Raw genomic sequence first — 65055 nt, 5'->3', positions numbered from 1 at the left:
TAAAGGCAAATCCTTTTCCATAGCAGTTCTTCCTTTGTTCCCTCCTTCCTAATTGATAGTGTTATCTTTGTTTTGCCAGATGTTCGTAGTGATGACTACTAGTTATATGTGAGGCTCCATTAAACTCACGCGGCGTGATGGAGTCTCAGTTCATCCGCAGTAACCGTAAACACGGGGAGGGAAACGTCTGCAGACTCAAACTGAGTCCAGGAACACCTGAAGAGCCGAGCAACTGTCACCGACAATCACAGAAGAATAATAATCTCACAACAAACACAAATATGAAGGCAGCATATGCCTCCCAAACATTAAAGGAGGGTTTTCTACAAAACAGCAGCTGTTACTGAGAGGCAGGAAACAATTTCTTCTCATGTGGTAAAATTTGGTCTTTTTCTCGTTATTCTGTTACAATAAAAGAATCTGTTGCTGTTCGCTGGGAGGTAAACGGTAAAAACAGGATTCATTTGGAGATTCTGGTGGGAAAAGAGCAACTGGAAACATTTATAGCCCCTGAAAGCTGGAAAATGTGTTTATTCACTGAAGGTGACAGCAGTTTGATGAACGACTGAACTAGCTCAGTATCAGTATCTGCGTTTCCGCGCGCAAAACTTTGACGATATTCTGGTAATGTTGAAAAGAAAATTAATTTCACAAATGAGAAACATGATTAAATTCACACGGAAATGAGTTTATTTACGAGATAAGTCATTAAAAAACGTGTTACGCCATCAACCTCCCACCACTTCCTGTCGTCTTCTTTGTCGTTTCCACCAGTAGTAACATCCTGTTGTTGCTCATGTGACTCATGAAAAAATTGTTTCCGCTGCAGTTTTGTAAAATAAAAATGACATCATTCCATGAAGCAAATGTAGTTTTGTAATTCCAACTTGAGTAATTTCATGGTTTTTGGAGACTCAGCAATCGTTTCGGTAGTTTTGCAGTTTGTGCAGCATAAAAACTTAACGCTGCTTCTCCATGTTTGGTTCTGATTCTGGGCAGGCAGAGCAAATCCAGAACCAGAACCAGAACCAGAAGACCTGAGAGCTCTTTGATAAACATTATTATGAATCTTTCTTTCCTCATTTCATCAGAATAATACTAATAGCATTTAACTCGTCACCATTCTGTTCGTCTTCTTGTTCCAAGCTAAAAGGAAATTAATTAACAATATTACGTAGATTTGTGAAATGAAGCATCGGTCACACATCTATTTAAGACTCGCTGGCACAAGTACAAGTGATCCCCCTTAATTAGCAACGATGCTCAAACCAAATAATGACGCAGAATTAAACTCCTGTCACAGTTTCCACATCTTTCCCGACCAACACAAATCCAGAGGGCGATGAAGCAGCGCAGCCTCATTAACACGATCAGCTCAAACATTTCGCTGAGCAGCAAATAAGAGATTCACTTATCGGCTCGGATAATAATTCACGCAGCTGGTGAGGAATATTCGGCTCATTATTTTCATTGTTGCCTTAAATATGTTACTTTTTCTGACTCATTAAGAAACTTTAGTGTTTATGTCAAACTTACACAGTATGTATCTGTCTTTATCCATTAAACTGACTTTTTAACATTAAATCTTAAAAACGTCTGAGGAATATTGATAAGTTAAAAAGCAGAGAAAAAATCCTGCTGCATTGTGTAACTTTAAAAAAAATAATATTTTTTTTTTACCTATTTGATCTCTTGGTTGTTTTCACTTAAACTTACCCATAATGACAGCATGTATCTACTATTATACCCACAGCTCTGCTTTTCTTACACTTTAAATGTTCTTAATGTCAGCGAAACGTCGACTTGTTAACGAGTTAATTTAAAAAAATCTCATCATTTCAGGTGGAGAAAATGTCATGCTGGAAAATTTAAAATGATTTTTTTTACATATTTGTAGAAGTAATTTGGTTTGAGACAGATAATCTGTAAAAAGTGGGTCTCGTCTGCATTCTCTCAAACAACCAATCAGAGCCAGGAGGCGGGTCTTAGCGCTGTCAATCACAATCCTGTTCTCCCTGCTAATGCTAATGCTAGTTAGCATAGCCACTGATGATGACAGATAAACAGTTTTCCCGTAGCGGTGAGTTGTTTCTCCACCATCATCACATTTAGCGTACATGAGGATGATTGACAGCGCTAAGACCCGCCTCCTGGCTCTGATTGGTTGTTTTTGGTGCATTTCTTCAGACAGCAACAGCACCAGAGAGAGAGAATGAGCTTTTCACAGATCCTCTCATAAACTGTCACAGTTTTAATAAATGTTTTTGTAAAGTTTCGCTGCGGCTTCTTTATCCCAAGAAGCAGCAGATTCAGGCTTTCAGAGCGAGAAGCGAAGCTGGCCGTCTCCCCAGGCTGCTTGCTCCACAGCAGATGTAAGATAAAGTGAATCATAGTGCTGTCGGATAAATTATTAATAAATCCAAAGGCATAAAACAAAAGCAGACCTGAGTGAGGCGTTCAGCTGTGGAGGCGTCTGACGGCGGCCGCCCGGACAGAAAAGGTCGTTTCTGCATCACTTTGAGTCGCAAACCGAGTCGAGCAGGAGAGAGACGCATCTGCTACCGATCAGCCGAAAAACAAAAGATTTATCGGTAAAAACAAGGAATACCAGGCATCACGTGATCAGTTAGTCACAGAATCTGCAGCCAATAATTCACTGCATGTTTGTTTGATTCGCTGGATCTGCTCCATGTTTTCAACCCTGCAGAGGCGCAAAGTTTACATAAAACTCACTGAAAAAACACTAAATAATTCTATTTTTGATCTAGTTTCTAGTGTAAATATCTTAGTACACTTAAAATAAAACAAAACTAACTTTTAAGTAAATTTTCTGCAAGTTGTAGTATCTGTTTTTCCTTAATATTGATAAAAAAATGTAAATAAATTTTAATCATTATTAAGGAATGACTGACTTATAAACTCCTCTATGTTACAGAAAAGTTATTTATAAGTCAGTTTTGTCCAATTTAAAGTTACTTACTTGACTTTAATCTCGCAATTATTTCTTTTCCTATTTTATACTACATTCTAATTATGGAAGCCCATTCATGCCATGAAAGAAAAAGTTTTAAAGTCATAAAAACGAGAACTACAGTCATAATTTCATGTTTTAAAGTCAGAACCATGAGATAAATGGTCATAATTTTGTCTTTCAAAGTCATAATAATTAAACAAAATCATAACAGAGATTCAACGACATGATTTTGGAGAAAGAAAGTAATAACTTCGAATATATAAGATATTCGCACTAAAATTTGACCAAAAATACTTGGAGCGATTCTGTGTTTTTGCAGTGAAGTGAGAATGAAAAAGGGAAACAGTGAAACCAAAAAGGCAAACAGAGGCTCTGAAAAAACACCAAACGGCTCCATTTGTTCCTTGGCTTTCCTTCAACACTTGGCAGATTATCCCAAAAGCTCACAAGAACAGCAGCAGCAACCCCAACATCCAAATAATTAGCAAACAGGAAAGGAGCGGTCCAGAGTAATCCCCAGAGAGAGAAAAAAAGAGAGAAAGACACTAATCTGCTTCTCAGACGTGCTAAAGGTCCATTTGGTTACAGATCCGTGCAAAACAAAGGAGTTCTGCTCCCAATCAGCACCGTTTACCATCCAAACCGCTTCAAACCCATTATGGCTCTGAAAACAGCAGAGACGGCGGCCATGTTGGGAGGATTCAGCAGGAACATGCTACAAGGCGTTAGCATCGCTTAATCTGTCAGATTATCTCAGACTGTAATCTACTGCAGGTATAATCACTGCAGCTGGATGGAATTAGTGAAATTAAATAAAATTAATGAAAAAGTTTTTTACGTTATTTTATTATAGATGAATATTAGGACCTGCCAAGCAAAAAAAAAAAAAAAGTTACCAGAAAAAATTACGGCGTCCCGCATGAAATATCACAAATTTATTCTTGTAATATTAAAACTTTTTATGAGAATAAAGTCGTAATATTACGAGAAAAATAATTTTGTTCTCATATTGTAAAATTTGGTCGAATTATTGGTTATTTGCAAAATTCAGACTGTAGTTTCAGAATTCTGATTTTTTATTTTTTTTGCAGAATTTAACTTTCACAAAATTCTCACTTTTTCAAAGAATTCAGTTTTTTTTTGCAGAATTCAGATTTTTTTTTTTCAGAATTCAGATTTTTTTTTTCCAGAATTAGTACCAGAATTCTGACTTTAATCAAAACAACCGAAACCATTCAGCAAGTTTCTTCCTGTAAAGTTTCTCTCTGTCACTGCCTTAAAATCCCAATTCTGATTAAAAAAAAAAGTCCTTATCCTTTTGTTCCAGTCTCTCAAATCGTCTTCCTTATTAAAGCAACACATTGAGGAGGACAAATGGAGAAATAAATCTGATTCATCTAATGCAAACTCCACTTTATTTCTGAGCCATTTTTCTGATTCACATAGAAAAATATGTGACGCTGGTTTGAAGAACCTGAAGATACTATGATCTTTCTTTTCTCCTTCTAATTGAACCCTAAAAGAGCAGCTCTATATGCTGCTGCTGCTGCTGCTGCTGCGTTATGAATGAATACAGGTCCTGGTGTTAATGGAAAACCTCAATCAGACGTTTATCATGTTCAACAGCGTCGCTCTGAATTTAAAAAGTCTTCCTCAGAATGAATCAACAGCCTCGTTTGACCTCCTTCTTTCCCAGCAGTGCAGATATTCGCTCCATTCAGCCACGTGCTGAATGTGGCGAGGATAAATTACATAAATCACATAAATGATGTAGTTCGCCCTGCGGCCTTGGCCGAGGAGGTTCCTCATCTTACACCATGCTTATGTTAAAGAAAAACGCCGTTAAGAGGCAGAAGGAGTAAAAACACAAGATCAGAGTCACGAGCAGCTGGCAGAGAAACGTCTGGAGGAAAACGGATTCACTACGGCAGAAATATCAACACGTAATGGTCTTCTTTCATTTTGGCACAAAAATGAGCAAATTTTAAAAAGCAGAGATCTACGCCGGTGTCTTAGGGCCGTTGTTGGAATGAAACAGTAAATTTCCATCAAATAACTGAAATTTTAGACTAATTCCTGGAATTTTCTAGAAAAAACTTGGAAATGTCCAAGTTTGAAAAAGTAAAAAAACTGCAAGAAAAAACTCAAAATTTGGAATAAATCTCAGGAAAAAACAAGGAAAAACACAGATTCCTAAAGTCAAAACATTTTCAAACTCAAACAAGTTTTGTGCTTCAAAAGTCAAAAATTTCTGAACTTCTGAAACACAAAATTTCAAAAAAATTTCTCCCAAAAAATCTGACATTAATTTCAAAATTTCTGTTTTTAGATGGAAATTTATTCATCTTTTTTATTCTATGTAAAATTTCCCTCAGAATTCTAAATTCAATCATAATTTTTTTTCTTCTGAATTGTGACTTTAATCTTAAAATTCAGTCCCCCCCCCCCCAACATATTTATGACTCTAAATAAAGAAATATTCATGTTTTCTTCATAATCGTGCCTTTCATTTCATAATCCTGAGTAATTTAATTGATGCTCTGTTCAGCACGTCTCTGAAAGACAATTAGCTCCAGCGTTGGTCATTAACAGAGATCATAAGAGCCTCCTGTCCACCGGTGGGCAGCGTTTGTTTCCTCACCTCCGTTTTCTTTTCTTTCCGTCTTCATCAGCTGCAGCTTTTCGTCTCCTGGCTGCAGATGTAAAAACGCCGACTGCTCATTAAAAACTGAGTTCATTCTGTGTGATCTATTAATCCAACGTGTGCGTCTCTTTTCATTAGCTGCAACAATAAACCCACGCTGCAGATTTCATAACAGCCAATCAGAGGCAGATCCTCCGGGCCTCTTTAACTCACTTTCAATATTAACATTAACTCTATTATTAATAATCTTAAATATGGGCAGCAGAGGCGGGAAATGCTACTCCAGTCTTTTGGCAGATCGTCTTATCAAACTTTTAAAAAAGGCATTGTGACATTTTACAGAGCGTTAAACTGAAACCCAACGAACATTTAAGACCTAATTATAGAAACAGATTAGCTACTGAGCACCTGATGGTCAGTGGTGTTACTGTACTTAAGTACATTTTTTGTGTATCTGTACTTTACTTAAGTAGATTTAATAATGGATACTTTCTACTTTTACTCCACTACATTTTACAGTAAGTATCTGTACTTTCTACTTCACTACATTTCTACTAAACTGTCGCGTTACTCGTTACATCCAAGTCGCGTTGCTCTTTTTTTCCGTTAAAATGTGAAGTTCGGGGACTTAAGGTGGCGCCGTAAAATCCGAGCAATAGCGTGACGTAGTGAATGTTGTCACCCATCGGCAGTGGTGGAGAAAGTACTCAAAAAATTTACTTAAGTAAAAGCACAAATACACAGTCAAAAATGTACTTAAGTAAAAGTCAAAGTACCACATTAACATTTTACTTAAGTAAAAGTAAAAAAGTACTGGCTTTTAAAAATACTTAAGTATTAAAAGTAAAAGTACTTGCTGAATGCATTGCCTAATCACTAATATCATTAAGTGAACCAATCGTATTTAATTTTAATACATCAGTAATGTGCCATTTTAATGATCAATGCCACAGATAAAGCATGTTTTTATTGAGTTTACTCTGTAACATAGTTTAGACTTAGATATGTGATTCTATGCATCATAATTTCAGGGATGGAAACATTTTGTCTCCTGTCCTAACATAACATGAACTTCACTTTTTTTGCCACACATTTATTTTTGAAAGAAATCCAACTGGCAGAGGAGGACATGGAACCAAGGAGCCTCGTAGCAGAGTTGTAGTCTAGACCACCGAACCCAAGACCAAATCAAAACCAGCACCCCGTGCTACATGACAAATTAAGTGCACCTATCAAAATTGCTTCTCAAGTTGATCTGAAAGATTTACTTTCCAATAAAACACCTAGATATTAAACACTTAGAGCTGAAATAAATTATCCAGTGACAATTCAAACTCTTCTTCATTCTGTTTTGCTTTCATCTCTGTGCCACAATACACAGAGGTCTCCTGCCATCCCTAAGAAAAATAACACCCTGGGTGGTTGCCCATATTGCCAATGTCAGAAATTGCACCATTAAACATAGCAATTAACAACGCTCAACTATGAACACTGTCCAAGGCCCAATAAGCAAGAAGTAACCAAGCAGGAGGAGCACCGTGACTGTTCTCATCCTCCCTCCTGCTGCAATGTCTGCCACCATGACAGGTGACGAAAACAAAGAGCAATGAGCATGCTCTGCGTTCCTACGTTCTTGTTTTATTTATTTGCCAATTAAATATAAAGATATTTTCATGAAATAAAATAGCTACTGCAGTGTACGCAGAGCATTTACAAGAACAAAGAACGGCTCTCACTGAGGCTTCAGCATTATAGGACTTGGTCAAGATCCGTCCAGAAGAATCGGATCGTCCATGAATGTCATATTACTATATTGCACTTTGGTCACAGCGTTGTCCCATATATGCAACACCTCAGTCAAAACCTCCACACAATAATTCAGCCATGAGTGACAACTTTTTTTCATCAGATGTAACATGTGTCTCTGTACAGCTAGCTGTGCTAGCATCACGTCCACAGATCTTACCTTTCTTTAAGCTTTCCTTCCAAGTGACGCTAAAAGTTGGACGAAGTTCCACCATCTGTTAAAGCGAAGCGCTGCTGATTTTACATGTCGCCATATCTTATGATTTATGCAGCGCTATTATATTACTGACGCTCAGAGGAAACCACTGCGCATGTCTGGAGCTCCGAGTGCGAGTAAAGGTGGAGGCGATGGGTGACAACATTCACTACGTCACGCTATTGCTCGGATTTTACGGCGCCACCTTAAATCCCTGAACTTCACATTTTAATGGAAGAAAAGAGCAACGAGACTTGGATGTAACGAGTAACGCGACAGTTTGTAGAAATGTAGTGAAGTAGAAAGTACAGATACTTACTGTAAAATGTAGTGGAGTAAAAGTAGAAAGTACCCATTATTAAATCTACTTAAGTAAAGTACAGATACACGAAATTTGTACTTAAGTACAGTAACGAAGTACTTGTACTTCGTTACTTCCCACCACTGCCCATCGGCTCCACCTTTACTCGCACGCGGAGCTCCAGACATGCGCAGTGGTTTCCTCTGAGCGTCAGTAATATAATAGCGCTGCATAAATCATAAGATATGGCGACATGTAAAATCAGCAGCGCTTCGCTTTAACAGATGGTGGGACTTTGTCCAATTTTTAGCGTCACTTGGAAGGAAAGCTTAAAGAAAGGTAAGATCCGTGGACGTGATGCTAGCACAGCTAGCTGTACAGAGACACATGTTGCATCTGCAATAAAAAAAAGTTGTCACTCATGGCTGAATTATTGTGTGGAGGTGTTGACTGAGGTGTTGCATATATGGGACAACGCTGTGACCAAAGTGCAATATAGTAATATGACATTCATGGACGATCCGATTCTTCTGGACGGATCTTGACTAAGTCCTATAATGCTGAAACCTCACTGAGAGCCGTTCTTTGTTCTTGTAATGCTCTGCGTACACTGCAGTAGCTATTTTATTTCATTAAAATATCTTTATATTTAATTGGCGAATAAATAAAACAAGAATGTAGGAGCGCAGAGCATGCTCATTGCTCTTTGTTTTCATCACCTGTCATGGTGGCAGACGTTGCAGCAGGAGGGAGGATGAGAACAGTCACGGTGCTCCTCCTGCTTGGTTACTTCTTGCTTATTGGGCCTTGGACAGTGGTCATAGTTGAGCGTTGTTAATTGCTATGTTTAATGGTGCAGGCAATTATTATTTCTGACATTGGCAATATGGGCAACCGCACAGGGCGTTATTTCTTTAGGGATGGCAGGAGACCTCTGTGTATTGTGGCACAGAGATGAAAGCAAAACAGAATGAAGAAGAGTTTGAATTGTCACTGGTTAAATTTATTTCAGCTCTAAGTATTTAATATCTAGGTGGGAAAGTGAATCTTTCAGATCAATTTGAGAAGCAGTTTTGATAGGTACACTTAATTTTATTGTCATGTAGCATGGGGTGCTGGTTCTGATTTGGTCTTGGGTTCGGTGGTCTAGACTACAACTCTGCTACGAGGCTCCTTGGTTCCATGTCCTCCTCTGCCAGTTGGATTTCTTTCAAAATAAATGTGTGGCAAAAAAAGTGAAGTTCTTGTTATGTTAGGACAGGAGACCAGATGTTTTCATCCCTGAAATTATGATGCATTGAATCACATATCTAAGTCTAACCTATGTTACAGAGTAAACTCAATAAAAACATGCTTTATCTGTGGCCTTGTTCATTAAAATGGCACATTACTGATGTATTAAAATTAAATACGATTGGGACACTTAATGATATTAGCGATTAGGCAATGCATTCAGCAAGTACTTTTACTTTTAATACTTAAGTATTTTTAAAAGCCAGTACTTTTTTACTTTTACTTAAGTAAAATGTTAATGTGGTACTTTGACTTTTACTTAAGTATATTTTTGTCTTGTGTATTTGTACTTTTACTTAAGTAAATTTTTTGAGTACTTTCTCCACCACTGCTTATGGTTCATGTGAAGTCAAAGAAAGTGAAGATAATTCAGGATGTACTGCAGAGCGGACCAGTGGGTTGGGCTGGTTTGGGTCAGCTCAGACATTTTCTGGAAAAAATAGACAATTTCTGAGTTTGAAAAGTCAAAAACTCAGAAAATTTGACGTTAATCTTAGAGACTTTCTTCGAAAAAGAGAAATTTTAAATGTTCTGAGTTTCAAAAGTTTTCAAACTCATAAATTTCCAGTTTTTTTCTAAAAGGCTTGAGATTAAGTTTTGTTGGGGTTTTTTTGGCAAATGTTTGATTTGAAACTCAGAAACTTTTCAGGTTTTTCTTCTAAGATTTCTGAGACTGATCTAAAAAGTTCTGAGTTTTTTCAGAAATGTTTTTGTTTTTGTTTCTAAATTACTAGATTTTTGGGAACTTGTTGGCAGAAATGTACTCCTTTTCTCTCTCTAGTGGCTCCAACATGCTGTGTGTACAGATCTCCACCAGTTCCACTGAAAAAATATCATTAATATTATTGTTATTATTAAAAGATGATGTTTTAACAGATTCAAATACTTTTGCTTTTGAACAAAGTTTATGGCCCCATTTTTGCTCCATATTATTGCATCTTTACTCAGCTATTATTCTGACTTTATTCTCATAACTTCAAGGAAATATTGGCTCGAATGCCTCTCAGCATCTCTGCATGTCGGTGATCATCATCGGAGCCGTTGCCGGGGACAGATGTGCATAGCAACAAGCCTCGCAGCTCCTGCTTTCCTTCCTGCAGATGCTTTAAATAACCAAAGACAGATTGCTGTCGAAGCAAAACGCTGCATGGCAGGAAAGCCCTGGACTGTGTGATATGATGCCATGTGAAGACAAAATAAAACCCGTCAGGCTGCGACTGAAAGGAGAACCCAACAACCGGCTGGGAAGCCTGACAGCCGCAGAAACAAGGCAGCCGCTTTTTAATCAGAGCTGCTGGAGGAACCAGAACGGCTCTGCCAGGAAACGCAAGAGGTCCAGGCTGATAAAAATCCAAACAGGAAGCAGAACAGAACCAACAGGTGACAGGCTGGATAAGCAGGCGGCAACAGCAGCCCAAATGTCAGGAGACGAAGAGAGAGAGAGAGAGAGAGAGAGAGAGAGAGAGAGAGAGAAAGAGAGAGAAAGAGAGAGAAAGAGAGAGAGAGAGAGCGGCGGCCATGTTGAAACCTCACAGGGAGAACAATGAGGGAAAAACCACACGGGGAATAAACGGTTAAAACTTCAGCTAAAACCAAAAACTCTGCTGAAGATCAAACATTTTACACAAAGGCTGCAGTAACTTTTAGTAAAAATGTTATATTTACTTACTTATTGAAATAGTTTGTTATGAGACAGAAAACCTGTGAAAAAAGTTACTTTCTTCCAGTGTTACCTAGAAACAACCAATCAGAGCCAGGGGGCGGGGCTTAGCGCTGTCAATCCCAATCTCATGCTAGGCTGCAGCTTGCCTAGCATGTTATGAATGCTAATTCTAGTTAGCATAGCCTTCGATGATGGTTGTTTCTGTTATTTCTCCGTCATTAGCACATTTAGCAGCAAGTACATGAGGATGGTTGGCAGCACTAAGCCCCGCCTCCTGGCTCTGATTGGTGACAGAGATCGCAGGGGGTGGGGATCCATTTTTCCCATTTTATCTGTCTCATAGCAAACTGTCACAACATTGTGACAGTTTTAACAAAGTAAAAAATATATATATTCTTTTTTCATAAAAGCTTCACACATCAGATTTAAATATAAACTTAACAGATGAATAATTTCACCAGATTTCAGTTCTTTTGCATTTTGAAAATGATTCTAATTGGTTAAAATTCAGTCATAGGTCTGAGTGTTTCTGTGTTATTTACAGCTCAGAAATGATTCCCAAACATTTTGCAGCTACTTGTGTTTACAGGTTTGATTCGCCTCAGAGCTGGGAAAGAAATTCAGGAGTCGCATCGAATTTAAACGAGAAAACGATTAAATATATGGTAAAAACAAACTTTAAAATGAAAAGATTAATTATAAAAAAAATTATAATTTGTTCTGTCTGCCTCAGAACAGCTGTCAATATTTTTATTAATATTCATTAAAACCAAAATCTCTCCAAACTATAATTGAATATTGTGACGTTCTTCAAAAGAATAGACGGATTAAATTAGTCCAGTTTGTTGTTATTAAACTACAGCAGCTGCAGTTCGCCCAAGTAAAGGAAAATTACGCAGAAAAACGACTCAAAACAATCGTATTCTGCTTTTTATGGCGGCTTTACTCCACATGGACGCCCGTTGCCATGACAACCGATAGACAAAAGTAGAGACAGAGCAGAAATTATGAGGATTCAACATCAATAAACACACATATAGATATAAACATACAGGCAGTGTTGTAGTACTCGAGATCGGTCTTGGTCTCGAGACCAGTTTTTGGTGGTCTCGTCTCGGTCTCGACCGCATTTGGTCTCGGTTTTGTCTCGGGCGCTGAGGACTCGGCATTTTATTTCAAGACCGGTCGAGACCGCAACTGTAAAAATATCACTAAGCGTACAGCATACTGTCCAGTTTATTTGTTAACATCTTTGTTTTCAGTGGATGCAAAACGCGCCGATTAAAATCCAACCAAAAACGTGATTTGCCAATTACGTGTTTATGTTTCTCCCAGGCTGCACAGTGGCGCAGTTGGTAGAGCTGTTGCCTTGCAGCAAGAAGGTTCTAGGTTCGATTCCCGGCCTGGGGTCTTTCTGCATGGAGTTTGCATGTTCTCCCTGTGCATGGTGGGTTTTCTCCAGGTACTCCGGTTTCCTCCCACAGTCCAAAAACATGACTGTCAGGTTAATTGGCCTCTCCAAATTGTCCCTAGGTGTGAGTGTGTGTGTGCATGGTTGTGTGTCCTGTGTGTCTCTGTGTTGCCCTGCGACAGACTGGCGACCTGTCCAGGTGACCCCGCCTCTCGCCCGAAACGTTGGCTGGAGATGGGCACCAGCATCCCTCCCGACCCCACTGAGGGAAAAAGGGTGCAAGAAAATGGATGGATGGATGTTTCTCCCATCTCCCCTCCCCCCCACCTTTCATTCGCACGCGGCGCTCCAAGACATGCGCAGTGGTTTCCTCTCAGCGGCAGAAGATCTGTCTAATCTTAAGTAATAGAATAAAGATGCATAAATTATAAGAAATCCGATGGCCACAGCTAACTCAGCAGCGCTTTGCTTTCACAGACAGTGGGGACCACATCTAACTTTTTCATCACTTAGAAAAGTAGCTCAAAGAAAGGTAAGCTCCGTTGGCGTGATGAAAAAAAGTCACTCACTGCTCTGAATTATTGTGCGGAGATGTTGACTGACTTGTCGCACATATGAGACAACAGTGTGTCCAAAAGTCTGCAATGTAGTGATGCGACATTCAGGAGCAGAACGATTCTTCTGCACGGGTCTTTCGATAGGACTGGAGTGTCACTGAGAGCCTATCAGGTTACCATACGCTGTCAGAATAGCATGTATCTACTTCTTGAACACTCCTTGGTCAGTGTTCATAGTTGAGCCTCAATTGCTATGTTTAATGGTGCAGATAGTGGTGGTTTCTGACATGAGCAACATGGGTAAACACCCAGGGCGTTATCTTTTTAGGGATGGCACGAGACCACTGCGGATTGTAGCACAGAGATGGAAGCAAAGCAGAACAAAGAGTTTGTCAAATTTAATAAGTATTTAGTATCTATGTGTTTTTATGGGAATATGGATCTTTGAGATCAATTTGAGAAGTAATTTTGATCACATTTCACATTTTATCATATCGTGTAGAGCGCGGCGCTGGTCTTGGTCTGGACCACAACACTGCATACAGGCTTCTGTCTCTTAGAAAACTGGAAAAGACGAGAGGACATTCGGGTCGGACAGTAAGTGAGGAAAATTATTCTAAAAGCGATTAACAATAATCCGTATTAATGGTTCAATATGTTTCTTTACCAGAGACGTTAAAACTGTGTGAAAAAAAGTTGAGTCTTTTCTTTTGTTCATTGATTCGTTTATTTTTGGCCTGAATTCAGGATCTGCATGAACATAAGTAACATAATCTTCCTCAGAGTAATGGAGTGAAAAGTGTCTCAATCAGGGTTGATAATTATCCATTAGAGCCGTTTTGTGGGATCAGCCCCATTCTGCTGAGCCGCATGTCACAGCTGCGCTTTGTGCCAAATGAAATTACGACTCTCTTTTTGATCGTTAAACAAACTTCTTTACTGAAATGCAGATGTCTTTCTACCAAAGTTTAGTGTTTAAAGCAGTGGACTGAAGTGGTTTCAGCACCAAAATACTGAAATTAAAGTGATGGAGGAAAAAGAAGATGGACGCCGTGACTGACCAGTTTTTACTTGGAAGCAAAAATTTTGATGTTTAAAACTTAGTAATTTCCTTCTTTTTTCTAGAACATTTCTGAGATTAATCTCAATATTTCTGAGTTATTTGGAGGAAATTTTTTAAAATCTAAAATGTCTCTAATACGCCGATGCTCGTCATCGTCAGCAGCTTTTTTCCTCCTCCAGTAGGGGGCGGGATTTGTCATACATGACGTCACAATTCAACTTGCCAATCTTTTTATTCATTTATTTACTTTTTTTTAAAAACCATATTTCAATATTCTCAGTTAAAGTATCTTCTCTCACCTTAAAAACCACAACAAATAAACAGAAACAAATATTCCAAACCCTCAGTTTTTTTTTTGTTTTTGCATTTTTCCAACTGGAAGTCTCTCACTTTCACTTTTTTTTTTCCCAATCGGAGCGACATTTAACTGTCTGCCTCAGAACAGCTGGAATTGAGTTACATTCAGCACCACAAGGGGTAGAGTAATGTATAACGCTTCGGGCAAGCCAGGGCTTTCTTGACAGTTATGAGGCACTAATAGCCTGCGCAGAGCAAAGGAGGAAGAGGAAGAGGAAGGGACTGAAGGGTCGGCGCAGGACTGAGGCGAGAAGGGAGTCTAATGAGAGGTGAGACAGCAGGCGGTGTGGAGAAGACACCTTCTGATAGTCAGGTTAGCTCTGAGTTACTGCCAACACTCCCCACGTTTTATTACTGCCTTCTGCATCTGTCGCTGCTGGGTTATCATCTCTGAGGCGAATTCAGGAGAAATGATGTGTCACATGACGGCCAGAAAACTCCTTAGAGATGTTTATTTATTCAGCTGTTCTGAAGTGAAAAACACATTCTAGATCTTGGTTTTGTAATGTTGTAACGTTTTGTATGTTACCCAGCTTTCTGCTCAGACTAAACGATAAAGATTAGCCCAATCTAGATATAAAGTGACACAGGGCCAATTTTTTATTTTTTTGCCACAATTAAAAATGCAAAAATAATATTACTGTTTTTTTTTAAAAGGTTTTACTGGCTCTAGTGGCCTTTATTTGATAGAAAATTGACAGGAAGACGGGTAATGAGAGAAAGGGGAAGGCATGCGGCAAGGGTCACCAGGCTGGGAATCAAACCTGCGATGGCCGTGTTGAGGACTAGGGCCTCCATATGTGGGTTGTGCTTAAGCCCTGCGCCACCACAGCACCCAATAATATTACTGTTAATAATTTCTCTTGTATAAACCTGCAATATTTTACTGTTTTAATTATTTTCTCTTTTGTTGGTCTATAAAATGTTTTTAGGTTTTTTTGTTTAAATTTTCTGTTGAAATCAGCGGCGACCTCCTGTCACTTTAAATCCAAACAAGCTGCTGCTGGCCACGCCCCTTCAACTCAACGCCTACGATCACACGTCAAAATGGCAGAGCACAATTACACAACTGTACAGCCTTGAAAAGCAGAAGTGGAGCCTCCTATACAATAAGCAAGAATGCAGCATGTGGTTTCTGGATGGTAAGTCAACAACCAAACTCTTGTTTCTTCCAGTGGCCATTGAACAGCGCAGGCAGCGATAAAAGCAGCTGACCAAATGAGCAGGAACTTGGGTTAGGTTGCTAGGCAACGGGCTGGGCTCAGTAGGCGTTGCTAAGTAACGGTGTGACACATTTGGAAGGTTTTCAAAAAACATTTAGTTGTTGCCAAAAACTAACTTGGTAGGATTTTTTCAAGCACTTTGGTTGTTTTTAGAAGCAGGAAATGGAAGTAAGAAAATGTGTAAAATGTATATTTTGCGTCACCCTTACAAGTAATTTTTATTAAAGATAAACATATAAAACTGCTGAATTTGACAATGATGTCACTTCATTGGTTTTGAACGCAGGCCTTTACTCTGATTGGCTGGTTTTCCTGCAGGCGGCTGCCACAATAAGAAAGGCGTGAGAAAATGAAAGCATGTAAATATAATTTAGCTGCAAACATGTTTTTATCAGGCGATTCATTTTTACAGCTCTTGGCGACGTTAACGCAGCAGCCGAACGCGACCCAAATCAGAGCAGAATGAGCGGCCCAAAGAAAAGCAACAAGCGTCACTCGGTGTGCAAATTAATTTCTTACTGCACTCTGAACACTCAGCACCTGAACTGTGTGTCAGCAAGTTTTGTAAGTACTTAACAGGCAATTACTCATGTTTTTATTTTGGCTGCAGCTGAAATGTTCTGGCTTCGCATCAACTTTTCCTTTTTCAACTTGGCCAAAAACAAAAAAAAAAAAAAAAAAAATCCAGCTCTGCCTAATTAAAATATTCCTGAGGCAAATTACAAATCTCTGCAACAGCTTAACAAGCACTTGGCTGAACAACACTGCGCCGGAGACGTTCACTGGACTGGATTCATTTATTTTTCAACGCAGTTCAGAAGCACAGCTGTGGTCAGACGTTTCCATCCTCTCATTACGGCCATTAGACTTCATCTAATGTTGGTTTTCAATGATTTATTCTAACTGTATGTCTTCAGCTGTCAAATATTTATGCAACTTAGAACCACAAAAATGTATAAAAGCGAGAATTAAGTACAAAAGGTTGAACAGGTTTGAAGCTATGCATAAAATACGTAATGCTTTCATATGTAATCTTTGGTTAAAATCAGTGAATCAAAATAAATTTTATTTATAAGCTACTGTTCTTATTACCAAATGCAACACAGTCATTTACATATTAAAATGCACGAGGTAACTGCTAAGACCAATAGAGAGACACTTTATAAGGATATTAACCAATTAAAAGAAAGTTATTGAATCAGTAATGGTGTCTGTCACTTTAAGCTTTTTGCAGCCGTTGGAGTTCATTATTTGGTCCAAATGCCGTCAGGTTACACCTGATTATCTATTTAAAAAACTATTTTAGATTTTAACGTTTGCTGTCATTTTCCTGTTGGGACGCCCAACTGGATCCAACTTTTACCATCTAACACCAAAACAGTCAGGGAGACTGGCTTTCATTTGGGACCAAAACTCCAACGTTTGCTCCACCTCCAGCTGCTGTGGTTCTTCCTCTCTGCTCCGAGTCAAACCAACCTGTTCCCCTCCTGGCCTGTGGGGGCGCTGCACCAACAACACTGAGCACAACTTCCTTCTTCACCAAATGGAAACAAAGATGGAGTAGCATCAGATTTTAAAGGTTGGAGGATTTCTCAAATCATTTCTTAAAACACCTGATGGTCTGGCAGACTCAGTTCGACCAACCAAACCCTTTGAAAAAACCTTTTCCCTCCTGGCCTGTGGGGGCGCTGCACCAAGAAAGAGAGCAACTTCATGATAATATGAACAGAAATGGAGTGATGTCAGTTTTCAGCAGTCTTAGAATTTCTCGAGCCATTTCTCCCGCTAACGCTAGGCTAACATGTTTGCTTTGGTTGTATTTACCCAGAATGCCCTGCACTGTTTTCCACTTCCTGCTTTTGGAGCGGACTCTGGTCCGCTTGGCGTTCACATACGCATTCAAACCGAACCCAGACCGAGGTTCGTAGGCGAACTAGAGTTTGATGTTTTGGTCCGATTAGCGTTCACACCTCCACAAACGAACCGGACTTTCAAGACAAACAGACAGCAGTTGGATTAAATCAGATTAATCTGTTTTCCATCTCTTGGATGGTTGAAATGTTCCAACAACGCAATGAGCCCAAAAACAAATCCACCTTTTGGCTCATCTTTCTGTGACAGGAATCAGCGTTTTGCTGCTGAAACAGCTGAAAACGCGTCTGAAAATCTTTAACTAATAAAGTATAATTAGCAATTCTATTACTTCAATGCAAATGTATACACTTGAAAAACGTCCTGACCTGATCAGTGTGGACTAATGAAGCTGTGATGATGCTGGAGTCTTAATGTGAAGGGATAAAAGTCTCCATGTTGCCTTTCAAAACAATAAGTGAAATAATGAATTCATCCCAGACTCCATTTTATATCCATTAACAGAGTCCCTCCGTCACCCCAGACTCCATATCAATTTATTGGATTGTTTAATGTAATCATGCATAATGCAGGAGGATTAATTGAAAATGGCTGCACCAAGAAGGGACATTAAGGGCTACTTAGAATCAAAAGAGGATTTGTTAAATGGTCCTTCAGTCTGGAGGTACCACTGAATTAATTCAGCACCGGATAAGAGAGAGAGAGAGAGAGAGAGACGGGTTCTGGACGGCCCAGAACCTGCCGGGGGATTCGTGTCTGTCCTGTTTGTTTCCTGAAGATCACTGGATGGTTTATGAAAAAGCAGCGGTGTGAGGGATTAATTGATTATTGGTTTCTTAAAGTCAGAGGCAGAGCAGTTCAGAAAAATGAATCTGACAGAGCAATATATCTGCAGCTGGACATCAAATATTCACCATATCAGCATTTTTACGCATTAATTGGGGAAAATGTGATGTATAAATGTTTGTGTTGGGATGTTTGAAGCAGATTCCAGATGAATGTTTACTGTGTGCGCAAAAGTTTTTCATATTTCGATGTTATGTGGCTCAAAACATGAAAAACTTGAGGAAAATCTGTGAAATATCAAGTCATTCGCTGCAAAAACAAAAAAAATATAACCAATAATTTTGGTGTAGCTTCTACTGCAAATATATTAGCACACTTAAAATAAAACAAATCTAACTTATAAGAAACTTTTCAGCTGTAGAAGCTTCTTTTACGTCAATAATTCCTTAGTGTTGGTGTAAAAAGATTTAATTTCACTTATAACATAAAAAATGTCTTATTACAAGTGAAAAGGGAAATAATGCACCATTGATCCCATTCAGCATAATTTGTTCCATTTGGTCCAATCAATTAAGTTCCATTTAAAAATGTAATTTTCATTAGTTTCAGTTCAATTTATTCCATCAATTTCTTTTAATTAGTCCATAAAATTAAATTCAATCCATTAAGTTCCATTTGGTCCTAAAAACTATAAATTAGTAACATTTTACTTGGACTTGGTCTCGTCTCTGATTTAACAGAGAACTCTGCTAACCTCCTAAACCTGCACACAAACAGAACCAGATGTTTTGTACAAAACCATATCCTGATATGTAGGTACGGAAGACCTGGAGTGACTTTCTGACAAAAACATTCAGATTTGAGAATGATCTCAGAACCTTTCCAAAAAAAAAAAACAAGGACATTTCTGAGCTTGTAAATTTGAATCAGAAATGTCCGTGTTTTTCTGAAAAACCTCTGAGATCAATCTTTATGGTTCTGAGATTTTTTGCTGAAATTTACTTCTTTTTTTTTTTCTACCTACAGTTTCCCTCCTTCACCGCCACAGTTCTGAAAACATTTATGCTTTATTTTTGATAAAATACATGTGTGTATGTTAAAGTGAGACTCCTGACGAATGAAAGGCCGAGAAACAAACAGTCATGGTAAATAATAACACATATTCAACACCGTCACTTATGAAAAACAGCCACCTTTGAATAAACAAAATGCTGTTTACTGGCATTAAACTGCATTGTTTTGCAGAATTTGATGCCATATTTCAGTAATGTCTAGCAGTGTAGTGTTACTCTCAGTGTCAAGCCTGACATTGACTCTAAACGATGGTAAATAACCGTCGGACCGGAGCTACAAGCGTTCTGCTGGACGGAAAGGTCAGAAGCTTTTCAACAAATATTTTCTCATTCTCTCGGTTTCCTGACTCATTTTTCTCCTTCTTACCCAGAAACAAACACGCAGGCTTCCCTCTGTGGAGGCAGGTTTTACTGCTGCTGCTTCACAGCATGAAAACTCACATCCTGGTTTCTGCAGTAACTCAGATTTAAGGCTTTTAAAGGCATTTTTAAGACCATGAATGAAATTTAAGGCTTGAATCACAACAGATGTACAAAAGAAAATCACTATTTAATAAACAGAAACAGAAATTAGCCAGTGGCTCAGATGAACATCATCAAGTTAACTTGTGATAAATTTTAACTTACCCATAGTGGGTGTAAAAAAAGCTGGTTAGCTAGCTAGGAAGGGTACATTAGCAGCTAGTTAGCAGTAGCAGGAACCACCTCGATTCAGAAAGCAAATTTTTGCCTTACAAAAAAACCCCCAAAACTTTAAGATCTGTTTTTAATGTAAAAACAACTTAAATATATGCATGCATGGCTGCCTTCTTTGACAGTTCAAACACCAAACATACCTTCATATGCTTTAATAAGCTAACTGGAAGCCATCTTAGCACAACCACAGTCTTCCTTATCAGTTTCCAGGAAAATAAATGCAGCTCCTGGATTGGCTGCTTTATAAACGCCAGCCAATAGCTATCAAGCAGCTTTGCAGGTATTTTAACTTTCTATGCGACATTTTCTTTAAAATATTCCAGATACTTTTTACAAATAAATTGGCAAATTTTCTATGAATAACTTCGAGTTGTTACTGTTTGTGTGTAAATATCTTACAAAGCATAACTGCATAATTTTTGTACAGTTACAATAAATGATTGCCTGAAATCTCTGGATTTTTGTAGTGCAATATATTTCAACATAGTTAATATATTTAGTTTTAAAGCTCCAGTCTTGCCTCTGTCTTTGTTGCTGAGGATATTTTTTAGAAGAAGTAATTAAGCACATATTTCTATGCATAATCACCTTCCAATCTCCAAAATTAATCATTGTAATCAGATTCCCTTCCTGTTATTTAGCCTTTTGTTTTTTTCTCTTTGACCTTAACCTCTCTAATTAATTTTCCCTGTTCTTGTTTTTCTGAAAAAGACGAGTACATGCTCCATTTCACCCATGAATAATCGTCTCATGGTCCGACGGGGACGATGGAAATTCCTCCATCTTTCTTTGCGATTCTCCTTGTTTGCATGCGGTTTGATTTAAATAATATTTAAGCTTGGGGCTGTTGCCATGAACCTGCTTCCAGGCTCATATTAAATCCAATCACCAGGCTCTGGCTTTCACTCTGAGCTGTAATATTGGCTCCATCTGTTTCAGGCTTAAGTTGATTCTTTTCTTGACAAGTGGATTTAAACTAATGAGAGCCAAGGTCGCACAGGCTTCTCTCATAATAATGTTAATGAGGGTTTGGAGCTATATAAAGCCCAGGAACAAACGAGGGTAAGAACGATAGAAACACGTTTTATTCTGGACCCGGGCAGCGCCTGACTGCATCACAGAACATTTTCACGGCATCGAAGCAAACATTACGTTCAATATCTATTTAAAGATTAGTTACTGATATATATTTATGTAATTAGCTTGCCAACTAAATATTTAGTATGAAGCTAAATATTTAGTTAACTAAATAATTTGCCTATTTAGCTTAAATATGTTTCAGCTTAAATATGCTTCAAGCTATATCTTTCACTTGCTAACTAAATATTTACTTTGGAGGTAGATATTTAGTTTGCCAACTAAATATTTTGGCTGAAGCCAAGTCTTCAGCTTGCTAACTAAACATTTAGCTAATTATTTAACTTCAAGTTATATCTTTCACTTGCTAACTAAATATTTACTTTGGAGGTAGACATTTAGTTTGCCAACTAAATATTTTTGGCTGAAGCCAAGTCTTCAGCTTGCTAACTAAACATTTAGCTAATTATTTAACTTCAAATTAAATCTTTCACTTGCTAAATAAATATTTAATTTACAGACTAAATATTCAGTTAGCGAGTAAAATATTTTGTCACAACATTTTGAACAATTATGTAAAAAACATTTTTTAACCCTACCGGGCCGAAGCCCGCTGTGGAGCGGACAAGCAGGTGACACATTTATAAGGCTTCGTAATAACACAGACGGCATACCGAGTGTTCATTTCACCTCCGGTGGACAGTACGGACTTCAAACTTTATAAAAGTGGTGTTTTCATATTGGTTTTGTGGTTATTTACTTGAAAATAAAGCCAGGAATATGATCGATCATTTCCACCTTACTGTGTGGGGGTCTAACTGTACCACATTTCGACACAACCAATGAAAATGTGTCGACGGTCTGTTGCTAGGTAGAACGGAGACACGTGGGGACAAACGAGGGGGGGGGAGGTTTGGATACAGCAAGAAACTAGGGAGAATTGATGCTGTGGATTTTACTAAGAGTGTTTCGATAGGTTTTTTATACAGTAAGTGTGTTATTTAGAGTTTGTGGTGTGTGTAGTGTTAGTAGTAGTTTTGCTAGCGATCGCTGCATGGCTTCGTAGCGAGCGCTGACGCACTGAGAAGATAAAGACTGCGCGCCGGAATGGCCATTTAGACCTTGGCCTACAAGGGTTAATAAAGGTTGTATACTGCAACTTTAAATTTAGATACAAGATGTGTAGCCTTCCTGCTGAATAAAAAAAATGCACTTCACACTTTTCAGATTTTTGAAACACTTTAAAAACCATGTATAGTTGTCTTGCCCATCTTGTGCACCACATTACATTAAAATCCAATAAAACATCTTGAGGTTTGCCACTGAAATGTGAGAAGGTTTCCAACAAACGTATTTCCTCCCACTGTTCCTGATTCAGTGCCTGCGGTTTGGCCGGCCAGGCGGCTGTAGGTGGATCCGGGCCGCCTGCAGAGCGTGTTGGGGGACGTTGACCCTGCGACGTGGTGCTGCAGACCAGCAGGTCAAACACGCAGCTGGGGAATCGCTGCGTGCCGCAGGAAGTCGGGGCAGTTTAAACTCGCAGTGGGGTATGGAGGCAATTAGCGCAGATAGCTCCGGCAGCAGCGCCCGTTAGAAAAACACGTTTCCACACGGAAACCGCCGTGTTCTGTCCGGCCATTAGAGATTACTGGGAGAGATTATTGATGCCCTACTGGTTATTTTCAACCGGAACATTCCTTCAAAATGCACCAAGAGGAAAAGAACAAATATCTGATGGCAACACAGCAGGTGAAAAGAGATCAGGAGACAAACCAACAGTAGCAGTAATATATACTGCTCAAAAAAAATAAAGGGAACACTTAAACAACACAATATAACTCCAAGTAAATCAAACTGTCCACTTAAAGATCTGTTATTACTGTACCAACCGTCTAGACCCCTCAGATCTTCTGGTTCTGGTCTGCTCTGCATCCCCAGAACCAGAACCAGACGAGGAGAAGCAGCATTCAGTTTCTATGCACCACAGATTTGGAACAAACTTCCAGAAAACTGTAAAACAGCTGAAACACTGAGAGCCTTTAAACCTCAACTTAAAACCCACCTGGTTAGAGTTGCTTATGGCTAAATTAGGGTTAGAGTGCCGGTTTTGATGTCTTCCATGTTTTTATGTCTTTAATGTTTTTAATTTTTTTCTTCTTTCTTTTCGACGTTTTAATGATGTAATGTTTTTTGTTTTTTTGTTTTTATTTTTATTTTGTTTTTTTAATTTTTTTTAAATCTCTCTCTTTCTCACTGATTATTTCTGTTTTTATTTTAATTATGTAAAGCACTTTGAAATGCCTTGCTGCTGAAATGTGCTATACAAATAAAATTTGATTGATTGATTGATTGATTATGAAGCAACACTGATTGACCCGACCAGGGTCCCTGTTGTCAATCAGTGTTGCTTCCTAAGTGGACAGTTTGATTTCACAGAAGTTTGATTTACTTGGAGTTATATTGTGTTGTTTAAGTGTTCCCTTTATTTTTTTGAGCAGTGTATTTATATATAATTTTATATATTGAGTAATTTTATTATGAAGTATTTCTGCTCTTACTTGAGTAAAATTTCTGGATTTTCTACCCACCGGATGAAAAACAAACATGTTTTAACCAGAAATCCACCAAACACTCAGACCTTCAGCTTCTGTTACAGTTTCTGAGGTTTTTTATTGAAAAAAACTGATTTGGGAAAAAATTATTTTCCCCGATTTATTTTATTTTTTGTTACTTATATGATTTATTGTCATTTTTGTCCCTAAAGAAATTCCACTTAACTTTATATTTTGGTCTGCCTGGTTATGTAAGTTGTAAACATTAAATGATTGATAATTTGATCACTCAGAACTTTTATCAAATACTTTTTTACTCTTTCTCGAGTACAACCTTTGGGCACTCTGAGCCTAATAAACAAAGTTATCATGATGCACATCTACTGTTTTATTAAGTATTGAAATCGGTATTATGATATTGAGAATAAATTAGCTTCCATTGGGATCAATAAAGATAAAAACCACATTTCTTTCCCCAAACAGCTCTGCGTTCAGAGGCATTGGGGTGAAAAAAGCATTAGAAATATGGTGTTTAACCTTTTTATTGTGGCTCTCGTTCCCAGCCTCTCCACCTTGTAGCTGCGGTCTGCGGCTCTCGGCCCGCTGGCCAGAGTTTCCGTGTAATTATCAGCACATGGTGGCCCAGGAGGCAGAGCCTGGCACTCTTTGATCATAACTGATACTGAATGGCATTTACCCCCCGGACGGAGCGAAGCCTCCCCCTCTGCCTCTAAACAGATGGCCACAGGATGGTGCAGGGTCTAGTTATTATTCCAAATATATTACAGACACTGCAGAAACAAGCCACAAGCTTTATTTTTTTTTTGTTTTGTTTTGTTTTCTTGGATGGAACATCAAAAATATTTCAGAGAGGATTTTTGCTGCTCGTAAGAGTACCGTCCCGTCAAACAGCGAATGATGCTGTCAACCTCTGACATTTACTGGATGAAAGTTAGTTTTCAGCTCAAGGGGGTTCTCATTCAAAGAGGCAAACACTGACAGCCGAGTTTAATATGCGGCCCGATGCTCTTCAGACGTCAGTGCATGAAAGCCACAAACAAAATTTACGTGAATTCATTTCTTCACACATATACCTGAGGTTTGTCTCACTGTCCCTTTAGGAGCTGTTGGAGAAAAGTACGGCTGGTTTGGAGCAAAATCTCCCTGATCCGCTTATATAAACACATTTATATGTTTTCTTCCTATTTGTTTTGTTGACTGATGCGTTAACTGACCAGAGCAGTTCCTGTTAGTTGGTTAAAAAACAACTGAACACAGCATGTTACCACCTGATGTGGATTTGGTCCAATTTGTTGTTCCATCTCCAGCTGCTGTGATTCTCCGTCTCTCAGTCAAAACAACCAAACCCTTTGAAAAAGCTGTTCCCCTCCTCACCTCTGGGGGCGCTGCAGCAAGCACCTCTGAAGAAGACACTGAGAGCAACTTCCTACTTAATGAAATGTGAACAAAAATGGAGTGGCATCAGATTTTTGTGGTTGTAGGATTTCTCTGTTGTCTTTGGTTCTCCTGCTAGCGCTAGCCTAGCATGTTTTTAGTGTTGTATTTACCCAGAATGCCTTGCTTCACAGTCCACTTACTGCTTTTGGAGTGGTCTCCGGTCCGCTTGGCATTCACATGTGCATTCAAACCGAACCAGACTTCACTTCAACCGAGACTGAGGTGTGTAGGTCGACCAGAGTTTGATTTTTGGATCCGTATTAGAGTTCGATTAGCATTCACACCTCCTAAAAAAAAAAACTGACTTTCTGGACAAATGGACTGGAGTTGGATTAGAGCGGACTAAACAGGGACGGTGGGAGTGCATAATCAAACTTGATCGCTCCAAATGCAGGAAACGTACTACAGCGCAGGGCATTCTGGGTAATGCAACAAAAACAAACTTGCTACGTTAGCATTACCTCGAGAAATGGCTCTTAGACTTGAGCCAAAGACGAAACAGAAATCCTTCAACAGCTAAAATCTGATTTCATGAAGAAGGAAGTTGCGCTTAGTGTTTAGTGTTCTCTTCAGATGTTTTTGTGTTGTTTTCTTCAGTGGTTCTTGGTGCAGCGCCCCCACAGGTGAGGAGGGGAACAGGTTTTTTAAAGCTTTTGGTTCGTTTGACTCAGAGCAGAGAGACAGAGAACCACAGCAGCTGGAAATTGAACAAATGATGCCGTTTTGTTCCCCAGTCAAAACGAGTCTGGTGGGAAAACAGAATTATTCTCATTAAAATACAGTAAGTATTGATCCAAACTTTTCCTTTGTTGGTTTTAGTAATTTAATCCAAATTATATGAGAAGAAAAGTGGTTAACGAGCAGCAGTGCATCATCAAAGTTAGGTTATATTTAAATGTGTTTTAGATGTTTGCTGGTCTGTGGTGCCATGTTTACATTTTGCCTTCTAGCTTACATTACAATTAATAACTGGTTAGTATCCAGGTTTTTGACCTATTCTAAGCCATATTTCATAGTATTGTGCTTTTATGTTATTGTAAAACTTCAGAATACCCAAGAAAGTTGGGTTCTTCCTTGAATTTCAGAGGAAGCATTGCATTGGGCTGAATTGGGCTCTAAACGCAACAATATATACCTGACTGTCACTGCAAACTCCCCAAACAGTAATGGCTGCAGGACCATGCATATTTAACAACAAAACCAGCAGCAAAGTCGGAATGCTGAACAGCAATGCAGCAAAAGAAATAACAACAAAACACCATTATGTTGAGGCTGCAAAGCTGGAAATATTTTAATGAGAATGATGTCTGCTTCCATGGAATCATCTGTTGCCAATGATACAGTCTTAATTAAGCCATCTAAAAGCAGTGGTGTGTGTTCATGTCTATAAAGAGGCTTCCCAGTGTCAAAGAAAAACACATTACTGGCATAAAGCCGTCCCCAGCAGCTCACTCTGGTCGTTAGCACACAGGCATGATCAATTCATCAGTGCGTACAGTATGTCATAAGAGCGTTTATCTCATTCCCTAACATAGTACATCACCACAGCAGACCAGATGTCTTGGCATAAATAACACTCTTCATGCAGATGAACAATTCAGATCCTGGCTGCATCAAAAGCACGACAAAGGGAGAATAATTAAAATATGGGGAAGAAAGATTCTTGAAAACTGTCAATGGAAACTCCTTAAAAAAGAAGCACAGGATATTTTAAAGTGATTTACTGGAAGGAAAAACACAGAAGACTTCAGCAGAATTTAACAGAGACGCATCGATTAATGAATTATCTGTAAGTCTGAGCACCTCTGTACAAAGAAAAGCTTATGAGTGCAGTATATTATTAGCATTATATCATATTGTTGATGCTAATAAATCTGGAAACAGGCCACAGCAGAAAACAATTCAGACAGCAGCTAATCTTCCCAGGAATGGAAATTAAGTTTTTACCTCAAGGTCACAGCGTGAAAACTACAAAAATCCAAACTTAGTGGAAGGTTGATGGACAGCCGTGTTTAGTCTGTTTTAATCCAACTGCAGTCCGTTTACCTAGAAAGTCCAGTTGGTTTGGGGATTTATGAATGTGTAATCGGATAAAAAAATATCTAACTCTGGTCCACTCGGTCTCTGTTCGGTTCAAGTCAACTCTGGTGCGGTTCGAATGCATATGTGAACGCCAACCGGACCAGAGACCACTCCAAACACAGGAAATGGGCTACAGCGCAGGGAATTCTGGGTAAATACAACCAAAATAAACACGTTAGCCTACAGCTACCAGGAGAAATGGCTCAAGAAATTCTACAACCGGTAAAATATGATGCTACTATTTCTGTTTACAGTTTATGAAGAAGGAAGTTCAGGGTTTTCTGTGGAGGTTTTAGTGTCGTTTCCTTCAGTGGTTCTTGGTGCGGCGCCCCCACAGGTGAGGAGGGGAACGAGAACCACAGTAGCTGGAGATAGAAGACATGTTCAGATCTTGTTTCCCGACCGAACCGAGTCTACCGGACTATCTAGTGAGAAAACATGCATCAGTACGCACAGAGGTCAGCGCTACAGCACAAGCTGACATTTACAGTCTCCCTGATCTCAACTCTTATGGTTTAGCTAATTAACGCCAAAGACGACGACTGCCGCTCCCGGATTGGCTACCCAACCTGCATTTTCTCCAGAATACTTCAGATTTGCTCCAAAAGTTAACGAGTCTGTGAATTTGGAGTTACATCTAGCAGACAAAGACATTTCTGGGTTTGAAAAGTTGAAGATTTCCTAGGAAAAATGTTTTTAATTCATCTCAGGAATTTTTAAGAAAAAGAAACATTTTTTGGGAAAATTTCTGAGTTTTAGTCGAAAATTGTCGACTTTTCAAATTCCTTTTTTTCCCCTAGAAAATGTCCGTGATTTTTTTGGCTTAAACTTTTATTTTCTATCTACAGTGGCCCTAATATGTTTTTGTAGTCATTTTTATGGAGTTAATTTTACACCAAATCTTAAATGGAAAATTTTCTTTTTCTTTTTTAACATATACCTTAAAATGCAGATTATTAAATCTAGCAAATCACAATAATCATAAACAGGGACAACATTTATTCAACATTCTAATCTCCATAATTACTTTGACTACACCAACGGTTAGAATCAAACAACAAAACGTTGTGCTGTTTTATTAACTTTATAATCATGAAACTGTTCATGAAAAGTTACGAAGGCGACGTGAGCAGCTGCACTTTTTCTTAGAAAACATTTGGACTTTCTTTCTTGAAAACAAAACAAAGGAGGAATCATTTTCTCTTTCTTTTCTTTTCATTTTCTCTCACGAACACAAAAACATCTCAGTTTTCATAAAACTGCCACCAGCCCGCAAAAGATCTTTTTGATTTACAGACGTAGGATAAACTGAAGACCTGCATCTCATATCAAATTTACAGAATCAATCTGTGCAGCGCGGACGTTAGAGACGACCCCCTCCCCAGCAATAATGTTATTATAATAAAACGCAAACAGGATCAACTTTCTGGGAATGAATATCTGCGCACGTCTGGCACCAAACAAGCGATCCCGTTCGAGCTATTACTGGTGATAAAAGTTTTGTCTCTGGATTTTTACGATGCTGAACTTTACGGTAAAAAAAGCTCTGAGTGCTGCAGTTTTTTCACTGTTTGGGGTTTTGAGGCTCAGGTCAGTCAAAAGCAGCTCATCCATTTAAAACAGATGAGGTGGAGCTGACTGTAAGCAACAGAGAACACATGGACTCAATGTGTGCTGTATTTATGGCGCCGCAGATTTATGGGGTGAACGGGTAACCTTGGCGACTGCTGCACAAACCGTAAAGTAAAATCATATGAAGCTCAGTGTTTTACAACGTCAAAAAAAAAAAAAATGTTTTTAAAGTTTTTCCACAATGTTTCCCAAAGGTTGATTTCACAATAACGGCAGCTTTTTATCACAACGGACTCACGAGTGGCGATTCCATTACAAATGTTTCAAAACTTTGTCCATCCATCCATTTTCTAACACCCTCGTCCCTCAGTGGGGTCAGGAGGTGCTGCTGCCTCTCCAGCTAACGTTCCGGGCGAGAGGCGGGGTCACCTGGACAGGTCGCCAGTCTGTCGCAGCAAAACTTTGTCCATATTCCGCTAATGTTGAAAAAAAAAAAGCAATTTCACAATTGCAGCAAAAAAAAAAAAACATAATTAAAGTCACACGTGAATAAGTTTAATCATAATTAAAAAACATCATGCTCTTACTACTTCCTGTCATCGTCGTCTTTGTCATTTCTGCCAGTAGTAACATCCAGTTGTTAATCATGTGACCACTGCAGTGTTGAGGAATAAACCAATTTCAATACATCAAAAACCCAAACCTCATCCTCGTGCACAAACTTTCTATCAACAAACAAGTAGTTTGTTTTAATTAAGTAATTTTCTTTTTATACAAGTAGTTCCAAGTTTTTTTATGTTTTCAAAAAGCTTTGGGGTTTATTTACATAATAAAAATAATAAGCTCTGGCTGCCATTTAAGTAATTACAATATACTCTGATTTATTAAGTTAACTTGAGTTACGCTCACTAAAATTGTACAAGTCAATGTTACTCAACTGATTTGATTAAACCTATGACCAACTGAGGCAATGAGTTTGCATATATTTTTTAAAATAAAATGTAAACTAGAATTTATTTGTCCACCAATTCAGGAGCGGCATGTTGTCATCACGGGATGGATTTTATATCTTGTTGTAACGAGAGACTTTCTCGCTTTACAGAAAAAGCGAGAAAGTCTCTCGCTTTCTCGCAACGTCTGTTTTTACGGACGTTCTTCTGACAGATTGTTAAAAAGTCAGTGGATGTTAGGAGTTTGTTTGGGGGGGAAGGTCAGATTAAAGAGGCTTAACAACTAAAAAACATTCCTCTAAAAAATCTGTCTACCAAACATGGTGACCAGGACCCCAAGAGAAGGAAATGGGAACATGTGGGAAGCAGGAAGGAAAACGCAGGATGAGTTTCTAAAACTGTGCAGAACTTTAAGGTTGAGTAAATATTTCCATTCAGACACAAAATACTGCCCCTTTAAGGCCGAAATATGTTCATGTGTGTTTGTGTTTTTGCGCATAATGTTCTTTTTGGCATCACACTTCAACGCCCAAAGGACAATCCAGGGATCTCGCTGACCAGCACACCCTCTTCTTTTGGACGTATCCCTCCGCCCACGACATACCACTTGTTCTCCGTCCAGGACCATTGTGTCAGTTCCTTCATCAGCTCCAGGTCTAATTTTCTCTTCTTTCTGTTCCAGTCGCCTCCTTTAGTGATTTTCCACAGCGGTCTCAGGCGTTTGGGTTGTCCTGCGCCGGCACGCAGGAGGCATGTGATGTATGGATGCGTGGGGACGCAGGAGAAGAAACAGACCTTTCCAGGGGTCCGTATTTCTTCTTCCCAACGGCCTGGCTGGGAGTGGTACGGCACAGCGTTATGGCCTTTTCCCCGTCCCTCTGGGGAAACTGCGTGTGTGTGTGTGTGTGTGTGTCGGTACATATGTTACTCCACGTGTTTCATATGTTCATGCTCTGCTCTCTCCACATCTGCGCTCCACGGCGTGTCAGGCCTCATCAGGCACATCCTAAATTTAAATGATTTGAGTGCTTGAGATTCAGGCCCTGCTGTGCTGCTTCATGGTGGAAGCAGTTCACCCCTGACCTCTGCAATCAGCTCCATTTTCTGTCTCTGAGAACAAGAAAACGGATCCAGTGATCAACTCCTTGTGGTTTAGATGTTATTGGACAAGTGTGATTAAAGCAACGCTGAAATGGAAAAGTAGTATTCAGTTTAGTAGATGTGTGAAGGACTTAGTGACCGTTTTGTCTTGTGTATTGCTTTAAGTTGACACTAACTGTGTTTCCATTGACCATAAAATTACACAATTTGGAATTATGAAACTAAACCCAAGCTGAGTTCCAGCATGTTTGGTCAGCTGGTTTTACTGCGATATGCTGGAAAAGACAGGCATTTTCTTGTTGACTTAGCATCCAGAAACAACATCTTGTTGGTTGTGCGGGAGGCTATACTTCGTATTATTTCGTCTTTATTCTTGTACAACTTTAATTTTCCTTACTTTCTTAGCTTGGCCTTAATACAGTGGTCCCCAAACTACGGCCCGCGGGCCAGATCCGGCCCGCCTTCACATTTGGTCCGGCCCCCTGAACAATACCAGAGAGCATTCAGATTTCTTTTCATATACCGTATTTTCCGGACTATAAGCCGTTTATATGTGGATTTTTCTTCAACCACCAGAGGGCTCTTTAGCAGGAAGTGAATCATTGGAAGTCAAAATTGGAAATAAAAGAAGAAAGCGTCCATTAAAACGGAATTACGTTTTAATAGGGAATTGAAATTTGGGAATGTTGTTGATCAGTTAAATAGCATTGAGGGGAAAAAGAGGATTTTTCTTTTTTTTTAAAATAATACTGGGATCATTATGAGAATTTGAGGCATAGATATTAGGATCCAGTAGATGGCAGTAGTGCAACAATAATGGATGCAAGCTGCTGTTGAAATCTAAAGAAGAAGAAGGCGTCCATTTTCATTTAGCACATGCTAGTAGCAACACGAAGGATCAGCACTTTTACTGTTACAGTTACAGTTTGGAAACTACCGTAATCAGTTCAGTTACATCTAATCTTGGCAACTTTTTCTTTTTCAACCGTAATAAATGTGATATTCAATTGACCTGTTATGACTCAAATTTTGGGTGTCCATCCCCCTCTGCTGCTGCTGCATCGCTGTGGAAAACCTGGAGCGGCAGAGACATCTGAGGCTTATATATGCATGTTTACTGGTTAAAAAAAATTTTACTTTGGGGTTGTGGCTTATAGTTCGGAAAATATGGACTATAATCCTTCCTGGATTTTCTCTGTGAAGAACCCAGAGAATGTTATTTGGTTATTATTTATTTCATTAATAGTGTTATTATTTATTTCCTGACTTGTTCTGTGAAGAACCCAGAGAGGGTTATTTGATTGTGTCTTCTGGAAAACAATACATTTTTACATTTAGGCTCTCCTACAATTGTCACACTTTTCTGTTACAAACTGACTCCGGCCCCCAGCAGAGAAGGGAAAAGTTATAAGGCCCTCACAGGAAAAAGTTTGGGGACCCCTGGTTTAATACTCTGTCATAGTAGTTGATCTCAGGTAAGTAGAAGGCAACAGGCGATGCTTTGACAGGGTCATCAAGTGAGTGGACACAAGTCTGGCGGTTTAAAACAGGAAGTAGGTGTTGCTGATACTACAGATCGGAGCAGTGTTTTCATCATCGTTTCCAGTGATAAAGACAGAAAGGATTTTATTGCTCATTGTGAGCTTTTTCTGTTCAGAGTGACTTTAACAAGATTATTAAACAAAGTCTTTGACTCACAGTTCCTCCGAGATGAATTAGGATATAACGACACGTTGAGTGGAAGGATTTTACGGCTGGGTTGCTTCAGATGAGCCGGAGCGTTGCAAGGTTATCTGGGATGGTTTCACGATGAATTCTAAATCCTTCATTAGGGAGTTTGCTCCACCACGTCTTCAGCAGGAAATCTTTGATTAAGTGCACAAATGGGAGTGTGACATGGGAGTGTTCCCAGTTTATCATTTCTTAAATCTCTATAAATCACTTTCAACTTTACAGTTACATGCCACTCCTAAGCAGTCCAGCATCAGACAGTTCTCGGCAGCAAGTCCTTCGTAGCAAAGTTGTATTCGAGATGTATAGAAATACTTATAAAGACGCTGAAGTGCCACAAACTCTGACCACTCTACTGGTAGAAGCTCCTCTAGTTTATCCACCTCCTTCGAGTCGAGAAGTCTTTGTCCAATTTTTGAAAACTTCAATCAACTTCAAGTTGGTGCCAAAAAGAAAGAACACAAGAACGATTATGAAAATGGCCAGAAGGAGAACAAAGAACAACATGTATTCTCGTTTCAGTAAGAGGCTGTTTTCAAAGCTCTAAGGACTCATCAGTCAAGATTTTTCAACTTCCTGGTCAGAAATCATCCATCCATCCATCCATTTTCTTGCACCCTTTTTCCCTCAGTGGGGTCGGGAGGGGTGCTGGTGCCCATCTCCAGCCAACGTTTCGGGCGAGAGGCGGGGTCACCCTGGACAGGTCGCCAGTCTGTCGCAGGGCAACACAGAGACACACAGGACACACAACCATGCGCACACACACTCACACCTAGGGGCAATTTGGAGAGACCAATTAACCTGACAGTCATGTTTTTGGACTGTGGGAGGAAACCGGAGTACCCGGAGAAAACCCACCATGCACAGGGAGAACATGGAGACTCCATGCAGAAAGACCGGGGCCGGGAATCGAACCCAGAACCTTCTTGCTGCAAGGCAACAGCTCTACCAACTGCGCCACTGTGCAGCCCTGGTCAGAAATCACCCAAATGCTTTTTCTTCCAGATGGTTACCAATTCAGGTGTTTACCTAAAAGCTAGAATAAACACTTCCACACCCTCAAAAGTAGAGCAGAAAGTAGCGTGTGGATGCTGGCATGCAGTAGTTTTAGCTACTTGGTGCAAGTTTGTTCTGTTGAAAAACGGCTTGCAAGTAAGCAAAAATGATTGAAAACAGCTTTACAAGGAGATCAAATGATCAGTTTATGCCAAGACATGTAGCAGCTAAATGCACAACAGACCAAAACAGTTGGCTAATGAGAACAGACAAGCACATGGTTTCAGCCCAGTGTACCCAGTCACACTTCACTGCAGGAGCAAAAACTGGAGGATAAATTACAAATAACTACAATCTCAGATGACATCAGCAACGTTCCCTCTGCAGTCTGTGTCCAGAGATGTTAGCTGCTCTGTGCCTGTCCCGAGATCTGTCTTTGTAGGAGGGAAGGTTTGTCCCGATTAATGCTGCCAAGTCCGCTTTGGGCTTATTTTTCTCTAAAGCTTCTTGTAAACGACTTGTCACGAGTTGTGCTTCTTTGGGATTGTTTTTGAAACATCTCCAAGCTCCCCAACATGAAGCTTTTATCTTGCAAGATGCGACAACACTGGATGATCATCTTTGCAGATCAAATTGAACGTTGCCGTCTGGTCCTGTCCTGTTGTGGTTGAACCAAACCACACAACGATGAACGGCCACAGTAAAGAGTAATGGTGGCATGGAACAGTTTCTGTTGAAGGTTGTAGAGTTTCCACAGGAAGTCTTGTCCCTGTTAGGCCGTCTTCTGACCCGTGTCTGTGTGTGAGAACCATCTCAGGTCTCAAAAAGAAAGGATGGTTCCTAGAAACTGGACGTGATCCAAAGTTGATCTTGAGGACGGTGAGGGATGGAAGCAGGGTGGAGGATGTTCTCCAGACATCCACCATGTGGGTGGTTCTGATCACACCAGGTGGACAAACCAATCCACCTCTCAGCTGCAGCAGAGCTCATTCGACAAACCAGACTTTTCCATGACGTATCTCCCTCCATGTAAGTCCTGGAGCCATTTCTCACTGCCATTTGCTACAATGGTCTTTAGTTTGGATGGGTCTACCCACAATACTTTCCACTGTTGCCCGTTTATCACTGGTTCAATTGAAGTGCAATGACTTTTATTGGCTGAACAGTATTCGCACAGTTTGATTATTCATTCAAACCCCCTAAATAAACTGGACATTCTGAGCAAATGAACAAGAGGTCAATACAACAAGGCCGGTGTGATAGAACATCAGCAATACTGAAGATAAACTTAGAGAAATGTTTATCTGCAGGGCTCCCCCTTCAAACGAATATCCTACATATATATTCATCCTCATATCTTTGCCATATTCATTGTTATCAATGTCTTACTTAAAGCCCACACATCTATCTTCATTCTTTTAATCAAATAAAATGAGAAAATTACTTTAGCCTCGCCAAGTTGTTCTTTTGTTGAGAGCTTCATTTTTAACTTAACTTTATTATGAAAGAAATGTAAGACTCTGAGTCATTGCACAAGGCAGCATGATACTTCAACAGTTTGCAGATGCTCAAACAAATCCCTAGAATAAGACATGCAAAGTCAGAGCAGAGCTGCCTGCCTGACCAGAAGAGACTGACTTTATTCCGATAAGCTACGCCGAACTCCAGGGTTTCCCTGCTGCATTAAAGTGATTAAATTATTATAAAGGCTTCCGATTAAATAAGCAAACATACGTTGATGTAGAGAATTGCTTTTTGCAAATAGCCTAGGGTAGACATTTCTGTTCTTTGCAAGAGTCTGCAGTTGCAGAGGGTTTCCCGGCCCAGGAGAGACAAGCAGAGGTGAACAAGTTGTAGCTTTAATACATTTTTCACTTTTAAATTTTGTCTTGGACTACAATAGAGACAACCTACCAATACCACTATTGGTCACCATTTAAACATAGTCGTAATGTCTAGTTTTGGGCAATTCAACTCGGTTTTACCATATCATTTCACAGCAAATTTTGTCTCAAGGAACTTTAGAAAAACACTCATTTGAATTCAATCACATACATTCCAACCGAGCCAAGTTATCAAATAAGTTCATTGTTGCAATGAGTTTAAAACGTTTTCTATCAAATGAAATCCAGCAGAATGCAACTCGGAACAAGCGACCATCCGCCACGACTGCACAAGAAGAAACAGAAGAACTGACGCAGGACAACTTTCTACTTCTTCGCAGACGATGGTTTCCCAAATGTCCTTCCAGTTTTAAATGACACATTGGACCATGACTAATCTAATACAGGTAGCTTCAACTTTTATGTTTTTTATGGTTGATGCCAGTAGTTTGACCATTTTTAAACAGACCAACATCTTTTCCACATTTGTCTTTCCACATAGTTGCTAAGAAATGAGAAACTCCTCATTGCATCAGTTGAGGTTCAAGAACTTTTGCAGCTGAAAGATGATCGTCCAACAGGAGGCTTGTACCTATTTGCTTAGTTAAATCCAGGTGGAGACTTTTCTTTAGCCAGGCAGAGTATAATCATATTTGAACATGTAAACAGCATGATTGGAAGAACAGAATGAATTTTACCGCTCACTCCGAAGCGGTGATTCAATGTCAAATATACACAAAGTTTGCCGCCTTTGCTTCCTCACGGCTGAACACCCCCAACTTTGGGATTACTTTACCTGTCAGACGGGTGTGGAGACGGGGCGGGAATGGACTGGGCCAGACTCTGGCTGTCTGCGCAGAATTAAAATGTCAGCCTGAGCCTCTGAGTCGGTGACCTCTTGACCGCGTATGCAAATCCGTCGAGGGTTGACAGTGAAGAAGGAGTCGGGCTCCCGAGAGGAAATAAAGCTGTTATACCCTTCAGGTGGGGGAAATGTACGATTAACTTCTAAGTGGGGCTTTTTTTTCCAACAATAAGCAATTTAGATACTGGAGCAATAAAGCTTTAGGCTCGAGTTGCTCTTTATTTCCTCCGTATCGTGTGTAAACGTTTAATGTTAAACTTGAAGTGGTTTATAAGGAGTCGGTGGCAGGGCTTCTTTTCCTCGCGACCCTCATGATGGATTGTATGGATGATGGTAATAAGACCTTTAAATATCGGTAACAGATTCATGATGATGCGTTTCCTTGCTCTGAAAACAAATTTCACTTGTAACCCTTTAGTTTCTTCTATGAGAGTAAAAAGTACTTAAGATGGGGGATATTTCTGGAAACCTCTCTGCTCTGATCATCTTTTTGTATGTTGTCTGGACCTGGATATTTTATAAATGACTTGATGTTTGATCTGACATTCAAGTAGTCATCTAAAGAAAGGCAACAAAACTAAATCAATAAGCTGGACAAAGCCATTGATCCCAGAATAAAGATCCTCGATAGTTCTTCTGGTTGACAGCTCAGGTCTGTTTGAGGGTTTGAATAGATTTTCCTTGTCTTGCTCTTTCTTCTTCTTGCCCGTTAGCTGCGGTCAATGATTCATCGGGTAAGGAATCTGCCTCGTGTCACTTTGCAGGACAGCTGTCACTCTCCTTCTTGGCACATCAGTGTGCATCAGCGGAGAGGAAAACGGCAGTCGGATCGATTGACGTTAATTATGCGGATGTAACGAGGGTTGGTGCACGTTGCTGTGTTCCTCCTCTAAAGGAGTCGATAAAGGTCAGGCAATTAGTTTCCCCCATCTTTTTTCTTTCTTGTGGGGGATTCAGTAATGTCACTCTGGAGAGAAAAACTGCATCTGCATCACCAGACAAATCACAGGTTTAACTTCATGCAATCTGAACAGAGACTGAACAAAAGCCTCGATTGGGACTAAAACAGACATTGACTAAAACTGGCGTAGGTTTTATTGGAAAGGTGGTTTTATTAGTGAAGAATTATGGCACAGCTCAGAAGCTTTCTACAGTGCTACAAAGCTCAATTTAACTCAATCGACAGGTTCTTTAACTCATTTCATTTTGGAAATAAATTAATTAGCAAAAAGTATAGTTGTCGAGAAGGTTGTCTTTTGTTCTTAGGGTCCATTCGCATCAGCCCTGTTCAGTCCAATTTAATCCAACTCCAACCCATTTGTCTAGAAAGTTCGGTTTGTTTGGGGAGGTGTGAATATGCAAGTGAACTCTGATGTGGGCCAAAAAAACAAACTCTGGTCTGTCAACAAACATTGGTCTTAGTTTGGTTGAAGTGAACTTTGTTGCATGTGAAGCTCAAATGCATGTGAACACCAAGCAGACCAGAGATCGCTCGAAAAGCAGGAAGTGTGAAGCACTGCAGGGCATTCTGGGTAAATTCAACCTAAACAAGTCTAGCTCTAGCAGAAGAAATGGCTTCTGGTCTTTAGCCAAAGACAAAAGAGAAATCCTTGAACAGCTAAACTCTGACGCTACTCCATTTTCATTTACATTTCCTGAAGAAGGGAAGTTGTGTGCAATGTCTTCTTCAAAGGTTTTCATATTCCCTTCTTCACAGGTTCTTGGTGCAGAACATGTTTTCAAAGGATTGGATCATTTGACAGTGCAGAGAGAAAGCGACCCACAGCAGCTGAAAATGTAACAAATGTTGCAATATTTTTCCCCAGTCAAACCAGATCTAGTGAACTACCTGATATCCATAGATACTTTCAAATCAACGTATGATTCTTCATGAAAGAAAAGGTGGAATGACTTCTGACAGGATCTCGCATATTTGGATAACTTAAAAGCAGCATGCTGGGATTCTCTTTTTAGCTTTGTTTAAGGTTCACTGTTACTTTTGTCCCCGGCACTGTCCATTAAATGAATAAAAAACAGACCGCTAGCTTAATGCTAACGCCAACGGAAACCCGGACTGCTAGCTTAATGCTAACGCCAATAGAAACCCGGACCGCTAGCTTAATGCTAATGCCAATAGAAAACCGGACCGCTAGCTTAATGCTAACGCCAATGGAAACCCGGACCGCTAGCTTAATGCTAACGCCAATGGAAACCCGGACCGCTAGCTTAATACTAACGCCAATGGAAAACCGGACCGCTAGCTTAATACTAACGCCAATGGAAACCCGGACTGCTAGCTTAATGCTAACGCCAATGGAAACCCGGACCGCTAACTTAATACTAACGCCAATGAAAAACCAGACCGCTAGCTTAATGCTAACGCCAATAGAAACCCGGACCGCTAGCTTAATACTAACGCCAATGGAAACCCGGACCGCTAGCTTAATGCTAACGCCAATAGAAACCCAGACCGCTAGCTTAATACTAACGCCAATGGAAACCCGGACCGCTAGCTTAATGCTAACGCTAATAGAAAACCGGACCGCTAGCTTAATACTGAATCCTATGGAAAAATTATACAAATGCTAACGGTTAGCATTTTCAAACGGGCAAAACATATAAAACTTATTTTTGTTCAATAAACAAGATTTACAATAAGATAGGCTCAGTATAAAGTTATAGAAATTGAACATAAACTTTCACATACTCACAGGCAAATGACTTCCTGGCCATATAATGCCTGGTAAGAAAACCGTTAGCCTTCAGTTTCCTCCATCAGCTTGAAACAATAAAAGTACAAAACAACACTGCAACAATCGTGACCTCTATAGCTGTCATCCTCTCCTAAGTATAGCTGACAGAACAGTATATTCTGCGTTGTGGGAACTTAGTTTTACTTTTCATGCTAGTTTTACTTTCCTCTATATAATAATTTTGGAAAAATTTTATCTTGCGGTCGGGACATGTGACGTCACTTCCTTCTTCACCGGACCGTTCATGGCTATAATGGAGAAAGGTGAGTTTCTCACTGAGTTTGTGTTGGATCTAAAAGTTGCTGTGGGGACAAAATGTTTTTACAGTCTTCTAGCTAACGCGATTGTAAGATGTGAGTTAAAACGTTTTGTATATCATTTTGCGGAGAATGTAATGATTTTTGTCGAGTGCTAGGCTTTACTGTTGCTGCACATCTGTGAACAAGCTAACTGCTTTTCCTGGCTGTTTTCCATTTTGTGCAAGTATGTTGTCATTTATCTGTCTTTTTTATTAATCTTTATCTTTGATTTTATGTATTTTCATAATATGCAAATTGTTATGAACTCCTTTTATTTATCACAAGGATCAGGCAGTGGTGTGTTTCTTTTAATTTTATTTGTTCTGTCCTGATGTAAATTAGGTAAAATGCTTACTTATATTAACATTTAATGCTAAATACTGTGATAAAACACCAGATGACCAGATATTTTATGTGTGAAGCTGCAGTTGCTACAAAAGCAGCAAATATTGCAAACAACATAATCTAGACTCATAATACGTTGCGCAGATACTTCACTCACCTCAGGATGCTGAATGATTGAAACTGAATGTAAGCATATCGCTTACTTCCTGATTAAATTATTATCTGACCGCCTGGGAGCACTTAGATAATTTCATTCCTATTTGTTAATTTCATTCTTTCAATATGGAAAAAAAACTGTGATGATAACATGAAGTAAAAGTAATATACCTGGTCACTGTGCAGCGGTACACTGTGAATTCCTCACCATTGATCCCATGTTACTGAGAACAGGAGCACATTAGAAGTGACATATATGTTTCAAAAACACGAGCCACTAAATATTCATTTTTTCACATTTAGACATACAATTAAAATAAACTCAAACATCTACATAACCTAATCCATACAAAATACTGTCAGAATGGCAACAAAACAGGGTCTGCTGTACATTTGTTGAACTTTAAATGCTTCCCATTTCCCCCTGAGAGAAATTCATCTTTCAATGGTCCTAAGATTAAAGCCACAGAGCGAATCTCTGACCAGGCTCTTCTCTGCAGAGGCCATATCAAATGCATTTCAACACTCCAGTGACATTGTATTCGTGAGAGAGATCCTAATTTTCCTCTGTATGGAAAACATCCTTTCAACCAGAGCTGTGGTCATGGGCGTTTGATGAGGGTTTTAGGCACAGTTACACTGTTTGAGACGAGGTCATGAAGACTGAAGCACACAGTGGTTCACATCTGACTGCAGGAACGGTGTTATTCCCCATAGTTTGAATGGAAACATTAATATCAGACAATATTCGTTTTAATATCAGTTCTGGGACTGTGTTGACTAGTTATGTGAATGTTTAATGCCGTTCTAATAATCTCCCATCCCTCTCTTAAAAATAAATAAATAAAAAGATCATGCTTTGCGGCTCCTCGTATATTTTTATTTTGGCAGATAAAGACATCAGGAGACCCTGTGAACTCATTTTTATTCTTTGTGAATTGCTTTTGTTGCAGGAGAAAAAACCTTTACATGAGCTGGCTAAGCAAACACTTTCAGGCTTGGATGAATAAATAAAGCCATCATTTGACAGCATCAGAGGAGAACGCGCTGTGAATGAATATGGAAAATTAGAATGTCAAAAGAGGCATGTTGACTCAAATACTGAGCAAGAAGAAAAACCTTTTATTGATATTAAAAGGACAAACGACAAGTTGACCATGTTGGCGTGAATATTATGCAATTTTCCTATTAACCTGAAAGTTGTTTGTGCGTAAAACTCAAAACTACTTAAAAATTGTATATCTTTATTATATATTTCACCTGTGGAGGTCACCATTTTTTTACCTACACAATGCATGTATGTTAGCCATGATGAGGATAGGTTGTAGTCTATAGACTAGAAGCTATAAACAAAACACAAGAAGGTGTAGATGCTAACAAGGGCGGCTCACATAACATCAAACGTTTCATATTCCATTAAACCCGAGATAACTTTTGAAAAACAAACATGATCAGCTTGCTATCTACTGTTTACGATTTTAGCTAGAGCTAACACTGTTAACCATTAGTAGGAGCCAACACCAATAGCTAGCGCTAACACGATTAAATGGAGCTAAAACTGTTAGATGTAGCTAATGACATTAGCTAAAGCTAAGAAGATTAGCTAGAGCTAAGAATATTAGTTAAAGCTAAGAACATTAGCTAAAGCTAAGAACACAATTAGCTCTAGCTAGCACCTTCCACCTTTAGCTAGAGCAAATACGATTAGATGGAGCTAAAACTGTTAGATGGACCTTATGACATTAGCTAAAGCTAAGAACACTAGCTAGAACTAACAAAATTAGCAGGAGTTCACATAATTAGCTAGAGCTAACATGATTAGCAGGGGCTTACACCTTTAGCTAGAGCTGACACCATTAGCCGGGGCTTACACCTTTAGGTAGAGCTAACACCATTAGCAGGGGCTTACACTAGAGCTAACACCATTAGCAGAGGCTTACACCTTTAGCGTGAAGCATCTTTGTCTTTCTAACAAACCATTTTTTGATCCTGATGCTAATGATAAACAGCTACAGTTAGAAACTGGAGCTCTTTGTTGCGTATGCAACCCAGTGTTAAAAACACAAGTAAAAAATGAATGGATGTTGATTTAATATCTTATTCTACAACGAGATTAAAAAGTAATAAAGTAAAAAAAATATATGTTTGTAAATATGTTCATAAATATAGATAAAAAGTGCTAAAAAAATCTTTAAAACCTGTGAAATATCCCTTTAGTGACTGTTTTTAGTGACGGATTAAACAACCAATAACTGGCACAGTCTGATTTCACATCAGCCAATCAGGTTGATTGTCCCGCCCCTTTAACTGCGACGCTGAGATTTAGCTCAGATTGCGTCTAACTCCCGTGAGAGCTCAGAGCTGACGGTTGTCCCGTAAATTGCCTGTAAGATTGTGTTAAATTCTACGAAGAATCCTTTAAATTGGTAAGACAATGTTAAATTGGTATCGCAGAATTCATAATTCAAAATAGTAAATCTGTTTGTTTTTTTTAAAATTAGATCTCCAAAAGCTTCTAACAGCCGACGTCCGGAAAAATCCCCCGTAGTTTTGTAGCATTGAAGCATCGGTGAGTAATCGCACGCGCTCAGCCGTTGGCCCAGTAAATTCGCTAAAAATTGGCTAAAATACTAATAACTGATCAAAATTTAATAAAAAATAAAATTGTATTGTAAATTTTATATCATTATTATTGTGTATGTTGTATTTGTTCTATGTAATTTTACTTCTTTTTCTGTTAGTACATGTTTTAATATTTCAACATGCTGTAATGTGTTCTTATTAGAACCTTTTGTGGGTCGGAGCTAATGCGGGTTTCTAATCCACATTTTGAATGTTAGATTTAGTGTTATAGATGTACTTTGGCACTTTTAGATTGAATTATTTATTTTTTTTACCACCTATGAACTAATTTATTTAGTTTACTGATGTATTGGTAATACTTAACTCTGATAACTACAATGGATTTGTTGTACAACATGGAAAAACTTGATAAAAAAAATTGCTAAAAGAGCTATTTGAATTGTTGCTTAAGCTTTGTTGATTTTAGCATCCTGAATTTTAAGATGCTTTACTTTGACCTTGTTCCAGGTCAGTTTTTTTTTCTTCTTATGATGCACTTTTGAAGCATCGTGCCCAGAGACATCAAGATCACCTTTACAAGAACTTTATGGCGAGCCCAGAGGACCGGGTGAACTGGTAGGTGGTGACCCGACTGGTCACCAGCCGTGAAACATTGACAAAATATTTGACAAACACTTTGGAAAGACTAAACAAACATTTGACAGACACATCAAAAAGACTGGGTTATTTCTTTTGTTTATTTGTTTATTTTTTAAAGCACACAATTTTTGTTTGTTTGTACAATGTGGGTCCACAAATGTTGTTTGTATTAAATTCTATTTTTTATATACATTGTGTGCTCTCCTGGGCTGCACAGTGGCGCAGTTGGTAGAGCTGTTGCCTTGCAGCAAGAAGGTTCTGGGTTCGATTCCCGGCCCCAGTCTTTCTGCATGGAGTCTCCATGTTCTCCCTGTGCATGGTGGGTTTTCTCCAGGTACTCCGGTTTCCTCCCACAGACCAAAAACATGACTGTCAGGTTAATTGGTCTCTCCAAATTGCCCCTAGGTGTGAGTGTGTGTGTGCATGGTTGTTTGTCCTGTGTGTCTCTGTGTTACCCTGCGACAGACTGGCGACCTGTCCAGGGTGACCCCGCCTCTCGCCTGGTACGTTAACTGGAGAGGAACCAGCAACCCTCCTGACCCCACTGAGGGACAAGGGTGCAAGAAAATGGATGGATGGATGTGCTCTCCTCTGTTGTTCAGACCTAGGCTCCCATGAATTTATAATCTGCTTCCTGTAGTGTTGCTATTAGTAAATTAACTTAACTTGCCATCTACTATTAAGGGTATTTAAAGTGGGTTACACGTACGCTCTCTTTTCTGGTTAGCATTTCCACGCAGCAGCACAAACACATGTAATCATTTCACAGGATAAATGCTGCTTCATAATGAATATTGAACATTGACACTAATGATGCATTATTCTAATTAAAAGCGAATAAAGAGACTAACCTTCACGATCTCCTGTTATGATTCATGAGAAAATTCAGTGCAGCTGACAGTGGCTAACGGTTGACAGAGGTTCTGTTTGCAGAGACGGTTTATTGTTTGACAAAAATGCTTCATGATTATCTAAATAATAAAAACCAGCAGCAGAGTCCCAAGAGTTTGAGCAAAAGTCCCACAGCTTTAATGTTGGGATGTTTTGACAACATTAATTCCTTCAGTTAACAGAGTGATGACCAATAGAGCTATGCTAAATGCCAGACACATGAATTTCAGGCTTTAAGAAACTTTTCCTTCCTTTCTTACTTTGGTGTTTTATTTATTGTGAATAAATGCAACAAATCAACTTCTAAGAGACAAATATAAGATTTATCTGCCCCGACTCCTCTGAACTTACTTCCATTTCACTTCCCCGTTTGTTTTTAAATTATTGAACAAATTTGCAACGTCTCACCTGCCGTTTCTCTTCACTTTGTGCTTCCAAAAAGGTCGGTGAGGTCAGCTGAGCAGACGTTCTCAGAAGAACCGAGGATTCTTTCAAAACCTCCTTAAACGTTTTGATTCTGCACCATCTAAGGTGAGCTGAGTTATGACTTTTAATTACTCTAATTTTAAATATTCACTATGTTTCATTCGGGTTTATTTCTGTGCTATTTTGTGTGGTCATCACTTTCAGCAAAGTCATTAAAAACTCACTTTTTTTGTTAGTTTAGTACATTTTCAAAAAAGTTGGATCAAGAATGATAATACTGTGTGTACGATCCAATTTAATACCGAAGCATTGAGTTTGACATTCAGCCGATTCTATTTTTAACGTTTCGGAGTCTGAAGACTTTGCTGTGTTTGAGTTAGAAGGTGGAGCAGAGTTGACATTTGAAACTTGATTAAATAAAACCACATCTTGAACAAGCACACCAATCAGATGTAATAAATCTAATAAAAGACACAGTAAAGGTCTGAAGAAAGAAAAGCAAAAGAACACTGTGTTCTACAATAACCAGTTTTATTCTGCCTTCATGAGTCCCTGAACCTTTAGAGCAGGGGCGTCAAACTCCAGTCCTCTGCTGTCCTGCAGGTTTTAGATGTGCCACAGGTACAAAACACTGGAATGAAACGGCTTAATTACCTCCTCCCTGTGTAGACCAGTTCTCCAGAGTCCTGCTAACGACCTAATTATTCTGTTCAGGTGGTGCAGCAGAGGCCCATCTAAAGCAGAGGCTTATCTAAAGGTTGCAGGGCAGTGACCCTCCAGGACTGGAGTTTGACTCCCCTGCTTTAGAGCCAGGAATGGGTTTTGCCACCAAGTGGTCATCAGTGGTACTACCTCCAATTAACCTGTGGTATTAATTGGTTAATACCTGCAATTAACTGGTTAATACTTTTAATTAACAATTTGGTGAATTGTTAATTTAAATCAACTAATAACCAATTAGTTGATTGGGTTTTTGGAGTTAAACTCAAATTAACCAGTTAGAGTTTAACGTCTAACTGCTAAACTCCAGTTGGACGTTAAACTCCAGGGATTCTTTCAAAACCTCCTTACATGTTTTAACGTTTGATTCCGAGTTATGGAGTCTAAACTCTCATTGGCTGCATTTTGATTATACATTGTTTCTGCCCATTGTAGTTCTGTAGGTTTTGGTGCTTTTTGATATGGACTGCATCGGCGGTTGCTCAGGGCAGCATTAGAAAGGGGCGGGGCTTCCAAGAACTAGAAAATAAAATCTGTCTTTTCTGTCTGGTTGCTGGGAGATAGCAGATGTTACTACAGTCATTAAGTGGAGCTATATTCATAGTTGTCCATGATATTCAAAGCTCTTTACTGCCACCTAGTGGTCAGAGTTGTGTCCAATAATGGCTAATGTTGCTAATTTGCGTCACAATTATATTTACTGCCTGTGTTGTATTCACATTACCAGTCTGCACTAATTTAGCCTCTTTTGGACACCAAGAACATCAAAAGTTATATTTAACGCCTTGATTTTGATTATTTACACAGATTTTAACATATTGAATATTTTATTTTACATATAAATGCTCCACCTGGAAGGCTGCACAGTGGCGCAGTTGGTAGAGCTGTTGCCTTGCAGCAAGAAGGTTCTGGGTTCGATTCCCGGCCCTGGGTCTTTCTGCATGGAGTTTGCATGTTCTCCCTGTGCATGCGTGGGTTTTCTCCAGGTACTCCGGTTTCCTCCCACAGTCCAAAAACATGACTGTCAGGTTAATTGGCCTCTCCAAATTGCCCCTAGGTGTGAGTGTGTGTGTGCATGGTTGTTTGTCCTGTGTGTCTCTGTGTTGCCCTGCGACAGACTGGCGACCTGTCCAGGGTGTACCCCGCCTCTCGCCCGAAACGTTGGCTGGAGATGGGCACCAGCAACCCTCCCGACCCCACTGAGGGAAAAAGGGTGCAAGAAAATGGATGGATGGATGCTCCACCTGGAACCTTTGTATTCATATGTTTCTGGTACGCTGTAAATCTGAGACGTCCGCTAACAACATCAATGGACAACAAAGCTGCTTCTTTTGGCCCAGTGGGGATTAACTTCTGTTTAAAAACAATCTGATGCAAAGCTGGAAAAGACTTGTGTTCAACCTGTGCTAAAACAAGTTAGCTCATCGGAGAAGCTATGCTAGCCCAAAATAGCATCTCAATGCTAAACTTGTAGCGGCTAGCTAGCTCCATGAATGATCAAATGGGTGTAATAGCTATTTGAACCAATTTGATGGTTGAATAACCTAAATAACAGATTAAAAACCTTAAATATCTTTGTTGTTGATCTCATTACTTACTCAATAATTTGAATTGAAAATATAGTAAAAACGGAACCAATGATAACAATGTGGTTAGTCTGAATGTTAGCACATCTTACTACAAGTTATGGAGACAGAATATTCTTATCTTTGGAAATATTACCGCCAACATATTACCACCATTTAACAGGCAAATGAAAACCAGAGAGCGGGTGCTATTTGTTTAACAGCAGGAGTGTTTCCAGCCCTGCACGTTAGAGGTTATAATAAGGTTTGTCAGGATGACCGATTGGACCCCTCTGTCACCCTGAGACTCTCTCTGCTGCCTCTGTCCCTGCGTGTCTCCTCTTCCCTCAGCCTCTCCATCTTTCTCAGTTTCCCCGTGTTCAGGCTAAAAATAGAAACTGTCCTCATGATGAGCCCAGAAATTAAATGGACCCAGCCTGGCCTCAGCTTGCCTCTTTGCTCTGCATAAATGATAGGAAGCGTTCTCACTGGCAGAACCCCCTCTGTTCCAGACGGCACCGCTCGCGTATCGGAACCATTTTCTCCTTTTGATGCACAATAACATCATAAATGAATCAGTGCAAACGGAGATGTTTTACAGCTGCATTTTCTCATGATTAGCATTAATGTCACTTTCATTTCGACCATTTGAACAGTGTTGGGGCTAACTGTACATTATTTTGAAGTTTGCCTCTGGACCACATGCTTTTATATCCAGAGGAGGTAAAATTATACTCAGAGAAGAGCAGCACTGCTGCAACATATCTATACTCAGATAAAAGTAAAACGTAGTCATATAAGAAATTATTCAAGTAAAAAGTGTTTGGTAAAACTTTACTGGGTAACTGACAAATTATCAATCACTTAACATTTAAAAATACATCATTTTAATATAAAGTTAAGTGGAAATGTAGGTATTTTCAGGACGAAAATAATAAAAATTCATATAAGTTATAAAATCAGTCAAAAGGAAATATTTCCAAATCAGTTCCTTTCAATAAAATCTTCTGAAACTTTAATAAAAACTGCAGGTGTGTGTCTCTGTTTGGTGGGTTTTAGGTTAAAACATGTTTGTTTTTCATTCAGTGGGTAGAAAACCCAGAAATTTTACTCAAGAGTAAAATACTTCATAATAAAACTACTCAAAGTACAGTGTAGTAAAAATACTCCTAAAAGTAATTTTTTTCCAAAAAGTAAATAAGTCGAGGAGAGTTTTATAAACGTAAGGATTTTGTGAAGTTTATAAACGTAATGATTTTGTGAAGTCTGTTGGCCTGTTTTGCTCCCAGCGGTGCTGAATTTCACCAAGTGGATAAAATACTGAGGAAGGAAAACCTCCAGCTGGCTGGTTTTACGCAGCTGGTTGCTTAAAGAAGCAACAGATAATCCAAACCAGCAGAGGCCGTTCTGCTTATCCGCTGATAATTATTTTCTAAAAATGTTTAGTAAACTTAGCTGCCCCTAAATAAGCTTGTTTTAGGTCAATAACTCTTGAATACAAATAAAAAATTGCTTGTTCTACTGGCAGGTTTTTTTCACTGGAAAAGTGGAAAAATTGCCAGTAGAACAAGTACATTTTTAAAATCCATATTCAGAAATAATTGACTTAACCCAGCTAATATATCTTGTTGAAAAGTTACTTTTGAGCTTCTTTTGTCTTATTTCAAGTGCACTAAGATATTGTCAGTAGAAACTAGTTTTAACTACGTGGTCATATTTTGTGTTTTTGCAGTGTAGAGAAGTTTTCCTAAATGTGGAAAACTTTGTCTTCAGACAATCCTGAAGTAAAATCCAGTTTATTTCAGCAGAGATAATGACATGCAGGACAAGAACCAACATCTCTACAGCCAAAGTTTCCATGTTCAGAGTTTAATAATTCAGCTCATGTTAGTTCGCTCTGCTTTAACTTTCATTCTGTTTTTAATTCAACTTGCACTGTAATTTTCCAGGGTAATTTGACATTTATGCATTCTTTATTAATTGATCAACTGGAAATGGTGAGAGATAAAAACATATGCATTAAATATGTCGGTTCAGAAGTGCCTCCCTTTGCTGGAGCAAATAAAAACGAGCTTGTGTTGCGAGTTTTGAGTTTTAGATTTGACCCAAATGTGTCTGACAGCTTGTGACTTCCGGTGGGGCCGCAGGCGTCGGTAATAAAGCTGAGTAAGAGTTCATTTGCACGCTCTGAAAGTACAGGCGCGGCGCAGTCAGGCGAACACGCTTCAGTTTGATGATCTGTAAAGGTAGCCGGGATAAATCACCGGCAGCATCTGTCGCCGCGCGTTATCTCCCCGTCACATCCTCGTCAGCAGACTCACAGATGTTCGACGAGATCAGTAAATAAATAAGGAAATAACGGTACAGCTTACAGGTTCAGATACCAGAAACAACCCTCCAGCTTCTACAGGAGGAAAATTAACAGCTTATCACGGTGGAGTTTAGATAAAAGCTACGTTCCCTCTGGCTAAAGTTGGGAAAATCTGCCGTTTTTTTCTATCAAACTCCTCACCAATTTACAGCATCTCGATAAAACATTTGCTGTTCCTGCCTTTTCTGGCAGAAATATTTTATTTGTCCTGTTTTCATATGATGAGTTCTGACTGAGTGCTTCTGTTTCTCATTCAGGTGAGTTTCTGCTGACACTTAGCTTTTCTTCAGTTAGCATGTTAGCTACATTTAAATCAGGCTAGTTCAGGCTATTGAATGCTAACAGTAAGGTATTGTTAGAATCAGCAAACACTCTGGCTTTCCAACAAGAGAAGTCAGGTTTTGCCAGTCATATTAAAACGGATCTATTATGCTAAATTTGTATTTTTCATTTTTTGTTCTTCTATTTGGACCACACTCTTAAAAAAATAACATTCTGGCTGGTTTTTGGCGATAAGTTAATGTTTTTTGGTGATTGGAAAATGAGTCATTTCAAAACCCTGCTGATTGTTGAGTCATATTCAAGGGGTACTGCGCAGTTGCCTAGCAACCCCAGTACTGTTACCTAGCAACCCAAGCAGAGTTCAAAGATGTTTGGTCAGTTGGTTTTACTGCTGTATGCTCTGTACAATGGCTGCTGGAAAAGACAAGTGTTTTCTTGTAAATTCACCATCCAGAAACCACTTGCTGCTTTTTTGTTGTTTATGCAGGAGTCTCCACTTCTGCTTTTCAAAGATGCTTTTTAAAGATGCATAACTGCCTGTTTGTTTCCATTAACAATAGAATTACACAAACTGAATTTATGAAAATGAACTTGCTTAATAAAAACACACTAATTTTGAAAAAACTGAAAAGTTTTGATAAAAAGTTTTCACTCCACGATGAGTTGGATTTTCAGCCGTATTGAAATAGATTTATTCTGCAAAACTACAATGGAAACACATTTTTCTCATTACATGAATCACATGATCAACAGCAGGTTGTTACTACTGGTGGAAACAACAAAGAAGACAACAGGAAGTGGTGGAAGGATGATGATTTGATTTTGTTTTCCACCAGAACATCACAGTTCATAAAATGTCTTGTGTCATTCCAACGTGTTGAATCCATAGTTCTGATGAAAAATGGCCGACTGTTATTTCCACAAAACGCTGCACAAGTAGCCGCTCCCAAGTAGGCGGGGCTTGTTCCTCCAACACCTGAATAAGATGCTGAGGTCTCCTCTGATTGGCTGAATTATGAATAAATCTCAAGTGACTGTTAACATCCAACACTGCCATGACTTTTAATGACTTGTCGTGTGAACAAGCTTATTCACATGAATTAAATTTATTTAATGGAAATGGCGCAATTGCAAAATTGTTTTCTTTTCAACATTAGTGGAATACAGACAAATATTTGCCCATATTTGTAATGCAAACGCAGCTACTGTCAATATAAATAAGGAGCGCCCGCTGCTATCAAACTGCATTTCTGTCAAATATTCTAGTTATTTAGATATTTAGATTTACACAGAATAATCAGCGGATACTGAACACCAACAGTCAGGAGTTCACTCTGTGTGTGTTTGGTGAAACTAACTTTTTAAAGTTCAGCCTTCCAGTCACTGTGCTCTGTTGTTTGAGAGCCTGCAGGTGAGCGTCGGTACGTTGGGCTTCGGGTCGCTCCCCGCCTGCGGCCAGGCGGCCGCTGAGCGTCAGACAGATTGTTTCAATCTGCTAGAGTGACTCTCAGTGTTCGCCGTTCTGCTCGGCCTCTCCCAGCCAGTCTGACACACTTCCACCTGCAGCCCTGCTGGACTCGCCCGGCCGGCAGCTTCCTGCCCTCACAGAGGAGCTTTTGTCACAAATATCACAGCTAAGGTTAACAAACCCGTCTCTGCATCTTTTTACTAACCTGATGCCTGAAAACTTCAACATTTTAGGTTTCAAATTGAGTAACTTCTAAGTACGTTAATATTTTTCTTTTCTGGTCCGTCTGAAAACAGAGTCTGAGTTTATGGGTTTGCAGTTCATAAGTTTGTTTTTACTTCTTCCTACTTCTTTTTGAACATGTTAAAATTACTTGATGTCTGTTACTTTATTCTGCCATCATGTTCAAAATACAAAAAAACTCAAAAGTATCAGTGAAGATTGAATTTTTCTTCATTTGTTTCTTTTTGGAAATGGAGCAACATGACATCTGAAGAACATTTCCTTCTTAATCTATATTCTTGCTGTTTAAAAATGCTAAAAACATCTTGATGTTTTCTGATCATTAAAATTTGTAAATGTGGAAATTTGGGCTGATACCGATACTAGAATTGTTTTTACAAATAATAATCAATATTTACCTGTATTGTATAAATATTTTCCAACAGACAGCAAACATTTGGAAATCAATCAATATTATCAGTTGTTAATATTGACCCTGTTTTACTTATCAGACAAAGACAGATATATTGAAAAATGACCAATATTGACCGATACCAATGTCTTACCGATATATTGTGTATCACTAAATAAAATATGAATGAATTTAAATCTATTTTAAGGCAGAAATGCTTAAGTTTTAAGCCATCTATGTTTTTAGTTAGTTGCTTTTGGTCGTGTGAAGTTAATTTCATACGTCAGCTGGGATAAAGTAAAGCATTTAAAGCCTTTAAACTTACCCACCATGCTGCTTTTAAAAGTGGTGAAACATCTTTATACCATTTGAACACAAACTGGACTCCATAACCTTGGATCATGATGAGAGTTGATGCATTATTTAAGCTAAAAGCTTACAGTACCACACAGTGGAGTGGTGATTTTAAACATTTACAGCCAGTCTTAAATAATAATACTGCAGCCAAGTTCAGGTCAAAACTAAGATTATTGTTTCACTGGGAGTGAGATTATCTGTAATCCACCAGGTAATCAACTACAGGGCTACAATAATCTCTAGATCCCTTTACAGACTGAATAAAACTACATCATCTGTAAATGGAGGAAGTATCTATTCTCCATTAACGTTCAGAAATGCTCTAATCTTCACCCACCCAATTAGGAGCCACCAGTTAACGTCACGTGTGCTTCTGGAGGAAACCAGGGAACCAATGAAAACCCGCACAGAAAATAACTTCCAAAACCTGGAATCAGTAAATTAAAATGCTAACTGAAGAAGCTGCAGCTGAAATCTGAACACATAGCTTCCATTAGTTGTTCTGAATGAGCAACATTAGCAAATAACGAATCAAAGAAACAAACAAACCCAGAAAAAAGGTCAGCTGGGTCCAGCTTAGTTCGATAACAGAAAAGTGCTGCTCAAGTAGCCATGTTTTATTTACCCAGCTGGCCAGACAAAACTCACAACAGCAGCTGCGTAAAGAGCCATTCAGAGACGGTGTGTTAATCAGCTGGTATTCAAATATGTAAACAACCTGAATTTAAATGCAAAGTGTGCCACTTTAAAAACTGCTGTTTAAAGCATGGAGTCGTTTCTTTTAAGATTTCACCAAGTATATTCAGTCAAACAAAAACCACTATTTTCTCAAAGAGATTCTGTTGGTGTTGCCCTGCGACAGACTGGCGACCTGTCCAGGGTGACCCCGCCTCTCGCCCGAAACGTCCGCAGGAGAGGCACCAGCAACCCTTCCGACCCCACTGAGGGTCAAGGGTGATAGAAAATGGATGGATGGATTCTTTTTGTTTTCCAACCTGACAGTTTGGTAGATTTTCTTCGGTTGGGGACCAAAATTGCTACATTTGCTTCATTTCCAGCTGCTGTGGTTCTAAACCAACCAAACCCTTTAAGCAACTTGTTCCCCTCCTCGCCTGTGGGGGCGCTGCGCCAAGAAACAATGAAAGAAACGACATGAAAACCTCTGAAAAGAAGTCCTTAACAAAATGTAAAAAAAAAAAAAATAGATTTTAGTAGTTGTCTTTTGTCTTTGGCTAAAAACCAAGAGTCATTTCACCCGCTAGCCATAAGCTAGCATGTTTGTTTTGGTTGTATTTACCCATAATGCCTTGCACTGTAGTCCACTTCTTGATTTTGGAGCGGTCTCTGGTCCACTTGGTGTTCATATATGCATTCAAACCGAACCAGAATTCACTTCAACCAAACAGAGACCGAGGTTTGTAGGCGGATCAGAGTTCGATTAGCATTCATGCCTCTGCAAACGAACTGGACTTTCTACACAAACGGACTGGAGTCGGACACAGAGTGGCATCATACTGGAGTTTGTCGCTTCACCAAAGAGTCTCAATCACTTTTTGTTGAAAGCCTTCACTCATTTCTCCTGCTTTATTGCCCGTTGCATCAGAAAGCTGAGACTTCCTAACAGTATCGGTTGATGTCTCCTTTAAAGGGTTAGCAGCGCCGGACGGGTCCGTTCCCTGCTGCTGGCTCCAGTTTAACGGGGCCTGGGGGCCTTAGGAAAAGATGAAATGTGGCCAGTCGGGGCACCGAGTCGTGTCGCATAAAAAGGGAGCGCGGGCGGCGGAGCGCGGGCGGCCGGGGAGGCTGCAGGTGTCTGAAGCTCAGCGAGAGTGAAGTTGACAGATGGGCGGCTCATTGTGAAATGAAAAGGGTGTGGAGCGAGATAATTACACAGAAAGGATCCTTCAAAACAGATTTGTGGGGTTTGCTTGTCTGTCGACAAGATGGAGATGCTCACTTCCAGGTCTGCTGCTTTTATTTTAGGACGGAGGGGAACCGTATTTACTGCAGACATAAAATCCAAAACATTTACAGGGTTATGATATTACAGCAGGCTGCATCATTTACAGCCAGAGGAAAACACACAAGTTTTAATACATGGATCACATCTGTCAGTATAAAGTTATTTTTTTAACCAAAGTTTCTGTATCAGTTTTTTTTTTCAAAGAAGAAAAAACTTCTTTAGAAAGTCATGCACCTCCTATATGCCCACTGTACATCGTATTGATCACCAAACTAGGTTTATAAAATGTGTTTCACTGCATTTCTGATCAAACAGGAGAAAGTTTGTTTTCCTGGTGGTTGATGCCTGTAATGCAACTGCAGATTTTATCTAAATGTTAAATATTTACCTGCTGAAAAGGTTTTTATCTCACTAACCAGATAAATGTCGAAAGGAACCAGAGCAGCTAATTACAGGTGAGTGGGTGCAGCTGGGCGGGGAGCAAGATGGCCGACTGAGGATGAAGAAAAGCAAAGAGAATGAGGAAGAGGGACAGAAACCTAAACTTTATGTGTAAACACTAATATAGACAAACAAATTACAACCACAAACAATTATTCTGACGATTAATCGATTAATCAACAAAAAACAAAAAAAAAACTGGTAAATTCAACAGATTTTTTTATTTAACCACTTTTTTAAACAATAGAAATGCACTAAAAGGTGTAAATAATTTTTATATAAGAAAATAAACATTTTATTTCTTAACATCAGTCCTTTAGTGAATACTTGATCATTTGTAAACCTGGACTTACTACAAAAACAGTGTCGTGTGGATTCCTTCATTATTAGATGCAGAAAGTGCTTAACAGGAGATTTCTATACATATATTTTAAAATTTTGAAGCAGATTACAAGTAAAACTATTACTGATTTAACTGTAATCACAACATATTAATGTAACATTTTTATATTTTTTGTGCAGTTTTGACTTCAATTACTGCTCTAATTATATTGTCATTTCAACAAATGGCCTTTTTTTAGTCTGTATTCTCCAGTTAATGATTAATCAATCACTAAATACGTTGACGATTAATTCAATAAATCGATTAATCACGATTAATCGTTTCAGCACCAGATTAGTGCTCACTGTTCATAGAAAGTCCATTTCTTTTCCACCTTTCCTTGTTTATCTCTTATTCACCTTCCCAGCTGCATCCACTCACCTATAATTAGCTCTTCTGGTTCTTTTTGTCCAGATTTCCGTCTGCGTTTTGGTCAAATGCGTCAGGACACTTTTCTGCTTTCAAAAGTGGCTACTTCAGTTTGTTTGGAGTTTCATTTGATGAAAACCCCTCATTTCCTGCGTCTAACACCCAGACTGACCTGGCTTTACCGTGATGCCGCCTCATATCAGCACTCTGGCCGTAATCGGTTGAGCTGGAAGTCGAAAACAGCCGCGATAAAATCAGCAGAGAAGCCATGAAAAGTGCCAGACGCAGCAGTCCTGTCAAACATGATTCTGCGTCTTGATGCTGGAGTGCATGTGCTGCAGATTGTGTATCTAATAAAAAGACAGCATTTAGCTCAGCGGGCGCTGCCGCGCTCCGACTGAACCATTAAATGGGTGGAATATTATTTCTGTCACAGGTGCAGCAAAGTCTGAAGAAATGAAGTATGAAACCCTGATGGCTAATGTCGCCGCGCTCCCCCCGCCTCCCTCTCTGTGACTCATGCGTATCGGCAGCCATCTTTCTCGTCTCCGGGGTGGGAGGACAGACGCAGCCTGGAGTTGACAGTACAATAACTGTCACAAAGCTTTTTCCAATTTGCTGCCTGATTTATTAAATCAAGTTGTGCAAATCAAGTCAGTCGCAATGTGGCAATTATCTGAGAGTCACTCAAGAGCACATGTTTACCAGCTGACAGATGTATGGCAAGGTGTGGTGTGTGTGTGTGTGCGTGCATGTGTGTGTGTGTGTGTCCTCTCCCTCGGATGGGAGACGTAATTAGAGCCGATTTAAGGATGTTTTCTGTCTAGATAAAAAATCACTTAGGAGCCAAACCTGAACATAATTGTTTTGAAAACTAGCTGGGATCTTTCCGTCTCCCACGGCAACCCCGACACGCCCGCCGTCGACATTTCGGTTGCAGCAGCGAGCGAACGGCGGCGGTCAGAGACGCTGCAGCTTCCCGATGCGGCGGTTAAATTGTGTGGAATGACTCGCCGTTAACAACAAAACACCCTTCCTCCTCTCAAACTACTGTTTTTTTTCTTCTTTCTTCCCTTTTCAGGAGCAATTTGCTGTTCACGGTTCCTGGTCTTTTCCAGAACCCCTGTGGTCTCTAACTGCTCCACATCCAGCATCAAGGTGAGAGGTTCACACCAACCTCACGTCTCTCCAGCCAAACAATGGAAAGTTAAATCTGATGCCATCAACATGAGAACTGAGAGGATTAACAAACTAAATACGTTCAGCCCATAAATGTCTGCATCGGTTCTACCGTGCACCGTTTCTAAAGGTCAAGTTTATTAACTAGAATCAGATTAAATCAGTTTTTGAAAACTGTGATGTTTCAACATCAGCCATTAAAGACGGTTTGTTAATCAGCCGTTTCCTGTAAACTGAATTCAAATAGAAAGTTTGTCATTTTTAAACCTCTGAAACTGATATTTAAAGCAGTGGGTGACCCCTTTAAGCTTCAACTATGTTTAACAAGAATACAAAGAGCACTATTTTCTCAGAAATTGATTTTTTTTCTGGCCTGATAGTCCAGTAGATGAGGCTCGATTGGGGACCAGAACTGCACCATTTCTTTAATCTTCAGCTGCTGTGCTTCTCTTTCGCACCGAGTCAAACCAGCCAAACCCTTTAGCAGCTTGTTCCCCTCCTCGCCTGAGGGGGCGCTGCACCAAGCAGGGAATTACACAAAAACATTTGAAGAAGACAGAGGGCAATTTTGTTCTTTATGAAATGTAAGCAACAACGGAGTGGTCTCAGATCTTAGCTGGTCTCAGATTTCTCTTTTCTCTGTGGCTAAAGACCAGGAGTCGTTTCTACCGCCAGCACTAAGCTAGCATGTTTGTTGTGGTTGTATTTACCCAGAATGCCCTGCTCTGTAGATCACTTCCTGCTTTTGGGGAATCTTCAGAGACTGTGTGATGTGAAAAGAGTTTCCTGTGCAGTTTTATGAAACACTCCGATTTCAGTACAGTTAAAAAAATCCACCTCATGTTAGCAAAACATTTTTATAAAAATATCTGAGCCTTTTTGTGTGTGTTTCACTGAGCAAATTTATTTTTATAATTCCAATTTACATAAATTTATTGGGTGAACACATTTATTTATTTCTGAACAAACAGCTGTTTATGTACAGAATTTTTTTTATTTCTTTCCTAAAATTACATTTGAAACTGTTTAATGCTAAAAGAGAGAAAACCAGACTTTAAAGTACCTGAGTGTAATTAACACAAACGACATAAATGTGTGAAAACCGGATGTTTGCGTTTTACTGTTTTCTAAATATGATGTAAGTTTCCATGTCGGTGTCAGCAGAGAAGCTCTCACACATGAACACGACCAGAAGCTGCTGGCGGATGACGAGGAAAGCAGGGAAACGGAGGCCGAACACGCTGCACGCGACGGCCTGATTTGTCAAAACAAATAATTAAGATGTCAGACTTCTCCTCTCTTTTCCTCGTCCGTCCGGCTTGTGTTGTTCTGTATCGATTGAAAAACATCTTTAATGTAACAAAACGCAGCGGCAGCCGCTTAATATTCACTGAGCGTTCTGCATATCAGCGCCGTTAGAAACGCCGGGCACCTACAAGCTCACAGCAGCGTTTCTGTCTTGTACTTTAATTCCTGGGTGACGGATGGAGCTGTCAGCCTCGGCTGAAGAACTACCTTTATGGAAAATTGCCTCAAAAAAACCAAAAGTCTGATTTAAAGCCCTGCTGCCTGTAAACTGCTTTACCAAAGTTACATAAAGGAGACGCAGTATTAAATCTTTGTTTGGCCTCCAGGGGTAACAAAATATTCCTCTGTTGGTTTTGGTCCCAGAAAGATATTAAGAGAACTGATGGAAGAGAACAAAGCCCACAAATCAGGTCAGCAGCAGAAGATTGTTGCTTTTAAAGCTGGATTTACCTGAACCACATTGTTCAGAGTTTTATCTAAAGTTTGGAGAAGAATAAGTAGGTTTAAAAGTAAAATATCTATTGTTTTATCTGGTTACTGTTTATTTTGGTTGAAATGTCGGATTATGTGGCAGTTCAGTGAAAAAACAAAGGAACTAGACATTAAACTAATTCTAAAATGAAAAGCTAAAGATTTAAGAAACACATGCAAATAGTAAATAGTCTGAATTATCTTTTCTGATCCAATTTTTGACAAAAACTTTCTTAGGTTTAATTTGTTTTTCAGGTGATAAAAGTCTGTCCTTTAAGAAACATTGACGAATTAATAAAAGCTCAACCTGTTCAGGTCCGTCGCTGTTTTGACTTTAATCTAAAATCAAAACGTCTCCTGTTCACTTTATTCTCCTGGTTTAAATATTCAAATCATTTTGTAATTTGTTTAATTTCCTTCTGTGCTGGAAATGATGATCATCTCCCACTGGATGAAAGGCTGATGGCGTCGCAACGCCTGCTGGATGGGAAACTTATTTCATCCACTGTGAAAGCTTTAGTTACATATTGTTATTTTTATATATTTCATTATTATTATTAATCTTTCTTCAACAAAAACACTCAGTGCTATGAAAACCTACAGGTTTGCAGGTTGTTTCTGCGTATGTTCATCTGTATGTATAAGATCAAAAAACAACAAAAGATTTGTTACAAGCTATCAGAGACGTTTGGTTCAGTCGTCGTTTCTCATCCAGTCATTCGGTTTATTACTTTTTCACACAGCGCCATGGAAGTTTGGACTGTTTTCCAAATAAATAAAAACTTTGCACTTATTTTATGATTTCTGGAGGCATTTCAGTTTAATTAAACGTTAGCCAAACATTTAATTGATTGAAACAAATTTGGACGTTTTCACAGTTTCCAACAAACAACCCAGAGTTTAAAGAGTCTCTTTGTCCGATAGAAGAACGGAGAGAGAGAGCAACACAGAACGATTCATCCAGCTGGACTTCAGGTTCGTCCTTGGGAACTGCCAGCGTCTGAAATGAAGGTGCCACAGAAGCTGAATGAGGAGCCGGAGGGTCCAACCGCCCAAGGACGTCCATCAGTCTTCAGACGAACAGAACCAGCTGGACCGCTTCCTCCAATCCCTCATCTTTCGCTTTCAACTGAAACAGTCAGACAGCTGAGGGGAGATGAACACGGAGAGGAATCAGGGTGGATCCCATCAGAACCAGTGGGGATACCACGGGTCGAGGTCGGGAACAACGCAGAGCGAAGACAGAAACACCAAGATGTGAATATAAAATAAAGACGTGATGCAGGGATGGAGCTAGTTTCCATGGGTTTGTTGGAAAACAAGGACTGGACTCCAGACTGGTGCAGCCGGACAGGAGCAAAAGACGTGCGATTTGCAAAACAAATGAAAAATGCTGCAACCACAGGAAATGGAAGCAGCAAATAACAAAAACTGAATAAAACAAACTAAATCCACATAATGGAAGTCCTCCAGACCACCAGGGGGAGCCTGGAGCAGGGAATACTACCTACAACAACAGTTTATAATACTGTAAACACCTGAAGTATAACGCAACGTTTCTTTCTTCTGGACATCCCGTCTTTACTGAAGGTCCAAACCAGGTTATTATAATTAACTAAAACAAACAAAATGACAAAAACTGACTTTAAAAAAATGTTTTCGTAGCTGAAATAAATAAAATAGGCAAGTAATGGGGGAAACTATAACCGACTGGGACCATATCCAGAATATCTTATGTTTTCATGTTTATGAATATTTATCAGCCTTTTGAACTGATGTGAAATAAATTTATTTTTCCCACAGAAGCCGTTTATAGCAGCAGCACTTATGCTAGTCCACAAAACGGCGACAGCAAAATCTGGGATAAAACACCAGGTTGGTCAACGACTGAATCATTTTATTTTTAAATTGTATTTTCTGTTGAGTATTTATTACCAAATCAATGGGCAGAGAATCACAATACGCAGCACAAAAAGTTATCAAAGTATGAGAAAATTAAACTGATAGAAACTTGTAGACACACTTTTAAAACGACTTAAAGCTAACTGCACTAAACAAGCAAATAGTCACAACAAACTAAAACTAAACTAAAGAAAAACCCAAAACTTTTATAACTTTAGTCAAAGATGATTTGCTGATCGACTCCCCCTGGTGGCCTGGAGGACTTTGCTCCTGTTTCCTGTGTTTGTAGCATTTTGACATTTTCTTCCTGAAACGGTTAGACCCAAGTCATACCGCTGAGAAGACGGTTTCCCTGATGCGACCAAATGTTTGTAAACGCCTAAATTTAAGGAAAGCTGCAAAAATAAAAAATACATTTCTTGTTTTCTGGCATTTAGCAAACATAAATCATTTTGGTAATTCTATCTGACGTAAAACAAGAGAAGTTTGGTTAGATTTCACTTCAGACAGTGAGAAAAAGTCTTTCATTCATGTAAATATCTGGTTTCAACTGCACCTAAAGTCTCTGCGGATTTTGCTTACCTCTTACAGAACTACTCCTTTAGCTTTCCCCAGATCACCGTGGTTCTGTAGCTCTGAATTATAAATGTATATTTGAAGAAAAGTCATTAGGAGGGAAGCCGTGATTACAAAGGTAATTGCTTTTCTAGCAGTCATTACCAGAGCAATGCTGATTCACATCTGAACAATGCTGAGTGAATTTGCATTAAGGCGACTAATGAGCAAACATTTTCCTTAAAAACGGCTCCCGAAGGCGCCATGGAAACGGCACAAACAACACATTCAGCGCCAGCAAAACGGGCCCTTTAAGAGCTGATTGGCTGGAAACCCGACGACTCAGCAAAGCGAGGTGTAAGCACATATGAATGGGATACGTTCTGACCGAGTTCACGCACAGGAAACATCAGTGAAGTGTTTCTGCTGCAGAAGGCAGAAACTGCAAACGGGAAGAAGTGAGAGCGTCACCGTTTCAGCACCATGGAGAGCGACAGCAGCAGGACAGCCGCAGCAGAGGAACAAAAACAGATTCATGTTGTTATTGATCATTTATTAAATATTAGAAATCATACTGCTTTGAAATTCTACCAAGAACTAAAGAGAATCATTTACTTTTTACATTTTTACTGTTTATGTGTAGAGGGAGAGACAGAGGAGATCGTTTCCCTGAGGGAAAAACCCAAAAGTAGTTCATCCATCCATTCATTCATTCATTCATTCATTCATTCATCCATTGGCATGTTTTACATTTAACCACTTAATATTATTTTACACAATACTGGAAATGCATAAAAATGCAGATAATGAAATTCCTTTTTGAAATAAAACCTTTTCCTACCTGTAACACATCATTCCTCCAGAGAGCAGGTGGGCGTTGGAGGCAGAGGATCCACCTGCAGCTAAAAACATCAACAGTTTCACTGACGTAATGAAACGTCACTAAAATGTTGCTTGATAAGTTTCTGTGTAGAACAAACGTCCAAAGTAAAAAGGTTTTTATTTTAAATGTGTACCTTTTGACACATAATTACTGTTACGGTCTTTCAGTGAACTGAATCCTCCGGTTCATCACGATTTGGATCCTTCAGTCGTTCTAAGCCTGTTTGAACTTTGACCTTTAGCATCATAGCTGAGGCCTGTAGGGTCTGAGCTCAGAGGGTTTCTGCCTCTGGATGATCGGCAGCTGCTGGTTTCCTGGAGGAGCTCAGCCTGGTGCCGATCGGGTCATTAATGCGTCGCTCATCTGAGGGTGGATTTCTGTAACTACTGCGTGTTAAAGTCCAGAACCTTTATGGTTTTAATAATAGCTGTTTCTAATCCAGGTTGGTTTTGATTTTGTGCAGCAGCCAGAAAGGTTTTCCAGTCATTTCTCCGGCGTGGATGTGAATGAAAGCTTCCTCCTCACACTGAGCCCATCACGCCGCTGTCTGATTGCGGCGCATCAGTCAAACTGCACAGCTGCATCAACCCCCCCCTCCCCTCCCCCCCCCGTCGCAGCGCGCCGCATGCTGGGGCCCCGGCTCCTCCACGCTCCCTCACAATATGGCCGCCTGGTGTGCGCCGCACTCACACTCATCAATTAGAGAAAAGGTTACCTTGCTCTGCTGCTGGCTGGCTCCAGCATCGCACAACAACTCTCTGGTTTCCACGGGAACCCAGGTGGTTTCCAACAGGTCACCTTCTCACTTTCTGGCTCCTTTTCGAAACAATGAAACCTGAAAATACTTTATTTATTCGTGGCGTAAATCAGAATTCGCCTCTGGTTTTCCACCATAATTAGCTGGTTGCTATCAGGTTTTCTTTGGCAGAGCGTTTGTGTTTATGCCAGTGGATATTTACCGGAGCAGTGGAGGTTAAAGTCTCAAGATCCTCCGCTTTGTTGTTCATCAGATTACACTTCATGGCAACGCCGCAAGCAACTGGTGAACCGCATCGCAGCAGGAGCTGCAGTGGAGGAGGAACTGCTGAAGAGGAGCAGTGGAGGAGCTGCAGAGGAGGAGCTGCAGTGGAGGAGGAACTGCTGAAGAGGAGCAGTGGAGGAGCTGCAGAGGAGGAGCTGCAGTGGAGGAGGAACTGCTGAAGAGGAGCAGTGGAGGAGCTGCAGAGGAGGAGATGCTGAGGAGGAGCAGTGGAGGTTAAAGTCTCAAGACCCTCCGCTTTGTTGTTCATCAGATTACAGTTCATGGCAACGCCGCAAGCAGAGGGTGACGTAATGAAACGTCACCCTCTGCGTGACGTTTCATTGCTGCGATGCGGTTAGGGAACCGCATCGCAGCAGGAGCTGCAGAGGAGGAGCAGTGGAGGAGCTGCAGAGGAGCTTGGTGCTTTGCAGTCGGATCCGATTCATTTGTGTCTGAACCTTGAGCCGCTTCCTAAAACTTTTGGGACAAATGCTTGGAAAGCCTGGAACTGCTTTCTCCTGGACGTTAGCAGCTGGAGAACAAAAATGACAAACAAGTTTATGTTTATGGTGTTTGTATGTTTATGGTATCTGCGTTCAGCTGTAAGATAATGAGGCGATAATTAAAGCTAATTTCCTGCCAACAGCTTCGTTTCATTCATTCGCTGGTTTAGTTTGAGTTTTCTGCGGTTTTTCTACAAAGTTGAACCATTTTCCGCACTCCAGGCTTCATAAGTTAACAGAACAAAGAAAGAAGCTTCATTTAATTTGTCTAATAATGTAATTAGCTAAAAAGCTTTTTGAGAAATGTCTGCTAACGTTGAGCTAAACCTAAAGGCTGTTTGTGATGCAAAAATACTCATAATTACTTCAAACATTTATATCTTTATTACCTTTTTCACGTATGGATGTCGTAACTATGCTGAGTTAATAACGCAGGTCGGTAACTCCAGAATATAACAGAAAGAACAACACGAGATACCAGTTTAAACAAACTTATTTACTATATTAGCTAGAGCTAACACTATTAGCAGGGGCTAACAATATTGGCAGGAGCTAATAGCGTTAGCAGGAGCTAACACTATTAGCTAGAGCTAACACTATTAGCTAGAGCTAACACTATTGGCAGAAGCTAACAGCGTTAGCTAACATGTAGTCCTGTCACAACAAAAAAAAAGAATTATAAAGTAAATAAAATTGTCCTTCAAAAAATGTTTGATAGAGACCAAAACATCAAACTGAAAACTTTTAACATCCAAGAAAAAAAACAAACAGAAAAACAAAAACTAATGCAAACATAAATTCATCCATCCATCCATTTCTTTACACCCTTGTCCCTTAGTGGGTCGGGAGGGTTGCAAACATAAATTATTGATACCTTTTTATTTTATCATGAGATTAATTGATTTATTGCTTGTCGAGACAGACCTACTTACCAGCTGAAGCTAACAGCGCTAGCTGGAGATAAAACCATTAGCAGGAGCTAACAACAGTAGCTAGAGCTAACTCCATTTGCCAGTGCTAATATGCGGAGCTAACACAAAACCAAAAACAAATAAGAAAATAAATTAATGTTTATAGTCGCGATGAAGAATCTTTAAGTGTTTGTAACAAACTGTTCTAACATATTTATACGTCTGAAATAAAATCTGTAGCTACAAATAGCTTTGGGTCCTTTTAGCGTCTCTGTACTTAAAATTTTTCAAGATACGAAGTCGAGCTAAAATGTTGTGTCAAGTTTAACATTCCAGAAACAGTTTAAAGTACGAATATTTAAAACTACGTGGTATTAATGTGATGTAGCCAGAGGAGTAGGAGATGAAGAAGAGACATTTCCTACAGGTAATAAAAGAGGATTTGGAAAGTATTCAAGAATAACAACCGAAACAAAGGAGGCAGAAAGTGAGAAAAGAAGAAGCAGGTGACAGCAGAGGACTCTGGAGCGAAGAGCGGCGTCACGGCGGGCCGAGCGGGTCGCCGCGCCGGGGCCGAGTCACGGGAAGCGGGACAGGAAAGGACGGGAGCGGACACATCTGCAGCCGGCAGCCCGCGTGGGGCCGGCGCCGCTTGTCAGAGCAGCCATTTCTGTGGAAAGGGGCAAAGGTAGCGCCGCAGGTAGCAGGTAGCGACAGCTGGAGAGCGACAAAGCATGCTAAAAGCAAAACGGAGCGGGAAAACTGCAGCTTCCAACAAAGGCAGGGAGAAAACAAACTTTCCCTCCTTAGTAAGAGGAGAAGAAAACGAGACAAAGCGACTGCAGGAGATTCAGAGGCAAACAGAAGGCGGCGCAGCAGCAGGAGCTTCGGGAAAAAACACCCACTGCACACAGGAAGGAAGGAGGAACTGCGTCTGATGCTTCAGTTGGCCACTTCCTGCAAAAACACAGAACTCACCAAGTATCTCAGTTCTTAATTCACTTAAAATGACACAAAATGAACTAACAAGTAACTTTTCAGCAGGAAATATGAGCTTGTTTTATGTCAGTAATCCATTAATATTGATTTTAAAACGTCTGGTTTTTAATCACACGCTGCAAAAATACAACATTTTTTTACCAAATATAGTTTATAGCACGGATATCTTTGTACACTTGAAATGAGACAAAACTGACTTAAAAGGAACCTTTCAGCAACATGTAGATCTTTTTTAGTGAATATTATTTCAGTTATAACACAACAGAAAGTTTTGTTATAAGTGGAATAATCTGACAGTGTGAGAAGCATTTCTTCATAAATATTAAAGAATTAAAACAAACTCCCGTTTCCAGCCGAAAAGTTAATTTTAGGTTAGTTTTGTCTCATTTTATATACACAAAGTTATAAGCTTACAGTAGAAACTGAACTAAAAGTTCTTGGTAAAATGTTGTGTTTTTGCAGTGAAGCAGGACATTTTTTCCATGTTACACTTTAAA

At 39.5% G+C, this 65055-nt stretch overlaps 2 long non-coding RNA genes across 5 annotated transcripts in view; one reads left to right on the top strand and one right to left on the bottom strand.

Moving 5' to 3' along the window:
• Positions 1–2694, bottom strand: part of LOC145550888 (uncharacterized) — an 18626-nt gene extending 15932 nt beyond the window's left edge. For both annotated transcript variants that reach the window (XR_014086698.1, XR_014086696.1), the window contains exon 1: positions 2445–2694. This is a non-coding gene — a long non-coding RNA (uncharacterized LOC145550888). The remainder of the gene's footprint in view (positions 1–2444) is intronic.
• Positions 2695–39438: 36744 nt separating this feature from the next.
• LOC103461898 (uncharacterized) lies at positions 39439–60118 on the top strand. 3 transcript variants are annotated; one of them, XR_014086694.1, is made up of 6 exons: positions 39439–42161; positions 42237–42304; positions 42826–42933; positions 44291–44379; positions 55908–55984; positions 58663–60118. It is a non-coding gene; the product is annotated as an uncharacterized LOC103461898 (long non-coding RNA). The 3 variants fall into 3 exon arrangements; XR_014086695.1 differs by having other exon boundaries at positions 41176–42161; positions 58712–60118; XR_014086693.1 differs by having other exon boundaries at positions 41179–42161; positions 58709–60118.
• The last annotated feature ends 4937 nt before the right edge of the window (positions 60119–65055 follow it).

Source organism: Poecilia reticulata, chromosome 2 (assembly GCF_904066995.2).
Source record: "Poecilia reticulata chromosome 2, P_reticulata-male-v2, whole genome shotgun sequence".
NCBI classification, from domain to species: Eukaryota; Metazoa; Chordata; class Actinopteri; order Cyprinodontiformes; family Poeciliidae; genus Poecilia; species Poecilia reticulata.
This window is presented reverse-complemented; position numbering and strand designations above follow the sequence as displayed.